Source organism: Pinus tabuliformis, chromosome 5_2 (genome assembly GCF_031772625.1).
Source record: "Pinus tabuliformis cultivar Carrire ecotype Pingquan chromosome 5_2, CPIR1, whole genome shotgun sequence".
In the NCBI taxonomy this organism is placed as follows: Eukaryota; Viridiplantae; Streptophyta; class Pinopsida; order Pinales; family Pinaceae; genus Pinus; species Pinus tabuliformis.
Window position 1 is genome coordinate 820,300,348 of NC_142306.1, and position 72,089 is coordinate 820,372,436.

Below are 72,089 nucleotides of genomic sequence, written 5' to 3' on the forward strand. Positions count from 1 at the left end.
TCTATTAAATCCAACCCGAATCCAAACAATAGGGGGGATCAACAAGTTGAGACACTCAACCTTCCTACATATAGTATTTCCACCATGAAATGTAATGAATTAAATCTTCGATCCGATTGGGTGGTAAATATCTATACTTCACCAATAATTGTTGAACACATTGATGATGAAGTCTCAAACCAAAATCTAGAAATTCTGTTGGAACAACCTGGGATGAGTCAACACAAATTCCTATGGAACAACAACTCCCTTCTCAAACAATTGTTTCTAAAGGATGACAAACTGATCAACCTTATCCTGAGAGACTACCCTTGAGAAAATAGAGTCCTCGTCCTGAATTTGACTTTTTAGGGGAATTGCAAATTTATTTGTCAAAATTCCCTTACTTCAGGTTATGAAGGACATACCTATTTATGCCAAAAAAATCAAAGAATATTTCTCTAAGAAACCTAGAAGAAAATCAAAGGATCCACTCACTATTCATGTTATGGGAAAATTATCAAATATAATGTTTGGAAAGTCTATATCTATTAAGTATGGAGATCTAGGGAACTTGATTCTTACAGTACAGATTAATGGGGTTGATATCCTAAATGTGTGGACAGACTTGGGGGTAGCAATTGATTTTATAACTTCAGAAACTGTGCTTACCTTGTGTCTGTGAAACCTTAAACCAATTTGCACCATCCTAGAATTGGGAGATCGGCCTACTATAAGACCTCTAGGGAAGTTGGAAGATATAACTATTTTAGTAGACTCATGGCAATACCTTGTTGATATTTTAGTATTACATACCCAATCCCTAGCTAGTGGTTATCCTTTGATTTTAGGAAGACCTTGGCTTGTGACTGCAGACGCTTACATCAGGTGTCGATTGGGAAATATGGTGATATCCAATGGTGAAGTTACAAAGAATATTATTCTTTATCCCCCTCTAGAACTCAAATAAACTAGGATTTACCTTAACGCAGAAAACTCTACATGTGAAAGGGCTTGAACCTAAAAATGAAGAAATTAGACCAATTCTTACTACTGGTGAAGCCATATGTTTTGAGGATGAAACAAAAGATGATGACATTAATGCTTTTATCAGCAGTCGCAAGTCCGTTTCTGATTCAACCTGCCAACTATTAGAATCTGTTATGAGTTGCAATATTCAGGAAGCTATTGAACTAGAGACAGAAGTTGAAAATATTCCTATAATTGTACCCCATTATAGTATTCCTGTAGAAATTGAACCGAGGAAGACATTGAACATTAATCCTCACCTTTCACCTTCCCAGTCTGAACGGTTACTAAAAGTCCTTTCGGGAACAGAAAGAAGCCTTTGCATGGGAATATACAGACATGAAAGATCCCTGTTGATTTATGTACTCATCACATATACATTAAAGAATAATGTCGACTTGTTAGGAAACTGCGATGAAGAATGAATCCTTCTTTAAATAACATTTTCAAAGGCGAATTAGAGAAACTATTGGATGTGGGATTTATTTACCCAATCTCGGACAGTCAATGGGTATCCCCACTAGTCATTGTTCTAAAAAATAATGGCAAGTGGAAGATTTGTGTTGATTATAAGGAATTAAATAAAGCAACTCAAAAGGATCATTTTCCCTTAAGTTTTATTGGCTAGGTCCTTGGTACATTAGCCAGGAAGAATTTCTTCTCCTTTCTAGATGGATTTAGTGGGTACAACCAAATCCAAATAGCCCATGAGGATCAAGATAAAAATACCTTCACATGCCACTGGGGAACCTTTGCATACTGAGTCCTCTCATTTGCTCTCTGTAATGCACTTGCTACATTCCAAAGGGAAATATTGGGGGTTTTTCTAATCTAGTCAATGACTGTGTTGAAATCTACATGGATGACTTCACCCCATATTGGGATTCCTTTGAATATGTCTAGAAAACTTGGAGAAAGTACTTAAAATATGTAAGCAGACACATGTTTCTCTTAGTACAATAAAATTCCATATGATGATGAAGGAAGGAATAGTGTTGGGACATTTGCTTTCAGTTGCAGGAATTCGAGTTGATCTCTCCAAGGTAGAGGTAATATTAAAATTTCTACACCTAAGACACCGACACAGGTATGTAGTTTCATTGGTTATGCTAGATATTATAGACATTTTATAGAAAAAAATCTAAGGTAACATTTCCAATTTTTCAACTGTTAACTAAGGATGCAAAGTTTGTGTGGATAGATGAATGTGAAACAACCTTTGTGAAATTAAAATAACTAGTTTGCAAAGCTCGAATATTACATGGTCCGAATTGGAAGCTCTTGTTTCATTCTCTATTGATGCTTCTCACACAGTAGTAGGGGAAGTCTTGGGACAATAGGAGGACAAGAAACCGTATGCAATTTATTACGTCAGCAAGAATTTGACTCCTATTGAACTATACTATACGATAACTAAAAATTCGTTTTTGGCTATTATTAATGCTATTAATAAGTTTCAGCATTACATTATAGGGTATCCCACTTTTGTACACACTGATGATACATCCATCAGGTATCTAATGAATAAACTGATAACTCATGGTCGTATTACGAGATGTTTATTATTAATCCAAGAATTTGATATTACCATTGTAGATAAGTCAAGGATATATAACGTAGTTGCAGATTTCCTATCTAGGCTGGATATTAGTGATGAAGGTGCACCTGTAGAGGATAGTTTTCCAAATGAACATATTTTTTCAATTTCTACTCACAATCTATGGTATGCAGATGTTGCTAACCATCTTGCTATAGGAAAAGTACTTCAACACTTATGATACAGAGAGAAGTGAAGGATTATCCATCATAGTGCCCGCTATTCATGGATAGAGGGATACCTCTTTTATACAGGACTTGATCAAAAAAATCGGCATTGCATAGGCTAATATGACATCTATGATGTCCTGAAAGCTGCTCACGATAGCCCTTGTGGAGGTAATTTTGCAGATAAGAGGTTAGGTCATAAGGTGTTACATATGGGGTACTATTGGCCCTCTATTTTCCATGATGCAAGGAAATATGTCTGAGGATGCAATAACTGCTAGCGGATGTGTTATAGACATTTTTGTGCCTAACAGCATGAAACATGAAATGTCAATAATCTAAGGGATCCAAAGTCCCTAAACATGTTGTTCTTACCCCTAGAGGAACAAGGTCAGCAAACCACAGCACTAAAAATCAGTTCTCCACCTGAAAACACTCAAAAACAAGCAATTTCAGGATCATGTCAACTGCTCCACTGAGCATCTGCGCTGAATGTCAACTGCTGCACTCTGTACCTGCGCTGAATGTCAAAAGCAATGAAGGCTACCTGCGCTGGGCGAGATTGGCCAAGTGGCACAGTCATTCTGCAAGGTGTCAAATGCCCAGGAAGCTTCCAAAATGACACTTGGATCAGGGAATTCGCCTTGTGATGAGTAAGAGGATCTAGATCTCCAAGTGGAAGCAAGAAACTCCAAGTGGACTCAAGAACTGAAGTATAACTAAAGTGGGAGAGGACACTAGTCAGCTTCATGCCAGCCTCAAGCTGACTCATCCTTTCTCCAAATCTCCTATATATAGAGCTCTCTCATGAGGTCTAAGGGGGCTGGAATTTTGTGAATGTAAGGAAGTGCTGTTGGTTTGAGTCTAGAACTATTGGGTGATTGCTTTGAAGGAGGTGAAGAGGAGATTTCTTTCTGCTGGGAGGTGTTGCTGGATTGGGCCTCTTATGGTTGTAACACTCTCAGAACTTTACTTCTTCCATTAATAAAGCATTTGAGGTTCTTCTATATGCATGTATCTTAATGGTGTATTGATGCTTGTATATTTGATTTATTCTAATCCTTGAATCAGTTATGGATGTATGCTTCTTGTAGTTTCCTTTTCTTGTGCTTTTGCAGGATCTTTGTGTAGCTGGGCCAGTGAAAGAGCAAGGAGCTGGGAGCAAGCAGCAAAGAGGGAAGATTGGATCAATCATTAGCGGAAGATAACGGTTAGTGGATCTCTTCCTCCTCTCTCTTACATCTCATAAAGAAGTAATCTTGAATAGCTTTGTATTCAGTTGTTGCTGAGGTACTATCACCCTTAGAGTGGGATAGGGTCATTCCGTATTGGATACTTTTCCCAACAACAAATTGGCGACTCCACTGGGGAGCGTATCTTGTTGGTTGTTTGTGTTTTTTGCTATTCATTTCATAAACAAAGGGAGTACCGAATCGAACTGTGTTTGAATCTTTCAAATACAAAGTAGAGGGCAGCTACTCTAGCTCAGTTTCTGGGCATGTTTATGATTTGAAGAGCTGATCCACAAGGACTCTAATAAGCTCTTAGTGATAGCTTTTCATCCTCCTTGTCATCCCTTAGTGTGTCCTTGACTGATAGCTTCTGATTTGAGCAAAAACTGTGAATTTTTGAGCAATCTGTGACCCGGAAACTGTGAAAACGCAAGTCTCGTTCTTCAGTGCAGGCTATACAAAGGCAGTCTGCATTTCAGCGCAGGTAGTCCCTTCGGGAACTGCGCTGAATGTCAATCTGACAGTCCTTTACCTGCGCTGAACCAGTGGTACACTGTGCTACTGGGGTTTCCTGCTGTTTCTTGCCTTGTTTTCACTCTTGTTTTTGCTGTTTGTTACCAGTCAGTGGGCCTATCTGAAACCAACCTTCCTTGTCACTATTCCGCCTCAGTTGTATAAAGAAACTGTGTTTGTTCTTTGTGTATTTCTTATGCATTTACAGTTTCCCATAACGAAAGTGAACTAGTCTTGCTGTGACCTCTTAGATCTAGACCTGTGATAAAGTGTCGTTTTGATCTTAAGAGTTAGTTTGATTGCTGTTCATAGCTGATTGAGCTTTTGCTTTCGTCATATGGTTTGAATTTGTATATTTCTAGTGTCGAAACAAGTAAATCTTAAGGTGTCTTTTGATTTTGGACAAGCTTGTTTGCTTTCACTTGAAATTGAATTCAAAATTATACAACATCTTTCTTTTTGCATACGCCAACATTAAGAAAGAGAAAAGAAATACTTGCATTGTGCATGTGCATTATGACAGCTTGCATGTTGATTTAGGAAAAGTGCATTAGTGTGTGCTCTATGATCTGTGTGAAAAGGTGTTATCTTTCTTTTCCCTCAGTAGTTAAGGTTTTCAAAGTTGAAAGATTGAAAAGCTTGCTTATCATCTTAGACTGCATTTAGGAGTGTTACTATACATCTCGTGGTGATCCATAAAGGCAAACTGCTAAACAAGATCAACCTTAAAATAAATTGAATTTACATAACAACGCATTGAAGCATAATGCAAACATCTAGAGGTCTAAGCTAGAGACGTGTTCTGGCGTCGTTAAACGTGATATCTTAGCGTTGAGTGGTTGGGTGATTCCTCCACGGTGAAGCGATAAGTATCAATACGGACTTGTGCTCCCACGTACCGTCGCGTATATATTGGGAGACCCCTATAGGAACAAAGCCTTTATCCAATAGGAAACCGTGGCGGCCGCCCTACTGATCGCAATGCAGTGAACACAGCATTCACGAAGATCGACCACTCGTACCGTAAAACGTATTCTGTGGTTTTGCGAAAAGTTTGGCACACCATCTGCCTAGAACTCCAGAGCAGTTTCTTTTGGTCTTTTTCAAACTCTATAACTTGATCAAAAAAATCGGCATTGCATAGGCTAATATGACATCTATGATGTCCTGAAAGCTGCTCACGATAGCCCTTGTGGAGGTAATTTTGCAGATAAGAGGTTAGGTCATAAGGTGTTACATATGGGGTACTATTGGCCCTCTATTTTCCATGATGCAAGGAAATATGTCTGAGGATGCAATAACTGCTAGCGAATGTGTTATAGACATTTTTGTGCCTAACAGCATGAAACATGAAATGTCAATAATCTAAGGGATCCAAAGTCCCTAAACATGTTGTTCTTACCCCTAGAGGAACAAGGTCAGCAAACCACAACACTAAAAATCAGTTCTCCACCTGAAAACACTCAAAAACAAGCAATTTCAGGATCATGTCAACTGCTCCACTAAGCATCTGCGCTGAATGTCAACTGCTCCACTCTGTACCTGCGCTGAATGTCAAAAGCAATGAAGGCTACCTGCGCTGGGCGAGATTGGCCAAGTGGCACAGTCATTCTGCAAGGTGTCAAATGCCCAGGAAGCTTCCAAAATGACACTTGGATCAGGGAATTCGCCTTGTGATGAGTAAGAGGATCTAGATCTCCAAGTGGAAGCAAGAAACTCCAAGTGGACTCAATTACTGAAGTATAACTAAAGTGCGAGAGGACACTAGTCAGCTTCATGCCAACCTCAAGCTGACTCATCCTTTCTCCAAATCTCCTATATATAGAGCTCTCTCATGAGGTCTAAGGGGGCTGGAATTTTGTGAATGTAAGGAAGTGTTGTTGGTTTGAGTCTAGAACTATTGGGTGATTGCTTTGAAGGAGGTGAAGAGGAGATTTCTTTCTGCTGGGAGGTGTTGCTGGATTGGGCCTCTTATGGTTGTAACACTCTCAGAACTTTACTTCTTCCATTAATAAAGCATTTGAGGTTCTTCTATATGCATGTAGCTTAATGGTGTATTGATGCTTGTATATTTGATTTAGTCTAATCCTTGAATCAGTTATGGATGTATGCTTCTTGTAGTTTCCTTTTCTTGTGCTTTTGCAGGATCTTTGTGTAGCTGGGCCAGTGAAAGAGCAAGGAGCTGGGAGCAAGCAGCAAAGAGGGAAGATTGGATCAATCATTAGCGGAAGATAATGGTTAGTGGATCTCTTCCTCCTCTCTCTTACATCTCATAAAGAAGTAATCTTGAATAGCTTTGTATTCAGTTGTTGCTGAGGTACTATCACCCTTAGAGTGGGATAGGGTCATTCCGTATTGGATACCTTTCCCAACAACAGGATGGGACAACCTAGTCGGTCGGATGAGATGTTGTTACTGACTCAACTAGTGATCCATGTGGATATTGGTGGCCACTTGCCTATTCCACTGGGACCCGCACAATTGTTTCTTTTAGTTTTTCAGTTTCCTTAATTGTAGCATAGTTCAGAGGCATGTAGCCGCCACATCTCTTCTCAGAGATAAGCTACCATCACCCGAGCAATCTTATTTCCATTATGTTTGTAAGCTTAGTTTAGTATTTTTCTATTAATGAAATGAAGTGTTTTTCTATTGTATATCTGTGTTAATGATTATATCTATAAGTTGTAGCATTCCTGTTTAAGTTTGGATCAGTGGTATCAAAGCGGTCTGCTCTTTCTCAATTTTTCTTTGCATTTCCCCAACTAGGTCAGGGTATGAGGAGTTAGGGCTCACTCTGGTTGAACCATTGCAAGATCACCCTCGCAAAACCTGACGACCTCCAATGGTGGAAGAAAAGAAAGGTGAGGAGGAAGGAGATCCTTTCAAAATGTTTCTCAAGGAAGCCCTCGAGTGACAGATGGGTGCGATGATGGATAAATTTTCCCAGATCCTTCAACAACTACCCACAAGTGATGCATATTCATCCAAAATCCACTCTAGAGGTGCTACTCCTTTTAAGATACAAGTTAACTACGATATTCCCATATTTGAAGGCCTGATAGATGTAGACGTCATAGATAAATGGTTAAATTTGTTGGAAGGACATTTTTCGGCTCATGACTTTTCTTATTAGGAAAATATTACTTTTTCACTTCTCAAAGCTACCCCACATGTTAAGGACTAGAGGGAAACCTATTGTGAACAAAAGGATGAGATTGAAACCTTGTTGTTTTCAACCACACCCACTTGAAATTATTTCTGAGATGCCATCAAGGAACAGTGTTACCCTTTCGGTAGCTATGAAGATAAATACATAAAATAGACCACGCTACAACATGGAAGGGACCAATATGTGCCAAAGTTCACAAATAATTTCCATACCCTTCGCACAAAGCTGGGTATCAAGGATATTGAGCAACATTTGGTGCTCAAGTACCGCAACTGTCTACACAAGTACATGCAAGACAAGATGGAGTTGTTGGACATCTCCATGCTCAGCACAGAATATCGGGATACTGTAAAGATTGAGAAGAAATTTAGATAGAAGAAGTGGGTATTTGGATATCCAAATACAAAGCAAGGAAAAGGTGCCCCCAAACCACATAATAAAAGGCCTAGCCAAGGTGGGGCTACCGAGGACAATCGGTTGAAGCCGCAAGTAAAAAACAACACCACGAAGACAAAGAACAACACGGGAAAATTGTGTGAGTTCCATAAGAGCTCCACTCACAATACAAGTGAGTGTTGGGCCAAGCAGTCACTAGAGACCGAGCTGAAGGCTTCTAAATTAGACACAGATTCTGACTCTAAATCAGAACCCGATAAGGGAACTAAAAAAGGGAAGTAGATCATTGATGTAGAGCCCATTGCCACTGTGGCCACCATAAAATCCATAAAATATGAGCCTGAAGATCTAGAGGAGGGGGAACGCCTCTTCCACTCAGAGATTTGGGTGAAGGGTTCTTTGCTACAGTTCATTGTCGACAGTGGGAGCCAAAAGATCTTCATTTCAGTAGAGGTTGTGAAGAGGCTAGGCCTAAAGACTACAACACATCCACATCCCTACATCATCGAGTGGCTTCATCAAGGACGAGATCTTTGCATCATCCAGTAGTGTCGCCTTCCCTACACCATCAAGACCTTCATGAATGAGGTACTGTGTGATGTTTCCCCTCTTGAAGTAACTGATGTATTGTTAGGACAACCATACTTGTGGAAGTGACATGTTGTATATGAGTCTAAACCTCGTTCTGTGATTATTACTTTGGCTAATAAGTTGTACAGGATACCGGAGGTAGCCCCGCCCACCACCATCTCTTTGATCACTGTAAAGAAATGTAGTAAGATCATTTCCAAAACCTGGAAATTTATTTTTCTTATGATTCGGCCCCAAGGCAAGAAGAAGGTTGTGGCCATGGCTCCCAGGCAGGGCTCCTCTGCATAACAACAGCATATGGACAAGGTCGTGGAGGATTACAGGGATATTTTTGCCTCACCCACAGGGGTACCTCTACAATGTCAGGTCAAGCACTTCATTGATCTTACCTCGGGTGCATTGTTGCCCTATAAACCAAACTATCGAGGCTCTATTCTGGAGAACAATGAGATCAAGAGGTAGATTGAAGGACTATTATAGAAAGGGCACATCAGGCCATGCTCATCACCCTATGGAAGCCTGATTGTATTGGTATAGAAGAAGGATCGGACCTATATGCACCGTATTGACTATCAAGTGCTGAAAAAGATCAATGTCCTGAATAGGTAGCTAATCCCACTTATTCATGACCTTCTAGACTAGCTCAAGGGGGAAAAATATTTCAGCAAGATTGACTTGAATTCAAGTTATCACCAGGTGCCTATCGAACCCTCCGATTTGTGGAAGGCTGCCCTCAAATCCAAGGAGGACCTTTTTTAATGGCTGGTCATGTCATTCGGATTGACGAATGCCCCTGCAACCTTCATGAGACTAATGGATGACATCTTACGCCCCTTCACCAATGCATTAATGGTGGTGTATTTAGATGACATATTGATCTTTAGCCATAGTTGGGAAGATAACCTCCACCATATTTGACAGGTCCTTCAAACCCTTCGACAACACAAGATGTGTGCTAACTTGGAGAAATGAACCTTTGGCCTAACCTAGGTACAATATCTGGGGTACATCATTGATGAGCTGGGTGTACATGTGGACCCATCCAAGATACAAGTCATTCGTGATTGGCTAGCCCGAACCACTCTAATAGAGCTCTGCAACTTTTTGGGTCTTTCCAATTTATACCATAGGTTCATGTTGGGGTTCTCTCATATCACTTGGCCTTTAATTCAAGTCACCAAGGGCGAAGGAAAAGAAAAATTATTTCGGTTGGAAACCCAACAGCGAGAATTCCCTGATTTGAAGAATCGCCTTTATTCTGTACGAGTGCTCACATTACCAGACCTACAACAACCATTTGAGATTGAGATGCATACCACCAACTATGTTATTGGTGCGATTCTTACTCAGCATGGGAATCCAGTGGCTTACCACAGTGAAACACTTTCAGACATAGTCTGAGAGTACCCCATTTAAGACAAAGAAATGTATTCCATTGTGCAGGCCTACCATTACATTCTGGGGAAGGAAACAGTCATCCACATAGACCACTGGTAATCCAGATTTAAACAAGAATGCAACAAATTATAGAGATAACCATAAACACAAAGATGTAGCAGAAATAATGCTTCATTTCATTAACGTAAAATACTGAAATATGCTTACAAATAGGAATGGAAAGAAATCAGCTAGGGCGATGGTAGCTTATCTCTAAGAAGAGATGTGGTGGCTACATGCCTCTGAACTGTCTTACAATGAGGCTCAAGGGCCTTTTTTATTATTGAAAAATAAAAGCAAACCCTAAACAACCAAACCCTAACCCGAGGAGATGTAACACCAAGAGTTTATGGGCCCCATTGGGGTGAGTTGGACAACCAACTTCTTGGGGTCGCGACTTGGTCATATTATCTCCGTTTGACGCGCACGATAGCCCATTGGAAAGATCTCTCCAAGAAATATGATGGAAAAGATGATTTTTGATAGAAATTGTTGGTAGTAGATTTCCAAAAAAACATCGTCTAAGGCCTCGAAAAGGCTCCAGAAGTTTAGGACTTAACAAACTACTAAAAATAGTAAATTGTGCTATAATTAAGGAAACTGAAAAGCTGAAACAAGCAATAGTGGGGGTCCAAGTGGAATTGGCGGGCGGCCACCAATATCCACCTGGATCATTCCTCCCCCATTACGAAGCAATGGTCCCCATTGCATTGAGTTCCTCCATGAGATGAGGGAACTTCTGCTGAACTTGCTCCCTGGTGAGCCACTTACCCTGGTGAAGGTGTTGGCCTACTTTGAAAACTTGATACAGTTGAATATTCTGTTGGCGAGTGTGCTTGATCTGTGTGTCCATGATCTGATCAGTTGTAGCTTGTTCCATGCAATCTAGATTTAACTCTGTGGGTGTGAGTTGTTCTGCAATGTCGGATGTGTCTAGTAATGGTGGAAAGTATGGCCGAGGGCAGTCCACATTGAACAGAGGGTGCAGGCCAAGGAATGGGGGAATTCTGAGCTCAAATGCATTATCTCCCATAGCCTTGGTAATGGTGTAAGGACAATATCGGAGTGGTCTGAGTTTCCAATAGGCTCCAGTAAGGCATTCCTTTTGCAAATGCAACCAGACTTTGTCGCCCACCTGAAACTTGTGTGGCACCCGATGTTGATCATGTCGCTACTTGCACTTGGCATTTGATTTTTCCAGAATGTCATGGACCTGCTGGGGAATATGTTGGATGTGCTCAATGAAGTTGTTTTCCTTATCTGTTTCGGACTGGGCATGAGCCAAATCTACGTGAGTAGCTGCAAATGGCATGGCCACATCAATGGGACATAGTGGCTAGAATCCCAAGCCCACCTGAAAAGGGTTGTGGCTAGTGAAGCTATGGAGAGCCTGGTTGTAGCTGTGTTGAACATAGCGGAGGCTCTCGTCCCATGTGCCTAGATGCTTTGAGTTGTACATGCGCAGAATGTGTACAATCATCCTATTGACAACCTCTGTCTAGCCATCAGTTTGAGGATGGAAGGTTGTGGACTTAGTGAGTTTGGTGTCCAGCATCGACCAGAGACTGGACCAAAATGTAATGAGGAACCTACTATCCCAATGTAATATGATAGACTATGGGATCCCAAAGTGTACCCACACTCATTCAAAGAAGAGTTTAGCAGTGGCTTCTGCTGTGATATTCTTCTTGCAAGCCGCCATAATGGCCATCTTCGAGAACCTGTCAACGACCACAAAAACACAGTCATTTCCATGCTTAGTGGAAGGAAGGCTTGACATTTAATCCATGGACATGGATTCCCAAGGTCGACGAAGGGTAGCCAGTGGGGTATAGAGCCCTTGCTTCTTGATGGTCGGTTTGGCAATGGCGCAGGCAGTGCATGATTTGATGTATTTCCCAACATCTTGTTAAAGATTTGGCCAATAGAAATACTTCTGCAGTACTACCACTGTTTTCTCGACCCTGAAATGCCCAGCAACCCGACTATAGTGTGCTTCCCAAATCATCTTGGCATGCTCACTTAAAGGAACACAAAGGTGACCCAGGTGGAAAAATATGGCATCTTGGAGGTGAAAATCTAGAACATGCTGACCCTTCAAGAGTATCTGGTATGTGTGGCCGAATTCTGGGTTGCTTTTATAGAGAAGTGGCCAATCAGAAGTCTCTTGCCCAAAAGAGTTCAGCACGGTGGTTAATGGCATTATCGGTGGTCGACTGAGGCAATTTGAAACATTATTGGGGTTGCCCTTCTTATACTTGATATTCAAATGGAACTGTTGCAGGTATGTGGACAAAGTTTACCTCATCTTCTTCTTTTGAAATATGTCCTAATTAATTGTGTTCTTCCTTTCCTTTTGCTGAAGCTTTAAATGCGGCTTCTGTCATATCTGATGGCCCTCCTTTTCTCATCTCAAAGGTTGTTAAGATTCTGTGAAGCTGCATCATAGTGCTACTCTGCAGATCCTATTTTTCTTCTATGGCAGACACTTTGGATTCAAATTTAGCAGAGAAGGATCTCAAAGCTTTCTCAACTAAGGTAACTTCCTTAATTTCTTCACCCAAATTCTTGATACATTTGACAACTTCATCTATAAGTAGGAAGTAACTAGTTATACTTTCATCACTATGCATCTTAAGAGTTTCATACTGAATTCTGAGAGTTTGAAGCTTAGCACGTTTTTCCTGAGAGTCGCCTTTGTAGCTCAGAATGATTTTGTCCCATATTTCTTTGGCTGATTTGAGTTTCATGACTTTGACAAACTCTGGTTAGGACAGACTTCCCAATAAAGTATTGACAGCTTTGGCATTGGTTTCATATTGCTTTTTACTTGTCGTATCTATAGGAATTGTTGTTGGAAATGTATATCCTCCTTCCACAATTTCCCAAACATCCGTTCCAAGCGATTGTAGATAGGTTGTGGTTCTTATTTTCCAATAAACAAATTTGCTCCTATCGAATATTGGGGGTCTGATGGATCCCATGCTTTGTTGATTATTCATGATGATGGATCTCCCTTCAAGCGATCAAGCTTCTTCTAAAGGACCTGCTCTGATACCAATTGTTGGAAATAATACTGAGAGAGGGGGGTGAATCAGTATTATCAGATCAATAATTTTATTTCCCAAACATATTTATATACGCTACTTCAGTGAAGTGAACTAGCGTGTACATGCAACTGTGCTTAAAGAAACCAGCGTATATGCAGAGAACTTGTGATTTAGATAGTTTATCATGTGTTGAGCTTAAACCAGTATATCAGAGATTTATTAGACAGTGCAATAAAAGCATAATAAAGCATCACACATAAGAAACACACATGAACACCAAGATTTAAGGTGGAAACCCAATGTGGGTAAATACCACCTGCTGCTGTTGTCTCTATCTTCTTGCAAGCCGCCATAATGGCCATCTTCGAGAACCTGTCAACGACCACAAAAACACAGTCATTTCCATGCTTAGTGGAAGGAAGGCTTGACATTTAATCCATGGACATGGATTCCCAAGGTCGACGAAGGGTAGCCAGTGGGGTATAGAGCCCTTGCTTCTTGATGGTCGGTTTGGCAATGGCGCAGGCAGTGCATGATTTGATGTATTTCCCAACATCTTGTTAAAGATTTGGCCAATAGAAATACTTCTGCAGTACTACCACTGTTTTCTTGACCCTGAAATGCCCAACAACCCGACTATAGTGTGCTTCCCAAATCATCTTGGCATGCTCACTTAAAGGAACACAAAGGTGACCCAGGTGGAAAAATATGGCATCTTGGAGGTGAAAATCTAGAACATGCTAACCCTTCAAGAGTATCTGGTATGTGTGGCCGAATTCTGGGTTGCTTTTATAGAGAAGTGGCCAATCAAAAGTCTCGTGCCCAAAAGAGTTCAGCACGGTGGTTAATGGCATGATCGGTGGTCGACTGAGGCAATTTGAAACATTATTGGGGTTGCCCTTCTTATACTTGATATTCAAATGGAACTGTTGCAGGTATGTGGACCACTTCTGATGGCGATCATTCTGCAATTTCCCTTGGGTCTATATGAATTTTAGGGGTTGATGGTCTGTGTGGATGACCGTTTCCTTCCCCAAAATGTAGTGCTTCTATTGTCGGCAGGCCTGCACAATGGAATACATCTCTTTGTCATAAGTGGGATACTTCCGGACTATGTCTAAAAGTGTCTCACTGTAATATGCCACTGGATGCCTGTGTTGAGTAAGGACTGCCCCAATAGTATAGTCAGAGGCATCTGTCTTGACATCAAATGGTTGTTTCAAGTATGGTAATGTGAGAACTGGTGCCAAGCAGAGGCAATCTTTCAACTCTGTGAATGCCTTCTATTGAGATTTGGACCAAAAGAAATTTTCTTTCACTCCTCCCTTGGTGACTTGACTTAAGGGCCAAGTGATATGAGAAAATCCCAACACGAACCTACGGTAGAAGTTGGCAAGACCTAGAAAGCTGTGAAGCTCTGTCAGAGTAGTTGGAGATGGCCAATCCTGAATGACTTGGATCTTGGTTGGATCCACATGCACCCCCTGTTCATTAATAATGTATCCCAGATACTGAACCTGGGTCATGCCAAAAGTGCATTTCTCCAGATTGGCACATAAATTATGTTGTCGTAGTATTTGGAGAACCTGTTGGATGTGGTGGAGGTGCTCTTCCCAACTCTAGTTGAAGATCAGGATGTCATCCAAGTATACCACTACAAATGAGTTGGTGAATGGCCGCAAGATGTCATCCATTAGCCTCATGAAGGTTGCAGGAGCATTCGTCAATCCTAAAGGCATAACCAACCATTCGAAAAGGCCATCCTCGGCTTTGAGGTCAGTCTTCCACACATCGGAGGGTTCGATTAGTACCTGGTGATATCTTGACTTCAATTCAATCTTGCTGAAATATTTTTCCCTCTTCAGTTGGTCCAGGAGGTCATCAATCCGTGGAATCGGGTACCTATTATGGACAGTGATCTTGTTCAGCACCCGATAGTCAATACAGAGTCTCCAAGTCCCATCCTTCTTTTGTACCAACATGATTAGGCTCCCGCAGGGTGATGAACTCAGAGGGATGTGACCTTTTTGGAGGAACTCCTGAATATGCCTCTTGATTTCATCGTTCTCTAGAATGGAGCACCGATAGATTGGTCCATTAGGTAGTAGCGTACCTGGGGTTGGATCGATGGAGTGCTTGACCAGACAGTGCAGAGGAACCCCTGCGGGAGAGGTGAAGATGTCCTCATACTCCTCCACAACCTTGTCCATCTGTAGTTGTCATGCGGAGGGGCCTTGTCTAGAGGTCAAGGCCACTGTCTTCTTCTTTCCTTGAGGGTGTATCATCATGAAAACAAATTTCCCGGTTTTGGAAATGAGCTTACTGCATTGTTTTGCAGTAACCAAAGAGATGGTAGTAGGTGGTGTTACCTCTGGTATCATGTACAACTTATTTCCCAAAGTAACAATAACAACATGAGGCCTTGATTCATACGCAGCATGTCACTTCCACTAGTATGGTTGTCCTAATAATACATCACAAACTTCAAGGGGAGAAATGTCACACAATACCTCATCCGTGAAGGGCTTGATGTTATATGGAAGGCGACACCACTGGCTCACACGAAGATCCCGTCCTTGGTGAAGCCACTCGATGATGTATGGTTGTGGATGTGCTATGGTCAGTAAGCCTAGCCGCTTCATGACCTCTGCCGAAATGAGTTTCTTTTGGCTCCCACTATCGATAATGAATTGTAGCAGGGAACCCTTTACCCACATCTAGGAGTGGAAGAGACACTCCTCCTCTTGTGGATCTTCGTGGTGGCAATGATGGGGTTGGGCTCTGCATCGATAATCTGCTTTTGTTTTTCATTCCCTTATCAGGTTCTGACTCGGAGTCAAAACATGCATCTGATTCTAAAACCTTTAGCTCGGCCACCAGTGACTGCTTGGCCTGACACTCACTTGTGTTGTGAGTGGACCTCTTATGGAACTCACACGACTTTCCTGTGTCCTTTTTCAGCTTCGCGGCACTTTTCTTTGCTTGCAGCTTTGGAGGGTTGTCCTAGGCCACCCCACCTTGGCTTTGTCCTTTGTTATGTGGTTTAGGGGCACCTTTTCCTTGCTTCGGATTCACAGATTGAAAGTCTCGCTTCTTCTGTTTAAAATTTTTCTCAACCTTGACGGCATATCGGTATGCTGTGCTGAGCGAGGAGATGTTCAGGAATTCTATTTCTTCTTGGATGTACTTGTGTAGGCAACTGCGGTATTTGAGTGCCAAATGCTGCTCCGTATCCTTGATACCCAACTTTGTGCGAAGGTTATGGAAAATATTGGTAAACTTTGGCATGTCTTTGTCCCTTCCCTACCGCAGCATGGTCCACTTTATGTATTAATCCGCATAGTTTCCAACATGGTAATATTGCTCCTTGATGGCATCCCAGAATGAATTCCAAGTGGGTGCAGCTGAAAATAGTGAGCCTGTACTTTCATCCTTCTACTCACAGTAGGTTTCCCACCAATCCTTGATGTGGGGCACTGCTTTGAGAAGAGAAAAAAAATCTTTTCCCGACTAGAAAAATCATGAACAGAAAAATAACCCTCTAGCACATTTAACCATTTATCGATGACATCTACGTTTATCTAACCCTCAAATATGGGGATTTCAAAATTAACTTGTACCTTAAACGGTGTGGTGTTTCGACAGTAGCTGTTGGAAGCCAATGCGTTGCCCCCGGGTAGCCGCTGAAGGATCTGGGCAAAGTTGTCCATCATCGCGTTACTTTGTTGCTCGAGGGCTTCTTCAAGCAAGATTTTGATATGATCTCCTGCCCCCTCATCTTTCTTTTCATCCACCATGGGAGGTCGTCAGGATTTGCTAGGCTGGTCTTGCAAAGGTTCGACCAATTCAAGCCGTAACTCCTTATTCTCGACCTTGTTGGGGACATGCAAAGAAAAACAAAGAAGAAAAGTAGACCGCTCTGATACCACTGATCCGGATTTAAACAAGAATGCAAAAAATTACAAAGATAACCATAAACACAGAGATATAGCAGAAATAATGCTTCATTTCATTAATGTAAAATACTGAAATATGCTTACAAACAGGAATGGAAATAAACTAGCTAGAGCGATGGTAGCTTATCTCTGAGAAGAGATGTGGTAGCTACATGCCTCTGAACTGCCTTACAATGAGGCTCAAGGACCTTTTTTATTATTTAACAATAAGAGAAAACCCTAAACAACCAAAACCCTAATCCGAGGAGATGTAACACCAAGAGTTTATGGGCCCCATTGGGGTGAGTTGGACAACCAACTTCCTGGGGTCGCGACTTGGTCATAATATCTCCGTTTGACGTGCATGATAGCCTGCTGGAAAGATCTCTCTGAGAACTACGACCAAAATTATGATTTTAAATATATAATTGTTGGCAATATATTTCCAAAAAAACATCGTTTAGGGCCTCAAAACGGCTATGGAAGTTTAGGACCCGAAAAAACTGCTAAAAATAGTAAATTGTGCTATAATTAAGGAAACTGAAAAACTGAAACAAGAAATGGTGGGGGTCCAAGTGGAATTGGTAGGTGGCCACCAATATCCACCTAGTTCATACAGACACAAGTGAAGTTGCAAAACGATCGCCATTAGAAATGGTCCACCTATCTATAACAGTTCCATTTGAACATTAAGTATAAGAAGGGCAGCACCAAAAATGTCATTGATTGCCTCAACCAACCACCGATCATGGCACTAATCACTGTATTCGACTCTTGTGGGCATGAGACATCAGGGTGGCTGCATATTTACAAGAGCAATCTAGAATTCGGCAGCATATACCAAACACTCCTGGAAGGGAAGCAAGTTCCAAAATTTCACCTTCAAGAGGCATTGTTGTGTCACTTGGGACACATCTATTTTCCTTTGAGTGAGCTTTCCAAGATGATTTGGGAGGCTACAATTGGGTCGCTAGACATTTTGAAGTAGAAAAAATAGTGGTGGTATTGCAAAAGTATTTTTATTGGCCGATACTTCGTTAGGATGTTGGGAAGTACATTAGATCTTACACCACCTATGCCATTCTGAAACCAACCATCAAGAAGCAAGGCCTGTATACTCCTCTACCTACTCCTAGTCAGCCTTAGGAATCTGTATCCATGGATTATATGTGGGGCCTTCCTTCTATTAAGCACATAAACGATTGTGTTTTTGTCGTCATTGATGGATTCTCCACGATGGCCATCATGGCGGCCTGCAAGAAGAGTATCATAGCAGAGGCCACTGCTAAGCTCTTCTTTGAGCAAGTGTGGGTACACTTTGCGATCTCACATTACATTATCTCAAATCGACACAGTAGATTCTTGAGTGCATTTTGGTCAAGTCTCTGGTTGATACTGGATACAAAACTTAATAAGTCCATGGCTTTCTATCCCCAAACTGATGCCCAAACAGAGGTTGTCAACAGGATGATCACACACATTTTGTGCATGTTGATGAGCCTCCATATTGCAACAAGAATGCTGCAACTCCCAAGGCTACCGACTTTAATTATCAACCCGGGATTTGTACAAAAGATCGTACACATTTTGTGCATGTTGATGAGCCTTTGTATTGCAACAAGAATGTTGCAACTCCCAAGGCTACCGACTTTAATTATCAACTCGGGGTTTGTACAAACTTAAGAGGTGTCAGAACTATATGTGCGGCATACAATGTGTCATTCCTTTTATGTCATGATGTAACGGAGTGCATGTACTAAAGACAAATCCTAAATGAATTGCAGAAAATGAAATGTTTGAAATGGAACCTTAACCTATTGCAAGAAAGAAAGTACAAGAAAAGAGACGAAAATTCAATGCTAAATCACATCATGTCCTAATTAACTGCCAAGAAACTATGCTTTACAATAATGCTAAATTATCATGAACCAAATGCTACTATCTAAGAATGGAAGTAATAAGCATCAAAAATCACTAATGTGCAAGTAAAGGGACTGAAATAAATTTGTTTTTGTATTTTTGTTTTTTTCATGCAAACTAATGTCTTTTGGTGATGAGGCAAGTGAATTTAAGGATGTTGGAGGTTGTATGGAAGGGTTAGGAGATGGTTGGATGGTGTGGGAGACACTTGGGAGGCTTTTGGTGACTTCCTAGAGGTTTTCCATCAATTCGGCCTCAAAATAGGTTGTTTCAGGAAAACCTACAAGATGATCCTGTAGGAATTACAAGAAACCTATAGGATACAGCCGAGAGAAAAATGTGAGGTGTTGGAGGTGATGGGAGGCCTAGGAGAGGTGTGTGATGGGTGGAATGGAGTTGGAAAATTCCTAGGATCATTCAGAACTCAAAACCAAAGTTGGGAGATGGATGGATTCACTCAAAAAGGTTGGAGAAGTTTCCTTGTGAAATGATGAAATTTGTGAGGGTTTAATGACCAAGAAAATCAAATCCAAATTAGATGGGACAAATTTTTTTATTAACTAGGATGTCTTAGGTCCCTATTCCAAGAGGAATCACTCAAAAATACCTATGTTAACCAATGCCAAAAAAATAAAAATAAAAACATTACTAGTCGAAAATCTAGAAATTTGAGAACTAGTGAGCTAGTGAATCTAAGAAATGCCTAACCAAATCAAGTGCAAATGCAATGGAGTAATTTTTTTTATGAAAAATAATTATTTTTTGATCTAATGAAAGTTGAATAAATTCGATTGAAGCTCGTTAGCATGCTCTAAAAAATAGCAGAAATTTATTATTCTTTGCTAAAAAGGAGGTCCAACAATCTAGATTTTGGAATGAGAAGACTAATCCAAGAAACTCAATGATTATGATGAAATTCAAAAGATTTTACAAGGATGAAATAGTGCTTTTGATCCTACAAAATAACTTACATCAACCATTTAAATCAATCCTACAACAAGAAATTATTAATCCTAAATGCAGAAATAGAAAGACATAAAAACTAGAGATGCATCTGAATAAGCAATGAAAAGAAGGAAAGAAAATGATACAAAAGGGCTTTTAGGTTCTTGGGATTGCCAAGCCCAAGGAAAATCAGAGACCTATGGAGGAGAACAAGATTTAGAAGTTGAACATGACACCAATCTTCATTACTTTCATCAATAGAATTACATCCCTGCAAGAAAATACAATGGAGCTGCAAGAATACAAGCTCTCTCCACAATAACGCTAATGAAAATCTCCCCCCAGAGGAAAATTTGACTTGGTACTTATAAAAAATTATTAGGAATCATTCCCCATAAATGGGGGAAGACTTCCCCACCAAAATCCCTTGATTAGTGGATCTAGTCCCCAATACTAGGAATTTGCATTAAATGGCAGGGAACACATTCCTAGATTTTCTCAATCATTCCCTAGAGTAAAATTCGACTTGGTACTTATACAAAATGATTAAGAATAATTCCCCATGGATGGAGGAATATTTCCCCACCAAAATCCCTTGATTAGTGGATCTGCTCCCTTGATTAGTGAAACACATTCCTAGATTTTCTCAAACATTGGAGTTCCATAATTTCTGCCATAATTCCATAATATCTTGTTGACTTATTATTTATTATTGATCCTCCAAGAGTAGGGAACAAGTCCCTAAATTATCTCCTCCTCCAACTCTTCATAAGCTACCCAATATTCTCATAATGCTCCACAAAAAATAGATAATATTAGACACAAATATTCAATTATTCATAAACCTCCCTAATGAATATATTAAAGTTAAAACTAAATTATCTAGTGCAAAAAGAGAGATTTAATGTGTTGAAGGATGGTCATAGGCCTTAATTTATGTTTTAAATTAGAGGCATGGGCCTTAATTTATGTCTAATTTAGAGGGCCATCATACACCCCCGCTGAAAGTGTTCCTCATCCTCTGAGAAACTTGGTGACCTCATTGTGCCTCATCCATGGCCCTAGTGGCCTCTCTCTTGTGCATTAAGAATATTGGTTGTAAGCTCAGCAAGGGCAAGCCCAAAAGCATATTTGTTCAAAGAAAAATCATTGTTTCTTGAGACCATTTGCTTCTCTTCTTTCCCTTTATTCAAGATGGGTTCTTGAATATTTTTCAGTTTGGCAAGGTATTCCACACCCTTATCAGCCTTCTGCTACCTTATTCCGCCATTTGGACAACTCCTGTAGGATTTCTGGGTCACTGTAATTCCTACAGGATCATCCTGTAGAAAACACGGTCCCTTTGTAAAATAAAGTAAAGGAGTGGAAAAAATGACAGAAATGGAGGAATGAATGGTAATGAGTGGTACAATAAAAATGTGAGTGACAGGGGTCTCTTTGTGATCCTCCTTTGCTCTTTGACCCTCCTTATTGCTAACCTGCAAATGGAAATTTCATGAAAATGGAGAGGATGCTCTCTTTTATTTTTTTTCAAGAATGAAATTGGATGCATGAATGATGAATAGATAGTGATTATGAAGTGGCTGGAGAGCTTGGAGTGTTGTGGTGACCTTGGCCTTTGCAAAAATTTCTTCTTTTAACTGCTGTCCTCATTCCTTGAAATCAGCACCCTTCATAATTTGATTTTTCAACATTGCATGAGTTGAGTGAGATGCAATCAACTAGTTGAAGGTGGCTGAGACTGCTAACCCATCCTTAGCTTATAAAACCTCATCTCTCATGCATTGACAACAAATTTCTAACTATAATATGTTCAAGAGAAGAGGTCAAGAATACTGCATACCTGTACCTACCTGATGGTTGTTGGAGAGACATGCATGTTGCTGCTAAGTTGATGTTGATGTGCAGGTGTTGGATGGTGATGCTAATGATCCTGATGCTGCTACTGAGCTTTCGAGGAGCTTCTTTGACCTCTGGATCTCCTTTAAAACTGCTCACTACCAATCCTATAGGTGTTGTTCTGTATCCTGTAGGTTTACAGGACATCGACTTGTTTTGTCCATATCTCCCAAACGGTAGACTAGAATTAGCTTAAACTTTTTTAGCATGTTACCATCGTCATTATGCACCTCCCCATAGAAAAATTTTGGTCAATCGATGTACGGAGCTCAAGAACAAATAAAAATGGTTGAAGGTGATGGAGGTTGATTTCTTGGAAACCGTGAGCTGGAATTTGATGAAATTGCTTGGTCATGTTACCATCATCCATATTCATCTCCCCATGAAACAAATTTTTAAATGGATGCACGGATATTGAGAAAATGCAAAAATGGTTGAAGGTGATGGAGTCCAATTTCTTGGAAACCATGCACTGGAATTTGTTGAAATTGATTGAGCATGTTACCATCATCCATATGCATCTCCCCCTGAAACAGCTTGGAAAATGTATGCATGGCTTTCAAGTCATGGAGAAAACAAAATTTTGCTCTATGTATTTTTGTATCCTGTAGTAAAACGGAGCATCCTATAGTTTTTTAGGAAAGCAAGGAAAAAGAGTGGTAGAAGCTTGAGAATGATGGGTGGATGGTGAAAATAGATGAGGGTGATGGATTGACATGGCCTTGGCCATGTTGGAGCATTTAAGCAAAGTAAGAGAAAGTCGAAATTTGACTTCTTTTGAGTAGGCTTGACCAATTTTCCTTTTGGTACCAACTTGTTCTTGTTTCTTGTAGATGTTGGAGAGTACATGCATGCATGGATTAAAGATTATTTTATTTTTTCTTTTTTTTTCTTCTAGGCCTACTAGTCGCCTCAATGAGGTTTTCAACTAGTAGGTCTGCCTAGGTGCCTCAAAGGAGGATTTCACCTAGGATCTTTTATTTTTTCTCTTTTTTCTTTTTTCCCAACCCATTGACCACCTCATGGAGGTTTTCAATCAATGAGCCAATCTGAGGCTCCTCAAAGGAGGTTTTCACTTGAGATTTTTATCTTTTCTCTTTATTTTCATTTTTTTTTATTACTTTTTTTTTTCTACCCTACCCTACTTGAAAAACAAAATCACTTTCAAGTATAAGAATACTTCCAATGGAGCCATGTGCACATCAAGATGATAGAAAAACTTATGTGTAGGCTTTAGATGTATGCTTTGACATTTACCTAAATTTGAGAGATCAAATGATTTGACTTTAATAATATCAAGCACAATTGAAGAAGAGGGTATTGCTGCAAATTAATCACTGTCTGGAACCATATTTCAATATAGTTGTAATGCCCCTGGTCCACTTGCTAATTTGGATCATTCTTCATGTCTTCTTCTACCATGACCTTGAAATTTTCCTCTTTTTGTTGATTGTTCTCTTGAAAACATGGAGGATTTGATGGTAACCATGAGGGAGTTCTCTCGATCTCTGATTTTGATGTCTGCTCTTCATCAAGTGCAACCCATGGTTCTATGGTCTTCTTATATGAATATTTTTCTTTGGGATGTGGTCCTTCAATGATATCAAGATGATCTCTTTTTTGCAATACTATTCTTGAGCTATGGTGAATATGATTGATCTCAAGAGGAGATGTTTGGAATTTTTGTACCTCAGCAATGTAAGTGGGCTGAGCTACTTCAATGTGTGGGTTTGGAAATGGTGGTACAGGTAGTTGAGTGGGAGTGCATATTTGAAATGGATGTGGATGGGGTTGTGGTTGAGGTGGAGGTGAATGGTAAAGATAACATGGAGTTTTGTATGGAGGATATTGAGGAAAATACTAAGGATATTGTAGATAGCTCTCATAAGTTCCTTTCCAACCTTGTTGCCAAGATTGGTTTTGGGTTTGAGATGGCCAATGTTTCCAAGGAAATGGTGTGTTCCAATTACTTTGAGGTGTATGTGCATAAGCTTGAAATTTTGAATTGGGCTCTTGCATCATATCAAGTTGGATAGGCTGCCATGGTCCTGTTGGAGCTACATAAGATTGTTGCATTGGTAATTGACTTGCTCCATTGTCCTCTTGGTGAACTTCCTTCAACCTTGGTAATAAGAAGCAACATTTAACATTATGTGATTCTGCGTGGACAACACAAAAATCTTCTCTTTGCTCATTTTGTATTCTTAACATTTCTACTTGTTTCGTTAGATTGCTAAGAAATTTTGTTTTGAAGTCATCAAACAAATTTCCAAGTTCAGCTTCACTTATTGATCTTGATGTTGATTTACCTACTGTTGCTTTTCCTCTTGATATGTGTTTGCATGTTTCACAAAATTACTCAAATGATAATTGGTATACATCACCTCTACTCATGATATTAACGAGATCAATCCATTCATCCCTAATTGTTCTAAGTAAGAGGGTTTTTACTGTGTCGAATCCTAAATGATGTAGTTTTCTCCTCTTAACATTATACATGAACCTCTCTATTATATCCTCTATACTCTCATTTTCTCTTTGATTCATTCTAAATATTTCTTCTTTAAGATCATGATCTTTATATTTTTCTAGAAATACCTTTTGCATATCATTCCACGATCTTATTTAATTAGTCCCTAAACTCTTGAACCATGTAAGAGCTCTATCCTTCAAAGTTGCTGGAAACAATCTCAGTTTTTGAGTTTTTAATAAGTAACAATAAGATCTACAAGAAATATCAAATTCAAAGAGAAAGTTTTCTGGATCCTCTGACCTTAGATCATGAAATTTTGGAAAAAAGGATGGAGGGATGTTCTTCATGTGCACACTACCATCAGTATATTGAATGGGAAATCTAAGAGGATCTTCCTCATTGTCATCATCTCCATCCATTTCTTCTACATTATTTACCATATTCTTCTTCTACCTACAAAAGTGAATGGTGATATGGCTCTTACTGCACCATGTGATCAAATGGGGCGGGTGGGTTGGTGTTGGAAATTTTGTTTTTGTTTTTATGATTGAATGAAAACTATAATGAAATGCAATTTTCTACTTTTGAAATTAAATATGCCTAATGAAAATATTTGTTTTTGCAAGAAGAGAAAAGACATGAATCAAGTAGGGAAGAAAGCAATGCATGCTTTGACACCTCCCTGACAATGGCGCCAAAAAGTGACGAGCCTCAGCATTACAACAAAATGTTGCAACTCCCAAGGCTACCCACATTAACTGTCAACCTGGGGTTCGTAGAAACTTAAGAGGTGTTGGCACTATATATGCGACATACAATGTGTCATTCCTTTGATGTCATGATGTAATGGAGTGCATGTACTAAAATCAAATCCTAAATGAATTGCAGAAAATGAAATGTTTGAAATGGAACCTTAACCTATTGCAAGAAAGAAAGTACAAGGAAAGAGACGGAAATTCAATGCTAAATCACACCATGTCCTAATTAACTGTCAAGAAACTATGCTTTGCAATAATTCCAAATTATCATGAACCAAATGCTACTATATAAGAATGGAAGTAATAAGCATAAAACATCACTAATGTGCAAGTAAAGGGGCTGAAATAAATTTGTTTTTATCTTTTTGTTTTTTTTATGCAAAATAAAGTATGCAAACTAATGTCTTTTGGTTATGTGGCAAGTGAATTTAAGGATGTTGGAGGCCGTATGGAAGGGTTAGGAGATGGCTGGATGGTGTGGGAGACCCTTGGGAGGCTTTTGGTGACTTCCTAGAGTTTTTCCATCAATTCAGCCTCAAAACAGGTCGTTTCAGGAAAACCTATAGGATGTACTAGAAACCTACAGGATGATCCTATAGCAATTACAGGAAACCTATAGGATACAGCCGAGAGAAAAATGTGAGGTGTTAGAGGTGATGGGATGCCTAGGAAAGGAATGTGATGGGTGGAATGGAGTGGGACAATTCCTAGGATCACTCAGAACTCAAAACCAAAGTTGGTAGATGGATGGATTCGCTCAAAAAGCTTGGAGAAGTTTCCTTGTGAAATGCTGAAATTGGTGAGGGTTTAATGACCAAGAAAATCAAATACAAATTGGATGGTACACATTTTTTTATTAACTAGGATGTCTTAGGTCCCTATTCGAAGTGGAATCACTCAAAAAGACATATGTTAACCCATGCAAAAAAAAAAAAAAAACATTACTTGTCGAAAATCTATAAATTTGAGAACTAGTGAGCTAGTGAATCTAAGAAATTCCTAACCAAATCAAGTGAAAATACAATGGAGTAATTTTTTTTATGAAAAAGAATGTTTTTTTAATCTAATTAAAGTGGAATCAATTCGATTGAAGCTCATTATCATGCTCTAGAAAATAGCAAAAATTTACTGTTCTTCACTAAAAAGAAGGTCCAACAATCTAGATTTGGGAAAGAGAAGACTAATCCAAGAAACTTAATGATTATTATGATCTTAAAAAGCTTTTAAAAGGATGAAATAATGCTTCAGATCCTGCAAAATAACTTACATCAACCATTTAACTCAATCATACAACAAGAAATTATTAATCCTAAATGCAGAAGTAGAAAGACATAAAAACAAGAGATGCATGTGAATAAGCAATGAAAAGAAGGAAAGAAAATGATACAGAAGGGCTCTCAGGTTCCTGGGATGGCCAAGCCCAAGGAAACTCAGAGACCTATGGAGGAGAACAAGATTTAAAAGCTGAACATGACACCAATATTCATTATTTTCATCAATAGAATTACATCTCTGCAAGAAAATACAATGGAGCTGCAAGAATACAAGGTCTGTACACAATAACACTAATGAAAATATCTCCCTAGAGGAAAATTTGACTTGGTACTTAGAATCATTCCCCATGAATGGAGGAGGCTTTCCCCACCAAAATCCCTTGATTAGTGGATCGAGTTCCCAATACTAGGAATTTGCATTAAATAGCAGGGAACACATTCCTAGATTTTCTCAATCATTCCCTACAGGAAAATTCAACTTGGTACTTATACAAAATTATTAATAATCATTCCCCATGGATGGAGGAAGCTTTCCCCACCGAAATCCCTTGATTAGTGGATATGCTCCCTTGATTAGTGAAACACATTCCTAGATTTTCTCAATCATTGGAGTTCCACAATTTGTGATATAATTCCATAATATCTTGTTGACTTATTATTTATTATTGATCCTCCACTGGTGTTTAGTCAATTTAGTGTCCTAAATTGCTTGCATAAATTATCAACCGAGGTTTGTAAGCTGATGAAGTGCGGTGCACTATATGTGCTTAGTTAACCTTTTTCTTACTTCATTGTTTTGTATTTTATGTTGTTTTTGGGGGGTTTCTGTTCTTTGATGTCTAAGAATGTGTAACCTGAAACTATGAGAAAATTTAAGTGAATCTAATTAATTTTAAAGGAAATTAAATGCTCCTAAGTTAATCTAATCTCCTAAAAATGGACCAAGGAATGTTGGCTAGTTAGAACCTCATAAAAAAACAGAGCATCTATCTTATCTTATCATTAGTCCTAATCCATGGATCTAATTCTTAAAACCAAGAATGAAATTGATGCAGAAGGTAACTCAGTAATTGCATTCATTAAACATTCAACCATTCAATTTTGGAATATGATTAAATCAAACTCCTTGAAATGATTATTGGGAATATCAGTGATGCAACTAAGTGAGGATCTGAAAGCAAAAAGGTAAAAGCATATAAAACTAACTATAAACAAATAATGTATTTTTGACTTTCTCCAACATTCAAATGTGAAGCATTACCCTCTTGAAGTGTTGTGCAAGAAATCAATTATACCTTAGTTCCTAAGTTCCTAGGAAAATAACAATGTATCGAGTAAATTCAATCATTGTATGAATTAGACATTTAACCATTTAGTTTAGGATCGTCATTAGCTTGAAATGGCTTTTGAAAACATCCATTAACACAGTTGATTGAAAATTCTGTTCTAAGAAAATGAATGACAAAACAGTAAGAAAACTAAGCAACTGTGTATTCTCATTACTGCAATCTTAATTCAGTTTGGAAACAGAGTCGTTTTTCTCCACGAAATAGATTAGAAGAACAAGGATGCATAGTTGTGATTTATCATTATGCTATTGATTAAAAACTGAAATGAAATATCATCCTAATTTAGAAAACAGATCTGTTAAAAACAGAGTAATGGAAATTGAATTAAAAACAACAAATGAAAAACCTCCTTTAGTGCAGGGGCCCTCTGCAACTGACGTGGCTGGAATGCTAGCTAGTTAAGGATGCACTTTAAATGATCATTGGCAACATGAAATTTGTATTATGAAAAAAAAGAAGTCTAAATACAGAGTATTAACAAAAAGCCTGAACTTAACACGTAATTCCTTCTAACTTCTAACTTCCTCTCGGTTCCGTGCAACTGATATTTAAAGGAAAATAACATAACTATTTATGAGATAAACTTGCTACAAGTGGCTAATTCAAATTAAATTTCACATGATTGTTTATGAGATAAACTTGCTACAAGTGGCTACTTCGAATTGCAATAGGACTGTTTAAACTTTTGATTAGCTACAGGTGGCTAATTCGAATTATATTTGCAAAAAAATTGTTAGAATCTTGATTAGCTACGAAAGAGCAAATAAAGAGTTATACTACTTTCAGATAACATATTTTGACTACATGTTTGACCATGACCTTAGGCTTTCTTTTCCATCGATCTGGACTGAGTGAATAGGACAGAATCCATGTGGAGATGATTCTAGAAATGTCGATGTGGCCCAATTCTTCATTTGGCACCTAGAACCTACCAAACCATGAGAGTAGCTATGGAATCCATAGTTAGCTGCAAAATAGGCTTCGTTCTAAGCTAATTTGCAAAAATCTATTCAAATAGCAAGAACATGAAATTATAATATGGTGATCATTTTAATGCTTTCCTTAAGACAAAACCTAGAATTTATCATTGATTGGGTCTGTAATCTTATGAGAAAGTGAAGGAAAATGGTGAGAAAAAATGTCAAGGAGAGGGTAATTCTGAGGTTCAACATATCCGCACTGCAAAATCATTGCATTTCCTCATGCAATTTGCCAAAAATGTGAGTTCTTCCTCCCTACTACATTTTCTGAAACACCTCTGCTAGTACATCCAATTTCCTTCTTGTGTTCTTCTTTGAATTGACTGTCATTCTGGGATTTATCATAAGAAGCTTGTACTTAAGGTTAATGACTTCTTTGTTCAAAATCTTATTCTTTCTTTTCAATTTCATGTTTTTCTTATGCCACGGTCCTATATGTAGAATGGTATTACCGTGAATTGCCTTGTCCAATTTATTTTTTTCCTTCAAGGTCTCATTCTCATGTTTGATATGTATGTTCAATATCTCTAATTCATAAATTTCATATTTGAGAGCATCAATTAGAGGTTCTTGTGGATTGACAGAAGGTTCTAGGTTCATTGAGGCACTTCTCTTCTCCAGTGATTCTATATAGCCATATATTTGTTGATGCACTGGATCTATGCCTAGAGATCTTCTACTTGGGCTACCTTCAAAATGATGAGCAAGAGAATTTCGAGGACTGTGTGTAGAAGATATGTTAATAGGAGATGGTTCTGGGGTTTCCTCGACTAAATTTATAAACTCTGTCCCTTTTGATGATGTTTACTTTACCAAACCTCGAAGTCTAAAGCTCCTTCTAAGTTGTGGAGGACTTACATTCTCCTCATTTGTGACCTTTTTCTCCTTTCTTATCTTCCCTCTTGCCTTGATTTCCTTCTTGATTTTAGTCAGTTCTTAAGAGATTAACTTTTCATCATCTTTCTAGAATGAAGACTCAGGTCTGTTTTCAATAGTTATACCAGTCTTCTTTCTTCTACTTCTTCTGACATTATCTTCTTTAGGTGACTCTAGTGCTTCTTGGAAATGGTTTCTAATAAGGAAATTATCCCAGGTATCTCCTATGCTTTTTAAATGAAACTCAATCAATATCTTTATCAGCCCATGATGATACATGGTTGTATCTATGAACTGTATTCTCTTTTGTACATTTGAGACCATCCCTCTTAAACTATTTAGCAGGAAGAAAGGAAGATTGATTTCTCCATTTTCAAAGAAATTCATCAGTAAATGGATATGGTAGACATACATACAACCAAACCTCCCCTCACAAGTGATAAATTTCTATAAAACCAAGAGTATGTTCCTCCACTTACTTTTAAGAACTGAAATGGGTATACCTTTTCTAAAAACAGAGACATCCATACCTCTGTTTTTGAGTATTACTTTCCATGATTCATTGTGGAACTCCTTGTTCTTGAAGCATCTTTCGCCATGCCTTGGATGTTTTATAGCCTCGGTCACGAATGACTCAGTCACTGCAAACTTGATATCTCCAATTTCTACCTCTGTGCCATCAAAAGATCGAGCAAAGGATTTTGTAATCTCCTTATGAAAACCATAAAATTTCTCGATGAATTTAAGCCATCTAGCTTTCTGCAACATTTCTTTGAGCTGTGGGTATCCTTCCATGTACTTTACTCCTACCGATTCTTATCTGACAATTAGCCCCATGCCTTCTACTACATAGAGTTCTAAACCTTCAGAATTACCCTTCCCAGTTTTATGAAATGAATTGGTTGCAAATATGGTGAAAGGAACTGTGGGTTTGTACAAAATAATTAGATGGTAGGGGTTCTGGAGAAACGTAGACAAGTATTTCATGTCGTAGTCATGATCTTTGATAATCAACGAGGGAGTTAATTATGGACCGTTATGTGACAAAATATGGAGGATGTGGTGGATATGTAGTATAATGGAGATTTCAATCAAATCAAATGATGATTCGTCAAGGAAACATATGAATATCCATATTATATATGCTTTATTTTTTAACCTAGCTATTTAAAATAAATTTTTGCACTTTACCTTTTAGAACTTAACCTTTTCGTTTGCTATTTTCTTTGGTGTTGATCCGTGGATACCCTTTTAGAATATTGGTCTTCAAAACAAGATTCTTCAATTTCCTGCAGTCATCATTTGTTTGTAAGATTTATAATTATGCCAGAGTTGTTGAATGAGATATGGCTGCAGAATCAAATTAGCTGCAGAATGGAATCAGCTGCATAACATCATAAGAAATGAAGTATGGCTATGGAACATGAATGTGAAAGGAAATGGAAATGGAATATGACAGTGAAATGGAATGAAAGTGGAGTGAGATGGAATGAAAATGTAAAATAAAATGAAAATGGGGTGAGATGGAATGAGACTGTAAAATGAAATGAATTTGTAGATTACGAACTGCAAATGAAGTAGCTTTATGTCACTACTTATTACAGAAAGGAAATGGAAGATATAGGATGTCAGAAATCTCTGATTTTCACCCTGTATTGTCTATATAAGTATGCCAATTAATGATTGGTTTTCATACTTATACATTTTATTATTATTATTATTTATATATATATATATATATATATATATATATATATATATATATATATATATATATATATATATACATACATGAAAAATAAAAGCTAAGTTAGTGGAGAAGAAGAATTCTTCTTCACCAACTTCATTTCAATGTTATCTTGGAAAATCTTGATAAAATCCTCTCTTGAAATTGGCTTATGATATATCTTCAACCAATGACCATTCACAAGAAGAGGTACCTTTCTTTCATCTATTGTCCTTATTCTCACTGCTCCATTATTAAAGACTTCTTCAATCTCATATGGCCCAACCCAATGAGTCTGAAGCTTTCCTTGGAAATATTTGAATTTTTAATCTAACAAAAGTGCCCAATCCCCTGCTTGAAACTTCTTCTCCTTGATATACTTATGATGCCATTTAGCCCTTTGCTATTAGATATACTAGTTCTTTGAACTGTATCTTTCCTGATTTCATCAAGCTCATTAAGTTGCTCTAATCTATGTTTCTGTGCTTCTGACAAATCCAGTCCCAATTGGACTGCCATCTTGAAGGTTCTGATTTGAAACTCTATAGGGAACAGGACTTGCTTCCCATAAAAAAGCTCATAGGGAGTATGTCCTATTGTGTTCCTCCATGTATTTTTGTAGGCCCATAAGGCTTCAAGAAACCTTTTTGCCCAATCTATTTTGTGTAGATGTACAATCCTAGTGAGAATTCCTTCAATCACCTTATTGGTAGATTCAACTTGACCATTTTCTCGTGGATGATAAGGAGTAGACTTTCTGTGTTTGATCTTGTAATCTTCCACAAGCCTTTCCACCATTTTAGATGTAAATTGAGATCCCTAATCTGTCACAATTTCTCTTGGAACACCAAAATGAGTGAAGATGTCCTCAAAAAGAAAATTAACTGCATATTTTTCATTAGCAAAAGGTAATGCTTTAGCCTCTACCCATTTAGTGACATTATCAGTGCATAACAAAATATAGTTCTTTTGTTTAGATGGAGGATTAATTAGTCCAACAAAATCCAAGGCCCATTTTTCAAAAGGTTCAATGAGTACCTGGGTTTGTAGTGGCATCTCATCTGAAGGAGAAGTTTTTCCTACCCTTTGGAAGCTATCACACCTTTGGACATATTCTTTGGCATCTCTGAAGATGGAAGGCCAATAATATCCTAAATGAAGTATTTTATAGGTTGTCCTCTTGTCAGCAAAGTGTCCACCACAAGGTTCATCATGACATGCCTTAATAATTTCAGGCATTTCATGTTCTCGAACACATCTTTTGATCATGAGATCTAGACCTATTTTATACAGTTCATTAGCAATACATGAGTAACTTTCACTTGTTTTAATGATTTTTTTTTCTCCTTAGGAAACAAATGTGAAGGTAATCTTCTTATGACTAAGTACTTGGCAATATCTTCAAACAAAGAGGTTTGACTAGTTACTGCAAAATGATATTCATCAGAAAATTTATCTTCAACTGGAGTGTCATCTTTGATATTTTGAATTCTAGACAAGAAATCAGTAACTGTGTTTTGTTTTCCAGGTCTATCTAGAACAGTGATGTTGAATTCTTACAGGAGTAATAACCATCTTGTAACTCTGCCATTAGTAATAGGTTTATTCATTAAGTACCTAATTGCAGAGTGATCTGTATGAACAAAGGTTTCATAGCCTGCTATGTAATGTTTGAACTTGTTGATAGCATGAACAACAACTAAGAATTCCTTTTCAGTTATAATGTAATTTAACTCGGTGGGAGTCAAATTCTTGCTTGTGTAATAGATGGCATAGAGGATCAAATATTTTTTTCCTAATATAGCTCCCAGAGTTGTATCTGAAGCATCTGTTGAAATGTGAAAAGGTAGTTTCCAATTTGGACCTCTCAAGATGGGTGCTTCAGAATTTTTCTCTTTTAAAGCCTCAAATGCCAACTGGCAATCAGGATTCCAATTGAATTCACAATCTTTGGTGAGTAATTTAAAGAGTGGGGATGCTAGTTTAGTGGAATTTTCTATAAACCTTCTATAGTATCCTGTGAATCCTAGAAAACTCCTAACATCCTTTTGAAAACTTGGAATTGATAGTTTAGAGTGACTTCAACTTTATATTTATCAACTTTAATTCCATCTCCTGAAATGTGATGTCCTAAAACAATCCCTTTTGTAAACACCATAAAACATTTTTCATGGCTTAGTGAAAGGTTTGCTTCCTTACATCTTTTAAGAACTTTTTCCAAATTTTCTAAAGCTTCTTCAAATGTATTCCCATAAACTGTAAAGTCATCCATATACACCTCTACACAATCATGTATTAGATCAGAAAAAATTCCTAGTACCACTCTTTGGAATGTTGTAGGTGCATTGCACAATCCAAAAGGAGGTACTCAGTAGGCACAAGTTCCCCATGGACAGGTGAATGTGGTTTTATCTTGATCTTGAGGTGCTACCTGAATTTGATTGTAACCACTAAAACCATCCAAAAATGAGAAATAATTCTTACCTGCTAATGTATCTAACACTTGATCTATAAAGGGAAAAGGAAAATGATCTTTTAGGGTAGCTTTATTCAATTCTTGATAATCAATACATACCCTCCATTTACCATTCTTTTCAGGCACAATCACTAGAGGAGGAACCCACTTTCTGTCTAAAATTGGGTAAATGAAGTTTACATTCAACAATTTTTTCAACTCCTCCTTCAAAATTTCCCTAAGATTTGGATTCATCCTTCTTTGAGGTTGTCTGATAGGTTTAAAATTTTCCTCAATGTAGATATGATGTATACAAGTCTTAGGACTAATTCCTTTCATGTCAGTGTATTCCCATACATATGTAGAAGAATGTTGTTGCAATGTTTTGGTTAACTTTTTCCTGTTGTAATTTTTCTAAGTTATTGTTTATGTTCAATTTTTCCCTTGAAAGATTTCAACTGTAGAGCTACCAAATTCTTCCATAGAATAAAGAGATATCTACCTAGATGACAAATATTTAATATTGGATTTTTCTTGAAATTGATCATGTTCATATTCTGGAGATGATTCAAAATTTTCCATTATATTTAAGATTTGACTATCTTCACTAATGGTTGAAATAATAAAGAGAGGCTGAGTATCATTTTCATCATCAATCCATTCTTTTTCATCTATCTCTGTGATTGTTTTTGTTGGAGGATATAGAGTGAATTTCTTAGTTGAGTTACCATCAGAGATATACATATCACCAGATCTACAACTAATGAAAGCATCAGCTATAGCCAATCAAGGTCTTCCTAATATAAGTGGATGTCCTCCTAGATTGTTCTTAGGGATTAAGATCATAAAATCAATAGGGTGCTCCCAAGAGTCTAAGGACACTCAAATATCTTCTAACACACCTTCTAGTTTGATTACAGATCTATCTGCCAATTGCAGTAATGTAGGTGTATAAAGAAGAATAGGAAGCTTGAGTTGTTCCATGGTTTGTTTGCTCATGATGTTTATTGCTACTCCTAAATCAATCAATGTATTCAGAATTTCAACTCCATTGATATGTGTTTTTACAACTGGACATCCTGGATCTACATAATTTTGTATGACAATTTTTCCCATCATTATGTCTGCTATTTTTCCTGCCAGCTGAATTCTTTTTATTTCTTTTGTTTTTCTTCCTGGTTTCTTCATGCTAAAATACTTTATTGTTTTAGCTAGAATTGGAATCTCCTTAATGGCTTGTAACAAAGGGATTTTGATATAGACATTTTTCAATTCATCTAGAAAATCATAATTAGGCAACATAATATGCTTTTTTACCCCTCTATCAATTTGTAATCTTTTAGGAAAAGGAGGTGTAGAAGTAGATACTGGTGGTTGCTCTATGATAGAAGTTGAGTTTATTGGTTCTTTCTTTTTTCATTTTCAGTATTCTGGTTTTGAAGAGATGTTCATTCAAAACTTTTATTTGGCTATAAAGAATCTTCCTCAGAATTGTCTTGTTCTAGAATAACTACAAAAGGCTTTTTCTTTTCTAATATCCTACGAGATCTTAGTTGGACATTATTGAGATCTAGAGGAGTGATCATATAAGTTGGAAATTGTTTTCCTTCCAGCAAATAGGTATTCTGAGGATTTTTATTGTTGGGGTTTGGTAATGGTTGGGCAAGTAACTGATTTGGTCTCTGTGGGAATGGCAGTGAAAGTTGAGGATTTTGGTTTTGAAGTTGGGGCTGTTGATTTTGTTGAGGAATTTGTTGGGGAGGATAGTTTGGATATGATGGAGGATATTGATAGTATTGAGAGAATCTTCCATAGGGATTTTTCATTCCTTGAGCCCAAGGTTGAGATTGAGATTGAGATTGAGGCCAAGGTTGCTGCCCAGAATTCCAATTTGGTGGGGGATGAATATACATTTGGTTGTTAAAACCCTGGTTTTGTGGCCCCTGCCGAGGTCTTCTAGAGAAAAAGCAAAGAGATTCTGTTGGATTTGAAATTGTTTCCTCTTGAAAATGTAGGTTTTAACCCCTACAGAAATTACCTACATACGAATTCTAAAACACATAAAATAAACAATGCGAGAGCATAACACATAAAACACATATACACAGAGATTTTCCCCTGGATCCCAAAATCGAGACTACCAGCTTGATTTTTCATTATGTTCCTTTCAATGTTATAATACATATTTATACATGCTGAAGCATCCAATACCATGGACCGAAAACCATCGTGTCCAAAACCATGGACTAAAAACCATCGCGTCCAAAAACATGTGCGAAAATCATGCACAAAACCATAGGTGGGTCCACCCAACCTAACATAGGTTCCAAAACCAGAGTGGAGTTACATGCACCCCTCAAACCCCCTGTGACCTTCCCACTACGCAATCGGCGCAACGAAGGGGGGGCTTTGCCCCCCCTCTAACCCCCCAATTTACTACGTGGGCTAGTCATGGAAAGAATATAACACAACCCAACAGAAAAGTAGCCTTAAGACAAGGAATTGAAGGACAACTCTTGGTCTCATGGTTTTCTGAACAAATCACACAATTCTCTATGATTTTTTCATCCAAAGGGCATTCTCTTAAAGCATGCTTCTTTCTACATTTGGGACGGAAAATAGCTAAAGCATTAGTCTTGTATTTATGCTTGTTTTATAACTTAAGGGTGTTTATTTGTTCACTAAGGCTCCCTAGAATCTATGTTTTCAATTCATCAAGCATGTTTCCAATTTCTACCCTACTCACTGATCCAGTTGCAGATTTATTCACTCTGGCAAGAGAAGGACCTCTTAGACCTTTCCCAGTTTTGGATTTGCCTCTTGAGAGATGGACACATAATTATCCAATGTCATTTAATGGGAGTTGGTAGATATCTCCCTTCCCCATCATGTTAAGGATGTCTATCCACTCATCTCTAATTGATGTTAATAAAAGAGATTTTAAGTATCTTGATCTAAGTTATCCACTTTTTCTCTTTTTAAGTTATAGTTGAATCTTTCAATTAAATCCTCCAAATTTTCATCATCTCTTTGCATCATTTTAAACACTTAATCTTTGTGATTGATAGGCATGCAATAATCCAAATACCTGTCCAAAAATGATCTCTTCATGTCATTCCATGTTCTAATAGACTAAGTGATCAATCCCATGAACCATTTTAAAGCAGCCCCTTTCAATGTTGAAGGAAATAATTTAAGTTTTTGAGAGTCTTGTAAATAATCATAAGTTCTGCACAAGACTTCAAATTCAAATAAAAAGGTTTCACGATCTTCAATTTTTAATCCATGAAAATTTGGGAGGACAAAATGTGAGATATTTTTCATTGTGGCATATGTTTCTTCATCAACTATAGGGAATCCAAAAGAATTATCAACTTCCCTATTTCCCCTACCTTCTCCATCATTTCCTATACATTCTCCATCATTTCCTTTACCTCTTCCTCTACCTCTTCCTCCTCCAAACAGTGCAAATTCTCCATTCAAAACTCCCTCTCCTTCTTCTTCTCTTCTTGCCATTATAGATTCTTCAGAGTTAATATAAGATTCAACCTGCAAGTTTAATTGCTCTTCCTCTCGTTCCTCTATCAATGTTATGTGGAAGAAACGTTTTACTTCTCCCTCTCCACTAGGAATTTCTAATTCTTCAGCTAAAATATGTTCCCCTATAGAGGTGAAAAGGGCTACTCCTTCTGTTGGAGATCTAAGATTTTCTTCCTCTAGGACTGCCTCAGTAGATGAAGTAGGAGATTCTCTTAATTGGATTTCTGACATTAGAACTTCAATAATTCTATGGCTATTGAAATGTGGAATATGAGTTTGAGATGGAGGTGTATCTCTTCTTAGTCTTGGTCGAGTAAGTGGTGTTGTAGGAATTAAACTCCTGCCTCTAGCTATGAATCTACCCCTAGAGTCTCTTTCTCTATGCATATCAGTTTTTAGATGTAAGAGATGAGGTTACCTAATTACACTTCCCTGGCAACGGTGGAAAAATGTTTAGTCAATTTAGTGTCCTAAATTTCTTGCATAAATTATCAACCAAGGTTTGTAAGCTGATGAAGTGTGGTGCACTATATGTGCTCAGTTAACCTTTTTCTTACTTCATTGTTTTGTATTTTATGTTGTTTTTGGGGGGGTTTTGTTCTTTGATGTCTAAGAATGTATAACCTGGAACTATAAGAAAATTTAAGTGAATCTAATGAATTTTAAAGGAAAGGAAATGTTCCTAAGTTAATCTAATTTCCTAAAAATGGACCAAGAAATGTTGGCTAGTTAGAACCTAATAAAAAAATAGAGCATCTATCTTATCTTATCATTAGCCCTAATCCATGGATCTAATTCTTAAAACCAAGAATGAAATTGATGCAGAAAGTAACTCAGTAATTGCATTCATTAAACATTTAACCACTCAATTTTGGAATATGATTAAATCAATCTCCTTGAAATGATCATTGGCAATATCAATGATGCAACTAATTGAGGCTCTGAAAGGAAAAAGCATGTAAAACTAATTGTAAACAACTAATGTATTTTTTACTTTCTCCAACATTCAAATGTTAAGCATTACCCTCTTGAAGTGTTGTGCAAGAAATCAATTATACCTTAGTTCCTAAGTTCCTAGGGAAAATAACAATGCACTGAGTAAATTCAATCACTGTATGAATTAAACATTTAACCATTTAGTTTAGGATCATCATCATCTTGAAATGGCTTTTGAAAACATCCATTAACACAGTTAATTGACAATTTTGTCCTAAGAAAATGAATGACAAAATAGTAAGAAAACTAAGCAACTGTGTATTCTTGTTACTTCAATCTTAATTTTGTTTGGAAACTGAGTCGTTTTTCTCCACGAAATTTCTTAGAAGAACAAGGTTACACAGTTGTGATTTATCATTAAGTTATTGATTAAAAACTGAAATGAAATATCATCCTAATTTAGAAAACAGATTTGTTGAAAACATAGTAATGGAAATTGAACCAAAAACAACAAATGGAAATCGTCCTTTAGTGTAGGGGCCCTCTGCAACTAACGTGGCTGGAATGCTAGCTAGTTAAGTATGCACTTCTAACTTCCTCTCAGTTCCATGCAACCGATATTTAAAGGAAAATAACATAATTGTTTATGAGATAAACTTGCTATAGGTGACTAATTTGAATTAAACTTAACATGATTGTTTATGAGATAAACTTGCTACAAGTGGCTAATTTGAATTGAAATAGGATTGTTTAAACTTTTGATTAGCTACAGGTGGCTAATTCAAATTAGATTTGCAACAAAATTTGTATACTCTTGATTAGCTACGAAAGAGAAAATCAAGAGTCCTACTGCTTTCGGATAACGTACTTTGACTCCATCTTTGACCATGTCCTTACACTTTCCTTTCCATCGATCTGGACCGAGTGAATAGGATAGAATCCATGTGGACACAATTCTAGAAATTCCCATGTGGCCTAATTCTTCATTTGACACCTGGAACCTTCCAAACCATGAGAGTAGCTACGGAATCCGCAATTAGCCGTAGAATAGGCTACGTTCTATAGCTAATTTGCAAAAATCTATTCAAATAGCAAGAACATGAAAATATAATATGCCGATCATTTTAATGCTTTCCTTAAGACAAAACCTAGCATTTATCATTAATTGAGTCTGTAATCTTATGAGAAAGTGAGGGAAAAAATTGAGAAAAATTGTCAAGGAGAGGGTAATTCTAAGGTTCAACAAGTAGTAAGGAACAAGTCCCTAAATTATCTCGTCCAACTCTTCATAATTTGCCCACTATTCTCATAATATTCCACAAAAAATAAATAATATTAGGCACAAATATTCAATTATTCACAAACCTTCCTAATGAATATATTAAAGTTAAAAATAAATTATCTAATGCAAAAAGAGAGGTTTAATGTGCTAAAGGATGGTCATAGACCTTAATATATGTTTTAAATTAAAGGCATGGGCCTTAATTTATGTCTAATTTAGAGGCCCATCACATGTACAACTCAAATCATCCACGCACATGGGATGAAATTCTCCCCTATGTCCAACACAGCTACAAAAGATCTCTCCACAACTCAACAGGCCATAGCCCCTTTCAGGTAGGGCTAGGATTTCAGCCATTATGCCCCCTTGATGTGGCCATAACATTTGTAACCACTCAAGAAGATTTGACTCACGTGCAGTCCAAAGATGAAAGGGCTAACAACTTCATTGAACGAATTCAAGACATCCACCAAAAGGTCCATGATATATTGCATAGAGCTAATGCTAAGTATAAGTAATGCCATGATCAGCATCAAGTGTCGCACAAGTTCCAGGTGGGTGACAAAGTTTTGCTACATTTCTAGAAGGAGCACCTTATTGGACCCCACCGCAAGCTTCGCCCACTCCGATATGGGCCATATACCATCACCAAGGTCGTTGGTGATAATGCATTTAAGCTCAGCATCCCACCATTCCTTGGTACTCACCCAGTGTTCAATGTAGATCACCTTTGGCCATACTTTCCACCATTGTTGGACACATATGACATTACAGAACAACTCACACCAATAGAGCTCTACCCAGACTGAATAGAACAGGCCACAACTGATCAAATCATGGACACACAGATCAAGAACACTCAACAACAGAGGATACAACTATATCAAGTTTTCAAATCAGGCCAACTCCCTCACCAAGGCAAATGGCTCACTAGGGACCAAGTGCAGCAGAAGTTTCCTCATCTTATCGAGGAAATCATCGCAATGGGGAACATTGCTTCCTAAGGGGGGAGGACTGATCCAAGTGGATATTCGTGGCCACCCGCCTATTCCACTGGGACCCTCACCATTTTTTCTTTTAGTTTTTTAGTTTCCTTAATTATAGCACAATTTACTATTTTTGGAATTTTTTCAGGTCTTGAACTTCAAGAGACATTTTGAGGCCCTAAACAACATTTTTTTGGAAAAATTCCTTTAGCGATTGTTGTGACAATCGCATTGATTATTACAGTCCTCAGAGAGATATTTCCAATGAGGTATCATACGCGTCAAATGGAGATAATATGACCAAGTTATGACCCTGGGAAGTTGGCTGCCCAACTAACCCCAACCGGGCCAATAAACTCTTGGTGGTACATCTCCTCGGGTTAGGATTTTGGTTGTTTAGGGTTTTCCCTTACTTTTCAATAATTAAAAAATGCCCTTGAGCCTCATTGTAACTAAGTTCAGAGGCATGTAGCTGCCACATCTCTTCTCAGAGATAAGATACCATCGCCCAAGTGTTTCTGGGAAAACTAGTGTCTTTTCGATCTGCTAGTCCCACTAAGACGGGTAGCTATCTTAGAAACAAACAATCAAAGAAATTGTGATTTCATTTATGTATGATAGATAAGAGAGAAGCAAAGAGGACGAACCTGGATCTTCCGCTTGGCTTCTTGCTTGTTTCCTCTCTCCCTTGATAGAGCTTGCCACTCCTCTCCTACTTGTCCCACTTTAGAGAATACCTGTAGAGGAAAAGCAACAAAACACCATCAAAGCATATCGATCTATAATACCATAAACAATGCAGAATCAAAAATACATTGACCATACAATTGCATTCACAAATAACAAAATTCACAAATACACGATTATATGGAGGAAAACTCAAATAGATTTATTAATAGTAGAATAGAGGATTACAACCCAGCTGTCTGATCCAGCATCATCCTCCCAGCATCAAAGCCCTCTTCACCTCATGAAAAGCAAGATCACCCAACAATACAATGTCTCTTCTCAAAGAGAAACCAACAACACTTCCTTACAAATTCCAAAATTCCAGCCTCCAGATCTCTGAAATGAGGGATCCATTTATAGATGTCTTGCAAGGGTGTGAGTTAGCTCTGGGTTTTTTATTAGTGTCATTCCTCTGATAGTTCTTGGTTCCACTTGGAGATTTCTCTGATCTCTTACTCATCCCTGGGCGAATTCAGAGAGGTAAGTGTCATAGGAGAAGTTTCTAGAAGATTCCATGAGCATCCACTTAGCATACTATCTCGAACATTTGTCCATTCTCACTCATCGCACCCTACAGAAGGCCTTTTCAGTATGCATCGCACTTCCTGTGTGTAGCAGGTGAGATGCATCGCACCTTGACAATGGAGCAGTCAGTATGGTCTAGTTTTTGCCAGTTCTGAGTGGTTTTTCAGGTGGAACTTCTGGAAAATGATGTAATTAGTTGACCATGATACTTTAGGGTATGAAACAAAACTTTTAGGGATTAAAGAGCCCATGGTTGATCGACATATGTGATTTGGGTTGAAGTGCCCAAATATGTCTATAACAGTTGCCCCCTAAAGCACGAGGTCGTAAATCTTTTGATGTCGGGTGAAATTCTTTATCATTAGGATCCGAGGTATTCGAACTAGAAGGTGACATGTATAAGATACAATACAATACATCATCATCATATTATTTTCATGATCTAACTAAGGCGGGCGTTCCCATGCTCAACTTTATAAATTCATTTTCATGTACATAGGGCAGATAATCATCTATCGTTGCAAACTGGTGATTCTTTATATGTAGAGTCATCATCCCTTAGATTGGATGATCATCTGTGCATCTTCTGTGTACATTTGATGTCTTTATTTTCCTAAATATATCGCAGCTCAGAAGGATGAAACTAGATCCAGGGTCTTCAAGCTCGTTCAATATTCACCTGATGTACAAGTCGATCCATGTGAAAAGATGTTCTGAAGTCGAACCTAGAAATACATCGCCTGATTACCAGCCAATAATGTCAGCTGTTAACAGCCGTGAGAGGATTCATCGATAATGATAATGACCCTCAAGGTACTATAGTACAATTCACATCGTGTGAATATATAATTCGATTTCAAACACCACACAAAATCTTTCTGTTGAAGGCCATTGATGTAAACCTGTTGCCAAAAGTGAGAAACTTGCCATTGAGGCATGCAAGCTTCAAAGTACTGAAAGGGTTGTTTCTAAGTCAATTTCTTGGATAATGAGCTGATGTCAACAAGAAGTGACCCATCATAGGAGGGCCTTGATGTATCCCACATCTACGACATGAAACGAAGCAAATGATTTTCTGGAGGTGAAAATGATCTGATGATACAAGGTTCAAGAATGGCGGTCATGAAAAATGGAGGGTGAAGGTATTCCAGTGGATGAGGCGTTAGCTGGATGGTGAATTCTTTGAATGACTTCTCTTGAACATGTCAGCGACACTAAGATGGATTGGTAGGGTTAACCCCAAAAGATGGATGTTACAGAGAACCAATGGTGATATGACCGGTGAACGGAATAACCCAACCCGACTCAATCATGGTGATGGAGTGAAAGTGTCATGTTCAAGAGTGACCTACTACCAATAAAGTTCTTCAAGTTTTCTTCCCTTTTTCCCCAGTCATTGCTGACCAGTACCTCTTTATTTTTGTAAAGTTTGAGGAGGATAACATATGCTTGTTCTATAATTTGCCCTTCGGGCAAACCTGTCGCTATGTTTTAGTGAGCCTAGTGACAATGAAACTCATTCTTGTCTGGATAGACAAGTTTGTCACTACTGTTTTAACAAGTTTAACGACAACGTTAAATCGGTCCTTTTCATGTTTAGAGAGTTTGAAAAGGGATGAAAAGAAAACTCCAGTGGTCCTTTTTCATAGCATAATCCCTTAAGTCCGAAAAAGTATAAAACAATACGAAAGGGATGACTTTTTGATCACTTTAGTGAGCCGAAAAAGACAAGCGCTCGATCTTTTGTTTGATAATCCCTCAGGTCCCAGAAGATTAAAATGTATAAGAGGGATGGCACTTCCCCTTACTTTAACGAGCTGGAAAGGCCAATAGCTTGACAATCTTTTTATTTTTAATGAGTCTAAAAAGAGTTTAAAAGAGACTAGTTTTTGAGGAACGAGTGGTGTTTTCGGGTAGCAACTGGGTCCAAGTAAGTTTGGAACTTCTCAAAACATTGAAGTGTGAAGAGGGTGGCTAACAGAACCACTTGTCGTAGCTGTTCCTCAAAAGGGTAAACAATCAAATGGAAGTGTATGATCGGCCAAAAGAATGGAGGTGATGGTAGAACACAACCAAGGTTCAAAAGGTTGATAGCATGGCAATCACAGAGGTCGTTTACTGAAGGTGGATTCATTTTTTAATGAGCTTAAATTGGGAGAAACTATGCTTAGTGGCAGGTTTAATTTTTAACGAGCTTGAACCATGTGAAAACATTGCTCGTTCAGTCGTCAAAGATGTCTCTCATTGGTAGGTTTATTTTTTAGTGAGCCTGCACTCTACGAGAACATGTGCTCATTGCCTTTTTATGTAGGCTAGAAACAACCAAACTACAGAGCTAACTACACTAAAGCTAAGGAACTACTGAGATTAGGTAGGATGGTTTTGTCTTTCATCTAGACACAACCCTTCCTTTGCTTCATCTGTGCACTGCAAACAAAGGTGAATGGTGGATCAGACCAATCACCTAACCTAAGAAGTTAACACTAAAAAGCTAAAAAGCTAAAAAATGAAATTGGTCATCTTTTTCTCGCGTAAAAATGTTTGCATGCCTCCAGGTATTGAGAAAACGAAAGTTTCCAGATCACCATATGGAAGTCCCTACAGTTAGGCAGTATTGCTTCTATCAGTGGCTTAGACAAAAAACACTTCCTTGGCTTTGTCCATCAAAATAGACAAAGGTGAATGGTGTGAGCTTCCAATCACATAACCTACGAGGAAATAATGCTTCAGACCAATCATATAACCTACAAGGAAATAATTGTTTCAGTCTGATCCCATAACCTACAAGGAAATGGTGTTTCAGACCAATCATATAACCTACAATGAAATAAATGTTTCAGTCCAATCCCATAACCTACAAGGAAACCTATCTTTTCAGCTGGGTTTGTCCGCTGGAGCAGACTAGGGTGCATGCCCCCTAAGCTTCGTTACATTCACCAGACTGCTCGCCACAATCAGGTGGATGGAATGAAGGTTGAAGAGACATTCTTGATGCAAAGAGACCATTTAGGGATGATGTTTGACTTGTAGCTATGTCTGAACCAGGAAATGAAAGCTGGTCAATAAGTTGTACCACTTTGCCTTCATGCAGAAAACACATCACTTGAAAGAGTGTGGAAACAATAGCTTCCATGCTATATATATAGTCACGTCCAAGAAGTAGATTGTAATCTAATGGGCCTTGGACTACCATCACGTTCAAGTGAATGATTTTCCTTTTCAAAGTTATCGGAAACTTTGGAAGGATCCCTAACAGTCGACGGGTTCCTTTGTTAAATCCTGACAAATTTTGTGTCTCAGGTAGAAGTGATGGCGAACCAAGCGCTTTCCAAGCATTTGAGGAAAGGATACTCACTGAAGCCCCTTCATCTATGATAGTTCCAGACATGATCATTTTGTAAACTTGTACTATGATTCGGAATGGTACATTAGATGGAAGGCGGGGTCTTGCTAGTTGATTCCAATCGAAGGAAACGACTAGACTGCTTGGAGGGGGTACCGGATAAATGGCTAGATGAACCTCCTGAACTAGGGAATTTTCCTCTTGTTGTGACTCTATGTCGACAAAAAGAATTTGAATAGTATCATTTTCATTCTCTTTCGAAATAATATCATCTGAAGGTGTACCTCCTGACGATAAGATTGGGTCGACTACAATCTTGACCTGTTGTCTTTGGTCTGGTATGGGCTCAGAAGGTTCACTTTCAATGATAGTTGTTTCGACCGATGATTGAGTTATGTCAGTCGGATTTTCAACTAGCAACGGACTTCGTGAGAGTTTCTTGTATCCAGGTAGAAGTCGCTGCGGTGAAGTACGATGGTTATCCAAGACACTTTTGGCTTCGTCCAAAAAGGGACAACAGTGAAGCACATGATTACCTTCACATAACCTACATGGAAACCTCACCTTTCCTTTCTGTTCATTGACTTCATTTTCACTAGTTGATGGTGTGTTGTCAACCTGATTTCTAGAGGTTGATGACACCAGACGGGGAGACCATTCTCTCAAGATCCGTGGAATGAAAGGGCAATCTCGATGAAAATGGTTTCCTTTGCAAATTATGCATGGAGATATGGGCTTGGAAAGTTTGGTGTGCGGATTTTCACTGGATGATGCATGGTTGCCCCCTTGCTTGACTGACTTCTTCTTCTTCTTATCAGCTACTTGTTTTTTAGTATCACTAGTTTCACCAAGCGAAGAGGAAGAAGGGGAAGGAGAAACAAGCGAAGTAGAAGGTGAAGGGACAACTTCAGTATCATCTGGTTGCTGATTTGATTGCTGAGGAATCACGATATTTTGAACGACAGAGGTTGAGAATAGCCATATTGTGATTCTCAGAAGGGACAATGTAGCCATATATGGAGCACCAATATCTCCGCAAGAAGAGAAAGGACTAGGATTCCCCACGAGAGGGGTTCCTTGATTGGTGGACTCCATTACCTCAACCTAATATCAACGAAGGAACATGGATGTTATTCGGAATTAAATAAATTTTATGATTCTTTGACACAACTTTGCTTTTTCAATTTTTAAGAGTCGAGAAAAAGCTAAAGATGACTCTAGTCACCTTCGATTTTTAATCAGCCTGAAGTGACAAGTGCTCAAATGGACCTTTTCTTTTAAGGAATCGAAAAGGAACGAAAGTGACTAATCTGGAAATCTAGACATAGGGATAACCAAACCAATCACAGAACTAAAATATACACCTTGGTGGTAAATTAAAGAGAAATTACCAAGGATGTTACGTACGGTAGTCAATCTTCCCGAATGTTGTGTTCAGTGCATTGCGATCAATAGGGCGACAGACACGACATCCTAAGGATAATAGATATCAGCCTACTGTGGTCTCCCAATATATACTCAATGGTATGGGGAGCACAAGTCCATACTAGCACTTGTCGTATCAAAGAGGAGGAATCACCCAACCTTCAATGAAAACAATAGTTATCAGGTTTTACGACGCCGGAACACGTCTATAGCCTAGACTTCTAGATGTGTTGCATTAGGTTCAAAAGCGTTTTATGTTTATTGAGATTTGTTTTAGAGTTGATCTTTCTTAGAAGTTTGTCTTTCAAGGTTCACTGCGTGATGTAGATGTAAAATTCCTAAATATGCAATCTAAAATGATAAATAGTGGTTTATTTCTTTTAGCAATGAAAATCCTAGCTACTAAGGAAAGATGAGTACGATTCTTTCAACTGAGAGCGAAGAGCACACACTAAATTCACTTTTCCTAAATCATCTTTCACACACAGTCTAAATGAAAAATGCAAATGCATGTATTTGTTTTTTGTTTCCTTAATGTGAGAATGCCAAAAAGGAAAACTAAGTACAGATCTAAACTATTTTCTTCAAAGCGACATTTCAACAATTTCTTTTCAAAATGAAAGGAAGACTAAAACGACACTTTCTATTTCGAACGAAAAACTGCTTTCGACACTTCAAATATTGAAAATTCAAAGAAAATACAATGAAAAAAGTACAATCGACTATCTAGAGGAGGAAGACTTTACGACATTCTTCTTTTCTGACTCAAAATGATAGTTACGACACTTTTTGCATCAAAAACGACAGCTCGATTAAGCTACTTTCGACAAAGAAGGACAGTAAATGATGGAAAAATACATAAAAAATTTTACAAATCCTAATTAATGGAGGCTGAATAATGTAAAGGAAGAAGGCTTCAGCAATGAGATACTGATCATATGCAGCAAAACTACTGAATAGAGCTGAAAACAAGGAGGAAAAAACCAAATTCCAAAGAGATAAATAGTATCACTTAGTCATCGCACCTATCCTTCAAGGAAATAAGGATGCATCTCACCTACAACACACGGGAGGTGCGATGCATACAAGCTTCTAGTTACAGATAGTGCGATGGACCAGGGAGTGAAACTGAGTTTGGTTTTTGCTCAAAATTTGCAGCTAAGTTCAATTATTTTAGTTGAGCTATGATGGATAGTAAAATAAAAGTATAGGGGTATGATCTTCGGAGGTTATTGAGCCACCACAATGGCACTTAGAATCCTTGTAAGTCAGATGTTTAGTTCATAAACCAACCCAGAAATTGACTGAAGCAACATTCATCTACTTTGCAATTGCATAGAAAGAGAAGTTTGAAGGCTAGCTGGCTAACTTCAGACTCTGTCTCTAGTTTATAAAGCAAACAACAATAAAAACAGACAAACTAATCGGTCCCCAATGGAGTCACCATTTTTCTTCCAGGAAAACCAGTGTCTTTTCAATCTACTAGTCCCACTAAGACGGGTAGCTATCTTAGAAACAAACAATCAAAGAAAATTGTGATTTCCTCTATGTATGATAGATAAGAGAGAAGCAAAGAGGAGCAACCTAGATCTTCCGCTTGGCTCCTTGCTTGTTTCCTCTCTCCCTTGATAGAGCTTGCCACTCCTCTCCTACTTGTCCCGCTTTAGAGAATACCTATAGAGGCAAAGCAACAAAACACCATCAAAGCATCTCAATCTATAATACCATAAACAATGCATAATCAAAAATACATTGACCATACAATTGCATTCACAAATAACAAAATTCACAAATACACGATTATATGGAGGAAAACTCAAATAGCTTTATTAATAGTAGAATAGAGGATTACAACCCAGCTGTCTGATCCAGCATCATCTTCCCATCATCAAAGCCCTCTTCACCTCATGAAAAGCAAGATCACCCAACAATACAATGTCTCTTCTCAAAGAGAAACCAACAACACTTCCTTACAAATTCCAAAATTCCAGCCTCCAGATCTCTCAGATGAGGGATCCATTTATAGATGTCATGCAAGGGTGTGAGTCAGCTCTAGGTTTTTGATTAGTGTCATTCCTCTGATAGTTCTTGGTTCCACTTGGAGAATTCTTTGATCTCTTACTCATCCCTGGGCGAATTTAGAGAGGCAAGTGTCATAGGAGAAGTTTCTAGAAGATTCCATGAGCATCCACTGAGCCAACTGTCTTGGACATTTTTCCATTCTCACTCATCACACCCTACAGAAGGCCTTTTCAGTATGCATCAGACTTCCCGTGTGTAGCAGGTGAGATGCATCACACCTTGACAATGGAGCAGTCAATATGGTCCAGTTTTGGCCAATTCTGAGTAGTTTTTTAGATGGAACTTCTGGGAAATGATGTAATCAGTTGACCATGATCCTTTAGGGTATGAAACAACACTTTTAGGGATTAAAGAGACCTTGGTTTATCGACATATGTGATTGGGGTTGAAGTGCCCAAATATGTCTATAACACCTAGCTATCTTATTTCCATTATTTTTTTAAGCATATTTTAGTATTTTTCTATTAATGAAATGAAGTGTTTTTCTATTGCATCTCTATGTTTATGATTATATATGTAAGTTGCAGTGTTATTGTTTAAGTTTGGATCAACTAGTTCCTGATCCCTTTGGGAAATGGGTTATCGATTTTGTTCGACAATTCAATCCATCCTCACATCAAAAAGTCCGCATTCTAGTCTACATGGATTCTGTGACAAAGTGGGTGGAGGTCAAGGTTGTTGTGAAAGCAACAGAACAGGTTGTCTTAGATTTCTTATTCGAATAAATTTTCGCTCAGTGTGGAGCTCCTAGGGATATAGTTTCAGATGGAGGGGCACAACTCACATTACATCTAATAGCATGACTTATGAAGAAGTATGGAATCAAGCATAGGGTGATATCTCCATATCATCCTCAGGTGAATGGTCAAGTAGAGAGTACAAATAAAATGTTGGAATATATCCTTACGAGGACTGTAGCAAACCATCATCAGAATTGGGTTGAAAAGCTTCCTGAGGCACTTTGGGCATATAGAACAACATGGCAGAACACAACGGGATTTTCCCCATATGATATTGTCTATGGGAAATCCCCTTTGTTTCCAGTGTAATTTGAAATTAAGACGCTCAGGACAGCCCTTGAAGTAGGTTTGTATATTTCAGAATCCCAGAAACACCAACTGGAATAGTTAAATGAGTTGGATGAAATTTGGTTGGTAGATTTCTAGAACACTGCTGCAATTCAGGAGTAATGAACTAAATGACATGATAAATTTATCAAGAAAAAGGTGTTTCAAAGAGGAGATTAGGCATTTCTCTATGAATCTCAGTTCAAATATTTTAAAGGAAAACTTTGCTCTAGATGGATGGGACCATATGAAGTTGACATGGTGTGTGATAACGGGACTGTTAGACTCATAACAATTGATGAGGCACACACTCCCTTCATTGTAAATGGGCATTGCCTCAGATTGTATCACCATCTAGTTTCCAAAGATTCCTTTATTAAACATCTCTCTGATAATTCTAGTTTTGAAATTGTTAGTGCAGAGAATTCTTCCTTTGCACCTTTTGAGTAATATATATATATATATATATATATATATATATATATATATATATATAATATATGTTTTTACTACTCTATTATTATTTTTCTTGCAGGTACTTTGCTGGTGTTGTTACACCACTGGTGTTGTTACTCCGTTCATCATGATTTTGTCTAAGTACATTGATGGTGTTACTCCTCCGGTGTTGTACTCCGTTCATTGTGATTTTGTCTAAGTACATTGGTGGTGTTATTCCTTTGGTGTTGTTACTCCTCAAGTGTTGTTACTCCTCTGGTGTTGTTACTCTATCAAGGTAAGTTGTCGGGTACGTCCCCAATTGAATTCATGGATTTTATTGACATTTCACCTATGACATGACTAAACATGATCTCAAATGGTCATCCCTTATTTACAGGGAGGTAATATATCAATGTTAAATGTGTCGTATTTAACAACAATAATGATTCATCATCATTGTTTTTGAACCTCGCTCTAACTCGTACACTCCACATTAACATTTAGATCTTCACCATACCTTGTGCAATTATCTATATGCGTTGGAACTTGAATTATGTAAGATTGAATTGAATTATGGTCCATTCCACTGCATTTTAATAATTTCCATTATTTACCATAATCCACCATGGATTTTTCCATAATATTCGCCTGGATTTCCCTTTCACTGCATCCCTTGCAACCACAATCCCTGTGATTTCAACTTTACAATCTAATGCTCTCCTCAACTATTTTGCTGCTACTCCGAGTGTTGCTACTCTGAGTGCTACTATAGAAAAATTTGCAAAAAGGGTGGGAAAGCTATTAGGCATGAGCCTGAAGACACAACTCAGGTCTTATGCCATCCGGATGTATGGAAAGTTTTCCAGAATGCAAGGTGGCATACCTATTTTGAGAGGTTGCAGGGATTCAATGAAGTCGTTGCATTCAAATTTGCTTTGAACTTGGATGGGAATTATTCCATAGTTCATTGGCTGGATATTCTTGTAATAGAGGAAGTTATTTTGACTGTTAGTGGATTGCCACAAGGTTGGCATAAATGGTTCTCCTAGAACTTGTCTCTACCAAAATTTCCAGAATTATTCTTGCAAGTAGGGGAGACCGTGGTTCAAAAGGGAAGGGGATATGATTGGAATCCCTTGCCACATCCATGGTACAAGGTCATGTATTTCATGGTGCGATACATCACTTATGAATGGAAACTTGCTACCCTATTGAAATACCATTTCAAACTTCTTGCATGCCTTCGGCTCTGTCATGTGCATTCTCTGGATATGCCACATTTGTTATGGAATAATATGAAGTTAATGGAATGGTCTACTCATTGGTCGTGGAAACCATTGGCAATCCTCACAAACCATAGACTTGTTAGGCTACTGCTGGTGCATGCCCTATCACAAACTTCTTTTGCTTGGACACAATTCACTAAATTGGTAAAAGAAGGACCTGCAGCCATGGTGCTAGAAAGAGAGGAAGAGGGATTAATGGCAGAAGAAGAAGCCGTAGATGACACTCTTACACAATAACGAGCATTGGATTCCCAACAAATGGAAGCATTTTTTATGGGGTAGGCCGCTGTTGAATAACCAATTGAGAAAGGGGCCACAGAAAATTTTGTTACACAAGAACCAACATTGACATGTGACCTAGAAGAAGAATAAATGGAAGTAGAAGGGGGTGCAGATGGTGTTTCTACATAGGAACCAACATCGATTTCCGACCTGGAAACAAGAGTGATGGAAGTGGAAGGAAGTGCAATAAATGTTGTTACACAAGAACCAGCATCGACCACTAAGCCGATGGAATAATTGCTGGCAGTACAAGAAATTGCAGGCAGCGTGTTAGAGTAGGTTAATTTATTAGTTGAAGGTCTTCAATATATTAATTTTCTATATTAGAGGGGCTCAAATTCATAAAAATTATCACTATCATAAATTTTACCTGTCACTATTTGGAGAGTCATGATGAGTTTGGTTAGTTCTTTGGTCATTAAAGTCAGTCATGGGAAGGTATATTTGAGCATTGAAAACTAATATAATAAATTGTTGAGTCAGTAGGTTGAATGCTGATAGGGTGTGTACATTTAAAGGAATGATGTTAAAGCAGTACAATCATTAATGTTCCAATTTGTTCCTCTTTAGACATCATTATTTTAGCCTTTTTACCATCCCCTTATTCCCTTTCTACCCTAAATTTCCCCTATTCCTAAGAATTCATATCATCCCTATTCCTTATGTTAGGCCTAAACCTCCCCACTCCCATTTTATCCTAAGTATAAATCCCTAGGCCTATATTTTCCCTTGCCTAAACATAATTTCAAATGATGATTAATCCATGCCCATATCCATTATATATCAATAATACATCATACAACATCATTTCCCTAGATTTTGTTATGCCCCCAAACTCCAAATGATTTCTTTTCAAGTGTTTTCATATGGAGCATTGATCAAACAACAAGTCAAATTACGTCAGCAGAATTTTGAATTATTTTTGAAATCTCTTCAGAAGGCGTTGTATGAAATCACACAAAAAGACAAAGGTAAGTAGTTTGTAGATGAAGAACAACCCAAGAAGCTTGAGATGGAGTCTAGCAGGCCTACTACAAGAGCAACAAAGTTGAAACAGGAATGGATACAACAAATGAAGGACTTTGTTTGAGTCACCCTTTTGCAGAATAGTTTCCAACCACATGAAAGAGACTATTGGAAAATGGAAAGAGGTATTTCTTAAGCATAGACTAGAGCACAATAACATCTTCTATATTTTACATAGGTGTCAAGGATAGAGATATTTTATTTCATATTAAAAGCCCATTTTTCAGACTGCACAAATAATCTATTTTAAGTCATTGTTTTGAAAAGTATTTTCTGGGAAGCTGGGAAATAATTTAGAGAAAATGAGAGAGGTTTATCTTCAAGAAACTATACTCTATAATAATCTCTTACATGATTTACACAAGTATTATGTTTTTGGAGATCTGACCCATTGAAAACTCGCTACGCAAGCATTGGGAAATCCATGCCCACACTACTACACACAAAATGGAGGGAAGCCACTTGTTAGGTTTTCAAGAGGATGACATAGAGTATATGTGCAGCTAGCTCACTTCCTCAGCAGCCCGCCTTGTGCTATTTTCAGAAGCCCAAATTTTTGGATGCTATGTAGCCTTTTGCACACTCAAAAAGTAGCATTGTGATTTTTACTAGTTTACTTCATGTTGATCATCTTCAGAGATATGTTGGTTTACTATTTATAAAAATTCTATTTTTAGAGACAAAAAACACTTATGTTTTACGCTTTTGAGGAAAATTATTTGCAAAAATAGTATTTTTCCTCCTTTCAATTTTGAGATCGATCCTCTGTTGGATCGAATATGCATTGAATTTAGAAATGATGTCATCCTATGTACACACTATTTTTTTGGTTAATGAATATAGAAAAGGTGGTTGATGGTTTCATTATTTGCTCAGGAAACTATTGTAGTTTATTGTTGTGATCTGTGTTAATGCATGTTCCTGAATGTTGAAGAGATTCCAGTGGATTTACTGAGATACTTATGGTATGGATGTTTCAAATTAGTTATATACTATCCTTGTTGTGTTATCTTGTTAAACTTATTTGAAGGTGTATGGAATAGTTACACTTGAATTCATTTCATATGCTCATGTGTAGTTGTGCCAAATATTTCAATTTGCAAATGGAATATGTATGCCTTTTACTGTTTTTTTTTTCTTCTTGATAGTAATTTATCTAAGCTGCAGTAATTAATTGTTAGTTATTCTATTATTTCTGATGAATACCTTAATATCCCCATCTTCACTATACTACAATTTGTCTTTTAATCCGAAAGACATATTAGTTGAGCCTCTGTACATGAAATTGGTTGGAGATACATCAGCATGTTGGACAGGGAAGGTTATGATCACCTTACACTAGTTTTCTTAGAATCCTCTACTATCCCCATACCAAAGATTTAAACATTTTTAGAACTGGTCTTTGTCAAAAATCATATTCAAAGTTTTATCTCTGAGTTTTCTTAGTGAGAGAGCCCCCTTAGGTTGAAGAAGATGAGTCATTAAACCAAAAGAGGTTTGTGGTTACCTCCAAGTTTTCTCTTTTCAGCATGGAGAAAACTATAGACTGATAACATATTGGCATCATTATCGGGGAGTGAACGGTTTCATATTCCCCAAGAAAGATCATCTTAGTTCATATCTAATTGTTGATGGTGGACAATAGTCAGACATAGGAAGGTTGAACCATTCACCTGGAAATTTTATTATTCAAAGGTCAATAGTTTCAGTAGTTTCAAGATGAATTCTCAATCCATAAGGTATGCTCCCATGAACCAAGATCATGTTCCAAGATTTCCAAACTGCATGCCTTCTGTAGATGGGCAGACTTGCTTACCAAGGTTCAAAGATGAGCATGGGGAGGATGTTTCTCTACATTTGGTTAAATTTCACATACATGTATGCAAGATGAGGGTTCAATTTCCTGAAGATTGTCTCATGAAGATCTTCATGGTCATTCCAGAAGGAAAATAAAGGTTAAGGTATGAAAAGTTACCAGCTACTAGCTTATGTTATTTGAAGCATTTTCATATAGTTTTTTTTTTAATTATAAAGGATCTTACCCATCTCTACTACTAGATCAAAATTGTTGTGATCATTTTTAGAATTCCATTTAGCATTTGGAAACTTTTTATGGAGATAATGAGATTATAGAGGCCTTTAATGAGAATCATTTTCAACATCATAAGGAAAAGGTAGAGGACAGTTTCCATGATATCTAGATGGATTCTCAACAGGAAATTATTCCTTAGCTGAAGAAGAAGTTGACTAGGAAGTCGATGTAGATATTCATGTTCATTCTCCTGAGATTGATGAAGTAATACAACATGTTTTTTCTCTTGAGCTTGATGAACATATTCAGCAATTTTCAAATGACCAAGAAAGGGAGGAAGATAGTAGATCAGTTTGTTCTTCATGTCATTCATTTTCTCAGTTTTTGTCTCATGAAGAAACTTATGAAAATCAGATCTATGAAATTGCATGCAGTGAAATCATTCATGATGATAATCATCCAAATTTTCAAGAAAATAATGAAGAAGAACAGATTGTTTTAGACCCCTTGAATGATGCAGAAAATATTCATGATTTTTCATCTTTGGAATTGACAAGTTCATAAATTTTTAAAGGTCAAGATAATACTCTTGTTGAAATATATGAAGACTTATTTCTGAATATTCTTGTCATACAAGATGTGTCTATTTCAATTGAAGATTTTCAAATCCATACAAATCTTGTTTCTAATAAGGATGATAGGAGGAGTGAATAAGTTGTTATTTCTTCATTTGAGAATGGTGTTGAATTTCAAAACATAAAACAAGAAGCAGTTGGAAATGAAGAATGTCCTTTTCTTTTGAGTTATCAAGAAAATATAGTTTTTTATGTTCTTGAAGATTATTTTGCCAGTTTATTGGAAACATCAATGCAAGCAGATTTTGTGTTGTCTATGGACAATGGGAATTTTCTTTAGTTGGATTTTGAGTTGCCATTTCTTAAATTTTATTTCTTGCTCAAGGAAAGTGTTAGCAGAATTTCGTCAAGTAGCCTTGTGCTTTATTGGCTACATTGGAAAGAGGTGATTACCTAGTGTCCATTATTTCAACATATGCAAGATTCCATTGTACATATCATGTTACTTTCAATATTACAAGTGTGGGTGGTTGGCACTAAGATTTGAAGCTCGAGGTGAAGGCCATTAGGTGTCAGTGATTTACTACCATAAGTTTAGTCAGTGAATAGTTAAATTTTCAGCCTTGTCAATAAGTTGATTTTTCAGTTTTTCATGTTTGACTCCATTTCCCAATGGTTAGGTACATGGTCTGTGTTTTTATTTTTGGCACCTCACAGGGATGTTTCCATCCCCAATGGATCCAATGTTAGAGTAGTTTAATTTATTATTCAAAGTTCTTCAAAGTATTAGTTCGTTGTCTTGGAGGCGGTCAAATTCATAAACATTATCACTGTCATAAATTTGACCTGTCACTGTCTAGAGAGTCATGATGAGTTTGGTCACTTATTTGGTCATTAAATGTAGTCATGGGAAGCAGTATCTGACCATTGAAAACTATTGTTATAAACTGTTGATTCAAGATTTTGAATGTTGATAGGGTGTCTACAGTTAAAGGAATGATGTTAAAGCAGTACAGTCATTAATGTTCCAATTTGTTCCCTCTTTGGATATCATTATTTTTTCCTTTTTCCCATCCCCTTATTCCCTTTCTATCCTAAAATTCCCCTATTCCTAACCATTCATATATTCCCTATTCTTTATGTTAGGCCTAAACCTCCCCACTCCCATCTTATCCTAAGTATAAATCCCTAGGCCTAAATTTTCCCTTGCCTAAGCATCATTTCGAACGATGATTCATTCATGCCCATATCCATTATATATCAATCATTCATCATACAAAATCATTTCCCTAGATTCTACTATGCCCCCAAACTCCAAATGATTTCTTTTCAAGTGTTTTCATATGGAGCGTTGATCAAACATCAAGTCAAATTACATCAACAGAATTTTGAATTATTTGAAATCATTACTAAAGGCGTTGTATGAAATCACACAACAAGACAAAGGTAAGAAGGTTTCAATTGAATAATAGCCCAAGAAGCTTGAGATGGAGTCTAGCAGGCCTACTACAAGAGCAACAAAGTTGAAACATGGATGGAAACAATAAACGAAGGACTTTGTTTTAGTCAGCATTGTGCAGAATGCTTTCCAACCACATGAAAAAGAAGTTTGGAAAATAGAAAGAGGTTTTACTTAAGCATAGACCATAGCACAATAACCTCTTTCATATTTTACACAGGTATCAAGGATGAGGATTTTTTATTTCATCTTAAAAGCCTATTTTTTGGATTGCACAAATACTTTGTTTTAAGTCATTGTTTTGAAAAGAATTTTCTGGGAAACTGAGAAATAATTTAGAGAAATTGAGAGAGGTTTATCTTCAAAAATATATAATTTACAATAATATCATTCAACATTTACATATGTATTACGTTTTTGGAGATATGATCCGTTGAAATTCGCTACGCAATCCATGACCACACTACTACACATAGGATGGAGGGAAGCCACTTGTCAGGTTTTCAAGAGGATGATAGGGAGTATATGTGGAAGCTAGCTCACTTCCTCAACTACCTGCCACGTGCTAATTTCAGAAGCCCAAATTTTTGGATGCTACGCAGCCTTTTGAACACTCAGAAAGTGTAGGAATTATGATGCATGTTTTTTCCTTGATGGCAACTCACTTGTAACAAAACAAGTATATGGTAACTAGATGAATCTACAGGTCAGATCAGAGGTGACAAAACGATGGAAAAAAATAATGGTCAAAGGTTTGATACAGGGAAATTGTTAGTGTTGTCCTTGATAAGCAACCTACCTGATGAGTTGTCCTTGATGACAACCTATTTGATGAATGGACTACTTGATAAAGGTATAAACAAGATGTGACAAAATGCAGGGAAGTGTTGTGGCCAGCAACAACCCCCCCTTTTTATTTAGTGTTATTCCTAATACTAAATAAGTGGGGACCCTTAGTTAAAAAATCTAAAAAATTAAAGTAGTGTTTAAATTTCCTTTTTCTAATAAACTTACCATCATAATCTTAGGAAGCCCCCCTTAAAAAATCCAAAAAATCTAAGTTTTATGATAAGGTAAGACACAAATCTTTCCTTAGGAATATCAGATCGCAAGCAGATAATGGGATACACCTTACAAGAAGAACTCCAACATTTGTGAGATCGTGATACGCAATAATATCGCATCGCATATAGTATAATTTACAATGAAACACGTTAATTTTCCAATATGCGATGGCGCCGATCGCAAGATCGCATTTCGCAGAAAACGAGTTAACAAAGATTGTCATATGTAACGTTTCTGCGATTTGCGATATTGCAATATTGTGATATTGTGATACACCGACAAAGCGATAATGCAATGTCACGAGCGATCAATTTTGCGATGTTATGATTTTGTGATTCTGCGATGTTGCGATCTGCGATATTGCGAAGCAAATCGCAAAATCGCTTCATCGTAGATCTTTCAGGCACGTTATTCAAGAAAAGTATTTTCCTTAAGCTGACACCTGGTTATGCGCTTTAATGCTAATAAATGAATTAGTTGTCAGTTATTAATGGAATATGGGTGCATGCTTATCGAAAGAATCATTTCACGTAAGGTGGTATACTTGGTATGTGTGCGGCATTTAAAACTTTCCCATCACCCTTCCTTGTCATTCATTTTCACTTCACTTGTGAATTGCAGGAACGGAGAACAGAAGCCAATACAAAGCAATACGAAAGTTAAAATGGGAAAGAAAAGCAAATCCCCGAGCTCAGAAGAAAAGGAAATGGTGCCCTTGTATACAAACATGGCCTGTAACAGAGACGTGGGAATAGCTACGTGGTAAGGCATGTATAATTTGCTTGAAGAGGAGAATCCAAGAGTAATGGAAGTTGTTGCTACCGTGGGCTCAAATGGTTCTTCTGAAGCATCTCTTACAGAGCTAGTCTGCTCATTCTTGCACCGAATAGCAACAAGGCCCAAAATTCTCCCATACATGGACATGGTGAAGTGGATACTGGACAACGCAGAAATTCGAAACAGATAGTTTAAAACTCAAGGTCAAGAGCTTACGGAAATATTATTTTCACAAATAATGAACTTTATATCCTCTAGAAAGAAAAAGCGCAAAAGGCGAAAAACCCATCAAGGAAACACGGATCAAGAAATGGAGGCAGCTTCCGATGCACGATTAGCGCATCGTTGAGAAAAAAATTTCGAAAGGGAAAGCTGCTAAGTGCCCAGTCACCTGCAAGCCTCGAAAATTGTAAAAAGGCAATGATTCAAACAAATTGGAGACAGAAAGCTCAAGAAAAGGCACAAGCAATCCAAGGGTTAACCAGGTTAAACTGGGATTATTACTGGGCTTACTTGGTAAAGCCACATAGCCAATGGATGACTATGAAGTGTATCATCAATGTGGCCAAAAAGATGGCACCAGCTTTTGTCAATTCTGTTTTCTCAGCTCAGCTAAAAGCGGAAGTTGGCCAGCCGACTCTTCTCAAACAGATGCTACATGCATGTGATTTCAAGGACCAAATACAGAAGTAGTTTAATTTTAGATGCAATTTTAGTTTTAATTTTGTTTTATTTTCTTGAAAAGAGGACGTTCATTTAAACCACATCCTATATTTTTGTAATAATTTATTTTTAGATTTAGTTAGTAGTATTTCAACCCTTCTTATGCATTTAGAGAAGGGTCCTGAAATTTATCAAAAACTTATCCCCAAAACATGCACTTCTGTACCCTCTAAGGAGGTTTTGATGAATGAATGGAACAGGATTTATTGATGTTTGCATTTGATATCTGCTACTGATGTTGCACTTTTGTACTCTTAGTGGATATTTGATCAAGGAGAAATAAATCGTTATCACTTGAAGCTCATGAGTAGGACTAGTTATAAATGGTATTTCTATCTCTTAACTATTTCTGCCTTGTGTTAGAGTGATTTTTAGTTCAGTTATTTATATATTGATGTATGAATTCCTGAGTTATCATTTGGCACTTTTGTACGGTGATAGCTATTTATTTATGCTTAGTGTATGAATAGCTTATTATGCGATATGTTTTTCACAACTGTTTCGTCTAACTTTTTATACGAAGTGGTTCATCTTTATTGAATTATTTTCTCATAACAACTGAATGATCTTTATTACCAGTTGTTGTTTGAAATCATTTTAGATTGCATAAAGGAAAAATTACACCCCAGGTTAGTGTAGATTTATATATTTCTGTTTATTAGAACATAAATTCCTTATTATTAGATTAGAATTAGAGTAGAAGTATTCCATTTAGAAATTGTTAGAAACATAAATATCCATCTTTCTCACAGACACACACACAAATTGGGAAACTGGTCCCATATCCCCAGTCGGACCCGCTATACCAAACGGAAAAGGAACTGCCAACCAAGGTCTGCACCAGGCAGGTATCCCCCTTGTTGTAGACCCGATTTTCGGGGCTTCAACATATTTGGCGCTAGAAGGAGGGCCTGAACTGTGAATGGAAAGAAAATCCAAATCTAAATACCATTCCGAGAGTAAATCGCCCTCACCATCTCCTCCGACTTCTCCATTGCATTCAAAACCTTAAATCCAGAATTAGAATTCGCTGGATCAATACCTGCTGCTACAAACCCTGATATTTCAGAACAATCTACTATTGCACCTCCTGAAGTTGAATCTTTGATTCACAAACTTCAGCGATTTTCAATATCTCCTCAAAATTCTTATAAATCTCAAGGCAGCGTGACTTTGCAATATAACCCTACTCATCCTCTTACGAGATTAAAGAGTGAAAAGTTTGGCGTTCAGCCAACCGAATTACCTCTACCTACTAGGAAAAGAGCAAGGAAGTCTCCTAAAGGATCTGATAGCGAGACTTTTTCATCATCATCATCCATCTCAACCTCTTCACGGCGAAGTCAACCATCCACTCCTCCACTTCAGATCATTGTCCATCAGCCTATTGCAACTTCCTCAACTCCTTCTCAATCATCTGGAGTCATAATATCCTCATCTTCTCAACCACAAGGATCATCTTGTGCTCTTTCCTCTGTTAGTATTTCACCATGGCCCAATCACCATGGAATAACCCAAGGGCAGTCTTAATGCCTGCACCCTTGAGTCAGTTACTAGCCCATCCCAAAAAATGGTTGCTTAAGTTTAATCCTGAGGCAGGCATGCTAGCAGAAGAACATATAAATAACTTTATGTTATCTATAAATCTCAATGGAGTTGTTAATGAGGATGTTGTTGTTCATCTTTTTCCTTATACTTTGCAAGGGATAGCCGGATCATGGTATTTCTTGTTACCTTCTGGATCTATCACTAGTTGGGACATCTTCCAAGAACAATTTTTGACCAAGTTTGGTGATGACAGGTCTACAGCGACACTGATCAATGACTTGTCTAATCTTAGGGCCGAGTCAAGAGAACATATCAAAAATTTCAATTTACGTTTCAATAAAATTTTAAACAAAATTCCTACTGCTTCTTAGCCTAGTGAAGAAGTGCAAAGTGAATGGTATATTACTGCTTTACCATCAAACTTAGCAATCTTTGTTGATAGGGCTAACAAAACAACCTTAGTTGAAAACATGAAAGAAGCGATAACAGTAGAGAAACGTATTACGGCCCTAGAAAAGAAAAATGCGATGGAAGAACAAAAATCTAAGAAGGTCTCTTTCAAAGAAGATCCCAAGAAAAAACAACCCAAAGATCCATTCAATTTAGAAGGATTACAAAACGTTTTGAAGACCATGTCTAACGAAATGGTCGACATTAAGAAGCAAGTGGCAGAAAATTCTTCTAAAAAGCCATACAGGACTTTTAAAAGAAATCTTTCAGTTGATTCCAAACTGTTACCGGGAAATCTAATGTCTATGTAGAGCTGCTAGTCCCACTAAGACTGGTAGCTATCTTAGAAACAAACAAACTAAAACTACTTTTGTTTTCCTTTATGAGAAGTAGATAATAGGGGAACAAAGAAGACCAACCTCTGTCTTGCGCTTGGTTCCTTGCTTGATTCCTCTCCCTTCTGATAGATCTCTGCCACTCACTTCCTCGTCTACCCAGCTTCAAAGAGCACCTGTGGAATCAAAGCAGCATAACACTATCCAAGAACAGAGATCTACTATCATAGACAATATAGGACCAGATATATATTGACCACACAAATGCAAATATCATCAATCATACAAGAATGTGGAGGAAAACTTGAATAGATTTATTAATATCAAGAATAGCAAAGAGGATTACAACCAATTGTTCTGACCTAGCGTCATTCTCTCAGCAAGAAAGCCCTTCTTCACCTCATGAAAAGCTTAGATCACCCAACACTATGATGTTACACCAAGAAACCAGCAGCACTTCCTTACAAGATACAAAATTCCAGCCTCTGGATCTCTGGGATGAGGGATCCATATATAGATGATTGCAGGGAGGTGAGTCAGCTTCTGAGATTTGATTAGTGTCCTCTCTCTGATAGTTCTTGATTCCACTTGGAGATTGATGATCTCTTACTCATCCCTGGGCGAATGTAGAGACGCAAGTGTCACAGGAGAAGTTTCTGGAAGATTCCATGATCCTCCACCTCGCAAATTGACTCTGCCATTTGTCCACTCTTGCCCATCGCACCCCATAGAAGGGATTTTCAGTATGCATCGCACCTCCCGTGTGCATTTAGGTGGGATGCAGCACACTTTGACCATGGAGCAGGTGAGATGGTCCAGTTTTGACCAGTTCTGAGTAGTTTTTCATGGAGAACTTCTGGGAGATGATGTAATCAGCTGACCTTGTTCTTTTAGGGGATGGAACAACACTTTTAGGGACTTAGGAGCCCTTGGTTTATGGACATGTTTGATTGGGGTTGCAGTGCCCAAAAATGTCTATAACAGTTGCCCCCTAAAGCATGAGGTTGTTAATCTTTTGATGTCGGGTGAAATGCTTTATCATGAGGATCCGAAGTTTTTTCGAGATGGAAGGTGACCTGTAATAAGATACAATACAATACATTATCTTCATAATATTTTCATGATCTAGCTGAGGCAGGCATTCCCATGCTCAGCTTTATAAATTCATTTTCATGTACATAAGACAGACAATCATCTGTGTGCAGACTGATGATTCTGGTAGAGCCATCATCCCTTAGGTTGGATGATTATCTGTGCAGCAATGATGTACATTTGATGTCTTTATTTTCTTGAATATATATCATAGCCCAGATAGATGAAACTAGATCTGGGGTCTTCAATCTCGTTCGATCTTCACTCAAAGTACAAGTCGATCCATGTGAGAGATGTTCTGGAGTCGAACATGGAAAGACATCACCTGATTACCAACCAATGATGTAAGCTGTTAACAGGCATGAGAGGAATCACCGATAATGATGATGACCCTCAAGGTACTACAATACAATTCATGTGGTGTGAATAAGGGACTTGGCGTCGAACACCGCACAAAATATTTCGGTCGAAGGCCATTGAGGTAAACCTGTCGCCGGAAGTGAGAAACTTGCCATTGAGGCATGCAAGCTTCAAAGTACTGAAAGGGTTGTCCCTAAGTCGACTTCTTGGATAATGAGCTGATGTCGACAAGAAGTGACCCGCTGTAGGAGGGCCTTAATGAATCCCACATCTACGACATGGAACGGAGTAAATGATTTTGGAGGTGAAAATGGTCTGATGATACAGGGTTCAGGGTGGCGGTCATGAAAGAATGGAGCGTGAATGTATTGCAGTGGATGAGACACAGGTGAATTCTATGAGTGACTTCTCTTGAACATACCGGAAACACTGACATGATGGATTGGTAGCGTTAACCCCAAATATGGATGGTGTGATGGACCAATGGTGATATGACCGGTGAACGGAACAACCCAACCCGACTCAGATGCGGAGTGAAAGTTTCATGTTCAAGAGCGACTTGCTACTAATAAAGTTTCTTCAAGTTTTCTTCCCAATTTTTCCCCAGTCATTGCTAACCAGTACCTCTTTATTTTTTTCAAGCTTGAGGAGGATAATATATGCTTGTTCTATAATTTTCCCTTCAGGCAAACCCATCGCTATGTTTTAATGAGCCTAGCGATAGTGAAACTCGTTCTTGTCTGTATGGACAAGTTTGTCACTATTCGGTTTTAACGAGTTTAACGACAAAGATAACTCGGTCCTTTTCAATTTTAGAGAGTTTGAAAAGGGACGTAAAGAAAACTCCAACAATCCTTTTTCGTCATATAATCCCTTAAGTCCGAAAAAGTATAAAATAATAAAAAAGGGATGAATTTTCGGTAACTTTAATGAGCCGAACAAAACAAGCGCTCGATCTTTTTGTGTAATAATCCCTTAGGTCCAAAAAGATTAAAATCTAAAGGAGGGATAGCCCTTCCGGTCACTTTAACGAGCTGGAGAGGCCAATTACTCGGCAATCTTTTAATATTTTACGAGTCAGATGAAAAGAGCTTAAAGGAGACTCGTTTTTCAAGGAACGAGTGATAAATTCGGGTAGCAGCTAATTCCAGGTAAGGTTTGGAATTTTCCAATCACGACAGTGTCACAAGGATGGCTAACAGGATCACTCTTCGCAACTGTTCCTCAAAAAGGGTAAACAATTAAATGGAGGTGAATGATCGGCCAAAATAGAGTGGAGGTGATTATGAGAACACGACCAAGGCTTCAAAGGCTGATGATAATGCATTCACAACAGTTATTTACCGGAAATTGGTTCATTTTTTAAAGAATGAGCTTAAACTCTGGGGGAAACATTTGCTCACTGCTTATGTTTAATTTTTAACGAGCTTGAACTCCACATAAAAATTGCTCGATCCAGTCGTATAATAAGGATGTCTCATCTAAGATGGCATTTTTACAAAGCTTTGCCCGCATCCTTTCTTTATGCAAGTTAGGAAACGACCAATCCTACGAGTTTATAGGGTTAGAGGACCTACAAATTTAAAAAATAAATGGTCACTCTTAGCTTGCATGCCAAAAGGTTTGCATGCCCCAGGTATAGAGAAAAATTTCCATGTTACCAAAGATTGCTCTATCCGCACTGCAGACAAAACACTTGCTCGGTGATGTCTACCGAAATAGACAAAGGTGAGTGGCACAACTTGCCTCCACTCACATAAATTCAACTGAGGAATCTTATTCCGGTCTAATCTCATAAACCAGTCATATATCCTTCGTGGAAACCTACCCTATACCCAAGGTTTTTCTGCCAAAACAAATCAGGGTGCATGCCCCCTGGGTTTCAGTCATCTCCTCTCGAATCACTCGCGCTCATCAGGTGGACGGACTGGGGATTGATGAGACATTCCTTGCATGAAAATACCATTCAGGGATGGTATTTGACTATTTTCTATGTGTGAACCGGGGAATGAAAGTTGGTCTACGAGCTTGACCACTCTTCCTTCATGTGGAAAACACATTACTCTAAAGAGTGAGGAGACAATGGCTCCCATGCAATAAATATAGTCGCGTCCAAGGTGTATATTATAATCCAGGGGTCCTTGGACTACCATTACGTTCATGTGAACGGTTTTCCTTCTCAATGTTATTGGCACATTGGGAAGGATACCTAACGGTCGACTGGTTCCTTTATCAAAGCCCATTAGATTTCTCATTTTAGGCAAAAGCGGTGGCGAACCAAGCGCTTTCCAAGCAGTTGAGGAAATGATACTCACAGAAGCCCCTTCATCTATGATGGTACCGGCCATGACCATTCTATATATTTGAGCAATGATTCGAAATGGTACACTAGCCGGTAAACGGGGTCTGCCTAGTAGATTCCAATCGAAGGAAACAACTAGGTTTCTTGGAGGTGGGACCGAATAGACAGCCGGATATGACTCTGAAGAACTTCCTTCCTACGGTAAAGGAATGGGTAGACTACCCCCATGTTCATCAGAGTCTGTGTTTACGAAGAGAATCTGAACGGTGTCGCTCTTGTTCTCTTCGGTGACTGTACCATCTGAAGATGGACCCTCTGAAGGCAAGACCGGGTCAACTGCCGCCTCGACCTTTTGACTTTCATCTGGTGTGGATTCAGATGGTTTATCTTCAATGGTAGACGCTTCGACTGACCACAATGGCGTGTCAGTCGGATTTTCAACTAGTGATGGACTTGGCAAGAGTTTCTTATATCCAGGAGGAAGACATAATGGTGAAACTGGACGGTCATCCAAAACTCTTTTAGCCTCATCTAGGAAGGGACAACAGTGGACGGCATGATCGCCTTCACACAATTTACAAGGGAATTTACTTTTCCTTTTCTGTCCCGACATTTCGCTTTCACTAGTTGAAGGTGTACTTTCAACATGATCATCAGAGGTTGTTGACACTGGATTGTGCAAACGAGGAGACCAGTCCCTTAAGATCCGAGGGATGCAAGGACAATCTCGATGATAGTGATCTCCTTTGCAAATGACACATGGAGATTTAGGCTTTGACAGCACAGTGTGCGGATTTTCACTAGATGATGCCTGGTTGCCCCCTGTCGTCTTCGGCTCCTTCTTCTTCTTCTCTTTCTTCTTCTTCTCCTTCTTCTTCTTAGTTACTCGACTTCTAGCTATACCAGCTTCATCAAGTGAAGAGGAAGGAGGAGAGGGAGAATCGGATGAAGTAGAAGGTTGGGGGGTAGCTTTGGTATCGTCTAGTTGCTTACTTGATTGCTCAGGAATCACGGTGTTCTGAACGACAGAGGTCAAGAAGAGCCATACAGGCAGGCTGATTGTCAATCCTGGAAGCGACAATGTGGCCATATGGGGTGCACCAACATCTCCCCAAGAGGAGAAAGGACTAGGATTTCCCCCAAGGGGAAATCCTTGGTTGGTGGACTCCATTTTCCTCAACCTAAGACCAATGTAGGAAAGGTGATGTTTATTCCGATTAAAATAAATTTTAGATGCTTTGACACAACTTGTTCTTTCAATTTTTAAGAGTCGAGAAAAAAGAAAAGAGGACTCTAGTCGCCTTTGATTTTTAATGAGCTTGAAGTGACAAGTGCTCAGATGGACCTTTTCCTTTAAGGAGTCTGAAAAGGAACGAAAGAGACTACTCTAGAAATCTAGATAGAGGGATTACCAAACCAATCGCAAAATTGTAGAATAATTTTTTACAGTATGGCAGTCAATCCTCCCGAATGCTGTGTTCAGTGCATTTCGATCGATAGGGCGGCAGACACGGCTTCCTATGGATAAAGGATATAGCCTAGTGTGGTCTCCCAATATATACTCGACGGTACATGGGAGCACAAGTCCGTATTGGCACTTGTCATCTCAAAGTGGAGGAATCACCCAACCAACAATGAAAACAACAGTTACCAGGCTTTATGATGCTGGAATACGTCCCTAGCCTAGACTTCTAAATGTTGTGTGTTAGGTTCCAAAGCATTTTTAGATTCATTAAATTTATTTTACAGTTGATATTGCTTAAGAAATTTTCCTTTCAGGTTCACTGCGTGATGTAGATATACAATTCCTAAAATGCAATCTAAGATGATAAACAATCGTTTAATCTTCATTTTGCAATGAAAATCCTAGCTACTAAAGAAAGAGAGATGATATTCTTTCAACATAGAGCAGAGAGCACACACTATATGCACTATCCTAAATCAAACCAACAAACGGTCTAAATGCAAATGCACATGCATGTATTTGTTTTCAGCCTTCTTAATATGTGAATGATAAAAAGAAAGCCAAGCGCAAATCTGAATTATTTTTCAAAGCGACATTACTAACAAGCTTCTTTTCAAGACAAGATGAAGACAATAACGACACTTTATGATTTGGAATGGAAATCTTGCTTTTGACACTTGAAAAACTACTAATTCAAATCAAATACAAGAGTAATAGTGTAATTGACTATCAAGAACAATCGGATTCTCTTCCATGACTGAAAATGACACTTGCGACACTTCCAAATCAAGAAACGACAGTTCAATTACGCTACTTATTTGTAAAAGAGAACTAAAAATGGCTCACAATACATAAAAACATTCATAGTTCTTTGCACAATGGAGGCGGAATAATGGCAAGGAGGGGGTTTCCAACAAAGGTATACTGACTACAGACAGCAAAACTCCTGAATAGAGTTGAAAAGAGTGAAGAAAAACCAAAGTCTGGAGGAAATATTAGCCTTCTCTGATCACCGCACCTGTTACACAGGGATTCGAGTATGCATCCCACCTACAGCACATGGGAAGTGGGATGCATACTGATATCCTTGAAGAGAGGGTGCGATGGTACAGTGAGAGACTTTTGATCCAGTTCTTGATCACAGTTTGCAGCACAGTTCAGGGATTTAGGCCGAGCAAGTGATAATCAGTAAGTAAATCACAGGGGTAGATCTAAGGAGGTTACTAGAGCCACCACAAGGGCAATTAGACAGCTTGTAAATCGATTGTTCAGTTCATAAACAAAACACAAAGATAGACTGAAGCAGTATTGATCTACTTTGCACCTGTATAGCAAATGCAGTTCGCAGGTTAGCTGGCTTGACTTCAGGCTCCGTCTGTAAGTTTATAAAGCAAACAAATATAGACAAACAAACAATCTATTCGCTCCCTAGTGGAGTCACCATTTTGTTACCAGGAAATCTAGTGTCTATGTAGAGCTGCTAGTCCCACTAAGACTAGTAGCTATCTTAGAAACAAACAAACTAAAACTACTTTCGTTTTCCTTTATGAGAAGTAGATAAGAGGGGAACAAAGGAGACCAACATCTGTCTTGCGCTTGGTTCCTTGCTTGATTCTTCTCCCTTCTGATAGATCTCTGCCACTCGCTTCCTCGTCTACCCAGCTTCAAAGAGCACCTGTGGAATCAAAGCATCATAACACTATCCAAGAACAGAGATCTACTATCATAGACAATATAGGACCAGATATATATTGACCACACAAATGCATATATCATCAATCATACAAGAATGTGGAGGAAAACTTGAATAGATTTATTAATATCAAGAATAGCAAAGAGGATTACAACCAATTTTTCTAACCCAGCGTCATACTCTTAGCAAGAAAGCCCTTCTTCACCTCATGAAAAGCTTAGATCACCCAACACTATGATGTTACACCAAGAAACCAGCAGCACTTCCTTACAAGATACAAGATTCTAGCCTCTGGATCTCTGGGATGAGGGATCCATATATAGATGATTGTAGGGAGGTGAGTCAGCTTCTGCGATTTGATTAGTGTCCTCTCTCTGATAGTTCTTGATTCCACTTGGAGATTGATGATCTCTTACTCATCCCTGGGCAAATGCAGAGAGGCAAGTGTCACAAGAGAAGTTTCTAGAAGATTCCATGATCCTCCACCTCGCAAATTGACTCTGCCATTTGTCCACTCTCGCCCGTCGCACCCAATAGAAGGGCTTTTCAGTATGCATCACACCTCCCGTGTGCATTTAGGTGGGATGCAACACACTTTGATCATGGAGCAGGTGAGATGGTCTAGTTTTGACCAGTTCTGAGTAGTTTTTCATGGAGAACTTCTGGGAGATGATGTAATCAGCTGACCTTGTTCTTTTAGGGGATGGAACAACACTTTTAGGGACTTAGGATCCCTTTTTTTATGGACATGTTTGATTTGGATTGCAGTGCCCAAAAATGTCTATAACACAAACCCCCTAACGCTATATCAAATGCTGAATCAGAAGAAGAAGAAGAGGAAAACGCTACCGAAGAACATACCGATGAAGAAGAAGTTGTAGAGTTACAAGGTATGTTGGATTTCATCCACCCAAATGAAGAAGATCAAGAGGTATTCCGGGTTAGCACTCGTAGCAGAAATCAGCTTGATCCTCCTCAGCCTACACCTAAGCCAAAGAGCGCAAGCTCAATGACTAAGGATAATGTCGCAGCCAAGAAAACATCACCTAAAGCGACTCAAACCAGCCTAGTCCAAACAGACACATCTACTCCATCTAAAATGCTAATCGTTTCGAATGAAATGGAGTATAACATTGTAGAAGACATGAAAAAGACTAGGGCCAATATTACTCTTTTTGAATTGAGCAATTTAAAACACTAGCAGAAAGTACTTTTGAAAGAATTACATGCTGTGCCAGTTGCACCTTTACCAGCTGCTGTAATCTCTCAAGCTTCCCATGATATGGGAAGACCTCCAACTAATACGATGAATAAAGTTGATCCAAATGATATCGCATTAATTGGAGGAAGATCGAGATTGCATACTCCCCCATTTCTCCTTATGAAATTTTCAATAAAAATGTGCATAATTGCTTCGTTGATTCTAGAGCTTCATCCAATATTTTACCAAGATCAATTTGTGCAAAATTGAATGTTCAACCACAAAAATCTGCTATACACATAGTCCAATTAGATCGATCTCATGTTGAAGTGATTGGCGAGTTAAATCAGGTTACCATAAGGCTGTCATCCAACCCAAAGGTATGTCAAGTTATCGACATTTTAGTTGCTGATATTCCTGAATTTTATGGCATGATTCTTAGTAGAGACTGGTCAGAAAAACTTCATGGATACTTTGCAACTGATTGGTCACATATGTGGCTGCCTTATAATGGTAAACCAAACCAAATAAAAGTTGAATGCGAGCGACATCAAAAATACATAGTAACGGAACTTGAGGGAGAAAATGAAGCAGTAGCATACAATTCTAACATCATAGGCGACTATTCAGTAGATTCTTTCTTAAGAAATTTTAATGCTCATACTTCACCTTACTTAGAACATTCTATTTTATCTCAAGTAGAAAATTTTTCTCAAACAGATAGTTCTAAATGCATTAATTTTATAGATAGTCCTATAAATAAATCTTTGTTTTGGAAATTATTTTTTGATGGTTCTAAGTCTAACGAAGGAGCAGGAGAAGGATGTGTGTTAGTAAGCCCAGAGGGAGATAAAATCATGCTAACTTGAAGACTGAAATTTGAATGTACCAATAATACCGCAGAGGACGAAGCTCTAGTCCAAGGCTTGTACAAGGCAATCAGATTAGACGTCAAATACCTGCAAGTTTTCGGAGATTCTAAAGTTGTAATTAGATAGGTACGTAATACTATACACTGTTGATCAGGTCATTTAAAGCATTATCAATCTTTAGTTCAAGATCTGACTGAACATTTTATAGCATTTAATATTTCCTCAATACCCAGACTCCAGAATGCTAGCGCAGACCTCTTAGCAAACGTAGCTTCCAAGCTCATTCCTTCAGAAGATTTTAGCCCTAACCGATTTTCAATTGAGTTAATTTTTAGACCATATATTCCTGACAACATCACCAATTGGAGGATTTTAAATGACGATCCTGATATCGTAAGTTTTCTCACATCTGAAGGATCCTTCACCAATCAAATAATTGACGAAGACCAGCATGACCAACAATTGCAACAGGATAGTATTAACATGCTATACCTAAATCAGTAGTAAAATTAGAAGACCTTTATGATTTGAAAGATCGATTCAAAAGATCTACCAATTCAAAACTCCAAAGTTCAACTTTGAATTATGAATTAGTAAATCTAGGAACTGATGCCAAACCACAAAATGTCAACCTAGGCCTTGGCCTAGCCCCCAAGGAGAAATTAGCATATATTCGTCTCTTGAAACAATATAAAAGTGTCTTTGCTTGGAATTACGATGAACTCAAAACATATGACACTTCCATCATCCAGCATACCATCCCAATGATCGATAATGAAAAACCTGTCCAACAAAAATTGAGAAATATCCATCCCAATTTAGAAAATCAGATCAAAACTGAACTCAACAAGCTATTGAAAGACAAAATAATCTTTCCCGTTAGAAATTCTAAATGGGTTTCCAATATGGGACCTGTTAGAAAGAAAAACAGAGATATTAGAATCTGCATTGACTTTCGAAACCTTAACAAGGCCTGCCAAAAGCATAATTTTCCTTTACCTCCTATGGAACAAATACTGCAGGCAGTTGCAGGCTCAGAATTAATGTCATTCTTGGATGGATTCTCAGGATACAACCAAGTGCTGGTACATCCTGACGATCAATTAAAAACAACATTCAAAACTAAGTAGGGCACATACGCATATCAAAAGATGCCATTTGGTTTGATTAACGCGGGTGCCAATTTTCAAAGAGCCATGGACATCGCATTCAAAGGGTTAGTTAATAAGTTAGTGGTAATCTATTTGGATGATATTAATGTTTATTCCAAGAAACGAAACAACCATCTCAGGGATTTAAAACAAATTTTCCAATGTTGTTTAAGGTATGGGATTTCTCTTAACCCGAAAAATCTTTTTTCGCATTAAGTGAAGGAAAGCTTCTAGGATTCATTGTGTCAAAATCTGGAATTCATATCGATCCTAACAGAATCAAGGAAATTTC